This window comes from Fundulus heteroclitus, unplaced genomic scaffold, assembly GCF_011125445.2.
Source record: "Fundulus heteroclitus isolate FHET01 unplaced genomic scaffold, MU-UCD_Fhet_4.1 scaffold_75, whole genome shotgun sequence".
Classification (NCBI taxonomy): Eukaryota; Metazoa; Chordata; class Actinopteri; order Cyprinodontiformes; family Fundulidae; genus Fundulus; species Fundulus heteroclitus.
Window position 1 is genome coordinate 1,527,440 of NW_023397197.1, and position 72,089 is coordinate 1,599,528.

At 42.5% G+C, this 72,089-nt stretch overlaps 3 long non-coding RNA genes across 4 annotated transcripts; 2 read left to right on the forward strand and 1 right to left on the reverse strand.

Moving 5' to 3' along the window:
* The first annotated feature begins 10,445 nt into the window (after positions 1-10,445).
* Positions 10,446-21,266, forward strand: LOC118561893. 2 transcript variants are annotated; one of them, XR_004930344.1, is made up of 3 exons: positions 10,446-10,500; positions 20,175-20,408; positions 21,185-21,266. It is a non-coding gene; the product is annotated as an uncharacterized LOC118561893 (long non-coding RNA). The 2 variants fall into 2 exon arrangements; XR_004930345.1 differs by lacking the exon at positions 10,446-10,500 and adding an exon at positions 19,932-20,047.
* Positions 21,267-63,576: 42,310 nt separating this feature from the next.
* On the forward strand, positions 63,577-64,957 carry LOC118561916. The gene is made up of 2 exons (XR_004930365.1): positions 63,577-63,685; positions 64,465-64,957. It is a non-coding gene; the product is annotated as an uncharacterized LOC118561916 (long non-coding RNA).
* A 256-nt stretch (positions 64,958-65,213) lies between these two features.
* On the reverse strand, positions 65,214-66,622 carry LOC118561915. The gene is made up of 3 exons (XR_004930364.1): positions 66,297-66,622; positions 65,854-66,128; positions 65,214-65,546 (listed from the first exon to the last, which is right to left on the reverse strand). It is a non-coding gene; the product is annotated as an uncharacterized LOC118561915 (long non-coding RNA).
* Between the last annotated feature and the right edge of the window lie 5,467 nt (positions 66,623-72,089).

Consider the following 72,089-nt stretch of genomic DNA (forward strand, 5'->3'; position numbering starts at 1 on the left):
GTTTTAAAGGGCAAAATCTATAGGAATAGCGCTCCTTTAACCCCAGATTGTATCAGTATGGAAGCGCAGCCCTTTATGCTTTGCACCTCACTGCAATGGTTAAAAAATTAATAAACACTATTTGGGAGCTGATAGTCTCGTCGCAGTAAAATTTATTGATAATAATACTGGGTTGAGGCGGTGAGATGGGCGACGTGTCACGGTTTAATGAAAGTCCATATTTCTATGTATTATGATATGGGCAATTTCCTCAGCTTTAAATTGAGCCTTATTTAATAAAAACTGATTAGAAGGATGTTTTTGCTGTTGATGTGCCTATGTGAACATGCCATTGTCTGGGTGAACAGAGGATTTCACATCTAAATTTTGTCATCGCTATGACAAAGTGTGAAAGTAAAGTGATCTGTGCTCAGGTTTTGTGAGGAGCCTGTATGTTCAGCCTTTTGTCTTTGCTTTAGTGCTGTGTGTTATGCCTCTATGTTTTTATCATGAGTTCAGTATCATAGTCTTGGACATTCAGGACTAATTAGTTTCACTTCCTTCAGCCTTCTGCCGTCTGTCACCATCCTATCAACTCAGTCCAGTCGTCTGTCACCGTTATCAGCTCAGACCAGTTCCTCCTGCTGCCACTAAGCAGTCCCAGCTCTGTAAACATGTTCCCCAGCCTTCATATACCTGCCTCATTCACCCACTCACTGCCAGATGGTCTGGTCTGATTTTATGTGCTCTGTCGTAATGCTCCAGATTCTGTTTGCTGAACCTGCTGGATGTAGAAACTCTGCCTGTGTTCAGCCCTCACTGAAGGTTTCCAGTGTCTGCCTGCTGCTAGTCTGCTCTGTTTCCTGTGATGTCCTGCTGCTTGCTCTGGTGAACCTTCAGTCTGCATTATCTGCTCCAGTCAACTCCTGCCTTCACCACCGGCCTTCTGTTGTCTGTCACCACCTCTGTCCTCAGGTTTGAAGTTTTCAAACTTGATGTTGAGGGACAATTGAATTTGGGCCGAAAGATCTCTCTCGTTCTCTCTAGTGCTCTCTCTCTCTCTCTCTCTCTCTCTCTCTCTCGTTCTCTCTAGTTCTCTCTCTCTCTCTCTCAAATTTTGCGGCGTGCATAAGACACAGATTTAGAAGCTGGTACAAGGAATAAACACAATGAGAACACACATAGGTAGATTATCAGAGTTTAGTCCTCGTTTCAGATCGTGGAGATGTGACCGATTTGTGCGTCTTTTTCTTTCCCTGGCTCTACGCAATTAAAATAAAATTATGTTCTAATTTTATTTCCAAAACCTTTGTAATGATCCATCCATCCATCATCTTCCGCTTATCCGGGGTCGGGTCGCGGGGGTAGCAGCTTCAGTAGGGAGGCCCAGACGTCCCTCTCCCCGGCTCCTCCAGGGGAATCCCAAGGTGTTCCCAGGCCTTAGTCCCTCCAGCGTGTCCTGGGTCTTCCCCTTTAAGACGGTTTGTGTTATTGTAAGTGCAATATGCTGGTGAAGATTCTCAGCACTCTGAATTCATCAAACCAACCATCGTTCTTAAAGGGACGGACAGAAACACATTTTAAGACAATCCACAAAGTTTAAGGAGCTGCAGAACCTCTAAAGAGACGGTTCAGGTTTCAAGTGGACCTTTGTAACTTTAGCAGAACAGCAGCAGAACCTTTAGATCACATGTTTTTCTCAGAGTCCAGAGTTTCTGGTTGGAGGTTAAAAGGTGGTTTTAACTCAACATGAAGGACGTTTCTGTCTTTAAGCTCCCAGATATTTAGATTTTAGACGGATCATCTGGAGCCGTGAAGCTCTGATTGGGTCGACAGAGTTCTGCTCATCTAAACATCACATCTGAACATCAGCTGTTCATCATGTTGTTTGGTTCCAGTTCATCAATAATCTAATAATCCTGTAGATTAGTCTTCAGACAGCAGAGATGAAACTTTGTGCTGAAATCAGAAGTGAACATGTTCTCCAGATATCAGAGAGCAGAAACTAAGAGGAAAGTTCCTCAAGACAAAGTTCTGGTAGGAAACAAAGCAAACTTACAGTTTGTTCAGAAGGTCCAAAGTGCTGAAGAACAAGATGTGAACCACTGAGACACAGGTGAGCTGCTACCTGGAAGGAGGCGGAGCTTCAGCTGTGATGGAGGCAGGACAGGTAGGTTAGTGGGAGGAGTTCAGATCTGACTGCCTTCTGGTTCTCAGACTCATCTCTGCTGTTCTGCTGAAGAACCTGGTGCTACCTAGAAAGCAGGTGATGTAAAAACTCAGTTTAACTGTCTGCTAACAGTGAATTCAGAGAAACTCTGGTTCTTTTCTCCAGAAAGAGGGACCAGTCTGACTCTGAGGAACAGACTGAGAAGACAAGCTGCTCCCTGCAGGATCTCCATGAGAAACTCTGACGTTCTTCTGCTCAGCCTAGAACATCAGTCTGAATGTGTTCCTCACTATTAAACCAGATTCTTTGCTTCACTGTTGGACATTTTTCTGACCCACATGTGATGAGCTATTATCCCCACATGTAGTCACTGTACTGGAATAATGTTAACCTGAATTATTTTAATCTGTGTTATGATTCATAAACACATAATCATGAATAAGTTCCATGTTTCTGCCTTGTTCTTGTTCTCAGATGTCCTGAAGGTTCCTCATCAGTGATGCAGAAAACTTCATGTCTACAGAGTGTTGATCAGTCAGAGAAATGATGGAAGTGAAACAGATCTTACCATCATGATGTGAGTTTGTGGAGTTAAAACCAGTGAGGCAGTTCTATTTCTCTGATCTCAGCAATAAAAACACTAATAATAGCAGAACTTTGTTTGCTATTGTTGACAGGCTGACCAACAGCTCACCAATCATCCCTCCTGATGGAGACCAGCACCATCTATCTCCACCTCTGAGAACCTGCTGATGTCTCCTGAGCCTCCACAATCATTACAGCATCTAAATGACTTTAACAAACTGAATTATGTCTTCTTGACAGAAACACATCAGAAGAGAAAATCCACAACTTGCTGCCTGGATTTGTTCCCTTAAACAAAAGTTGGGAAGCTTTCATACTAGCTTCCCAACTTTTTAGCTGTGATGCCCCTGAAATATTACAGATAGTAAATACTTCCCTCCAGTTAGTTTGTTTTCTAAAGGCTGAAAACTGCAGAGATCAAACCTCTGTTAGAGAAACCAACTCTAGATCCATGGATAATAAGTCCCTACAGGATCAGAACTGATCCACTGGTTCTGGAAAAGATCACTGAAAATGGTTCTGATGAACAAATGTATGACTTTGTGATGAAATGAATCTCTTCAGTGATTTCTAGTCAGGCTTCAGACCACAGCACAGAGACTGCACTGCTAAACGTTTACAATGATGCTCATCTGGACTGGAATGGCTCCAGAACTCCTCTGTTGGTTCTACTGGATCTCAGTTCTGCTGAACACAGTTCATCACAACATGTTGATGATCCAACTAGAACACTGGCTGGATTATCTGGTTCTGGGCTAAACTGGTTCACACCATATTTGGCAGACATGGATAACTGTCTTTGTGTCATTTGGTAAATAAATATAAATCTGGACCAACAAAAATTAAACGTGGGGTTCCTCAATGATCCATTTTCAGCCCACTATTATTTCTCCTCCATCTGATGCCAACAGGTCAGATTCTAGAGTTCTCCAGCATCTCCTAACATCCATGCTGACTACATGTGACTTGTAATCTCCATGTTGCTGCTGAGCCTGGCTCACTGCACTCACTGAGTCAGTGTGTCCATAATATCAATGAGCGCATCAGTCACAATATGCTACAGCTTCATGCAGACAGAAAACATCATTTTTAGTCCAGAACTGTGAGGATCTAGATCAGTGGTCAGCTAGACTCTATGAAACATGAAGCTTTGACCACATTTCTGTTATTTTAGTCTCTCTGCACTGGCTGCCTGAACATTTTAGGATTCATTTTAAAATGCTTTGATCTGCTTCTAAAGCTCTAAATGGCCTTGCCACACATTAGCTGTCTGAACTAGTACATCCTGCACATCCTCTGTTCCCTCAGGTCACTGATCAGCTGATCCTGAGTCAGCCAAAGATGAAGCTTAAGCTCAGGGTGACTGAGCTTTAGCTGCAGCAGATCTAGAATTATGAAACAACCTTCCCTTGGACATCAGACAGTTCTCCTCCCCGTGTTTCACATTCATTTATAAAACCATCTATTCTCACTGGCCTCTGACACCATCAGATACTTTAAATTGTTCTGATTATCATAAATACAAGTTGTATTCTCTTTCCTTTAACCTTATTTTTTAAAGATTTTATTATTGTATTATTTTAGCATAGGGCTGTTTATTTATTTTTGGTCTTATTAATTTTAATTAGCTTACTTTTTTTATTAAAACACTTCAAAACAATCACAGCTGCACATGTCAAAAGAAAAACAGTTAAAATAATAGAATCAACATTTATTTCACTGTAAAAACAAGAAGTCTCATGCTGTGTTTTAGGCCAAAGAATAAAAATGTGTTCAAGTTTTAAAGTTTAATGTCTTGTCATGTTATCATATGGCTGCTGTTTATTCATATAGAGTAATTTGGTTCTGTGGTGCTGACAGTGCTCTATAAATAAAGCTGGGATGGTACTGGGTCTAAAAACTGGAGAACAGAACATAAAGCTGGCTGTAGTTTTAGTCTTGGATCTAAATGTTCCACATTACTTCTGACATGATGGAGCGAGTCTGTTGAAGCTAGATGCCTTTCTCAGGGTAGGGCTGCATGTGAACGCTGCTACTTTCTGCTACATCACGTTGGCTCCATGCACGGCTCTGCTCAAAGCAGCAAAACAGGAACTATTTCTCTGCAAGTTCATGTTTCTAGTTCTGTTCAGTGTAGTTCTAGAGCTCAGAAACACTTTCTACCTTCACCTGCAGAGGAAACACAAATCATTCATCTGCACATCAGCTCTGATCCTCTGATGACGTCACAGCTCACCTGGTTTGTAGTTTTTCTTTCAGACTAAAACAGTCAGCAGAGCGTCTGCAGTGATATCAGAGGCAGGTTGATAAAGTCTTGATGAGAAAGGAGAGAAGTTGTGCTGAAAATGTTTCCTGATGGCGTCCTGAGGAGAAATGAGCCCAGAGAACAGAGCTGCTGGTTGCTTCCTGCTGCAGGAACTGCTCAGACTGGTCTGGCTGAGTGGGAGTCAGAGGAAAGTTCACCTGCTGACGTCTGAAGACATGAAGCCTTCTCATGACTCCCAGTGTGAACACAAACACTCTGCTGCTGTTTAAATGGCTTCATTGTTGTTCTGCTGATCCAGGTTCTGTTCAGCTCTGATGGAACCACAACCTGCTTTAACTGGGAACCAACTGGACTCTTCATTGCTGGAGATTTGTCTCCCTCTGCTGGTAAAAAGATAAACTGCATGATGTCTGACTATTAAACCCATTTGCTGCGTTTTTAAATGATCCAAACATGTCAGTGATGGTAAAAAGTGAGCAGAACCACAGTCAGTTCTAAGCTTTCATTTATCAGGACATGAATAAAAGATCATCTGTTCCTCAGCAGCTCTTAAAATGAGGGAAAAACAACAGCAGCACAGATTCCATTGGGTCATTATTTAGTGAACAGAACCAGAAGCAGAACCCTGAAGCAGTGAGTGAAAAACTAAGTCCATCCTTTCTGCTTCCACAGCAGGTCAGAGGCTCAGTAGCTGCAAGGAGCTGCTGATCACATGACAATCTGCACTTTAACCATTTTTAGCCCTTTAACACTAAACAACAATTAGTTGACGCTTTGGAGGAATTATGGCATCAAAACAGAAACAGAAAAACAAGATAAAAACCAAGAATCCACTAAAAACACAAACTAACACCAAATAATGATAAAATGCATCAAAGTAACAAAGTATACTGTAGTCCTTAATATCAGCACACTGCTGCTGCTAAAATGAGCCGTTGTTCTAATGCAGATTATTACTAGAGCTCCTAGAGAATTATTTCTCCTTATTTTAGTGCTGCTGAGCAGAGTGTCGACAGTCTCTGGTTAAAATCAGCATCAGCTGAGGATGTTCTGAAGATCCAGGTTGAAACCCTGATTTCATTTCAAACCATCAAAGTGAATTTAAAGTCAGAGTCAGAGAAAAGAGCAGAGAGGAGGCAGCTTGGTCCAAACTCCTTCTTTCCACCTGCAGCTGTTTTCCAGCTGTTCTCCACAGGTGGAGGCTGGATGTTTGGGAGGAGAGAAGCGGCACATTAAAGCTCCAGATGTTCACAGCTGGATTCTTCCCACAGCAGCTGGAACAATTGCACAGATGAAATGATTGAGTCCTGAAAAATGGGATGTTTGGATGTGATCAGGTCTGCAGATGCCACTGACTGGGATTTGTGAAGAAAATGTCTCTCAGAGCTGTGAAGAGCTGTGCTTCTTTAGAGGGAAAGCTCTGAAATCTTCACTCCTCCCATCCAGTGGTGTTCAGGTGGGCTCAATGGAGCGCACCCAGCAGGACTTGATCTGAATCAACTCCATTTGATTTCTAAGCACAAAGAAAAAGCCTCTAACAGTTCTGTGTGTATTGATGGAAAATGGCTTTTAGTAAAAAGCTCCAAGTGTGGATCAGATTTCTGAGCTTCAGCAGCAACCAGAACTGTTGCTTAAAGCTGAAGTTAGAAGTCAGAGAAAAGCTGCAAAAGAAAATCAAAGCAGCGACTCAGACGTTCTTTCCTTCCATGAAGCTCATTGATTGTTGGCAACACATCACACACAGCACAGTAGAAACATGAAGCTTCTGCTTTTAAAAGCAACTCATGGCTTTCATCTTTTCAGCTTTTAGTGCAACACAAACATCTGGACTAAAACTGATGTGAGAGCAGCTTCTGGTTCTTGAACAACGGCTCTGGAACGTTGATTTCTGCACTTTTCCAGCATCTGGAACATTCCAGCTCCACAGTTCACATGTTAGCTTGCTGTCAATGTTGCTAGTAAACCTTTAGTACGTGTTCAGTGGACAATTTGGATTCAGCGTGACAGGAGAACACCTCCAGATGTTACTCAACACATTTCATTAAGATATGATGTGGAATTTCAGATTTAAAGCTCATCAACATGTGACTTTACAATTCTATTGATCAAAACTGCTGAGGTTTACATCGCCACACTATGTACATACTAATTACACAGAAAATAAAACAAGGTCCAGAAAAAGCTGAACTAGAAACAGGTAAGTATAAAATGTTGAAATGATGAAGAACATTTCCATAGTTTGCTGCCACAGAACTTTGGTTCCAACAACACAATAGACGGTTCCAGCTGGATTCCCTCAGAGCTTTCAGGACATCTTCTTGTCAGCCTAGGCACGGCTCATGGAACCATCTGCCACACGTGTCCCTGGATCTGCACAACAACTTACAGAATATACACATTAGGGGACAAGGAGGTGGCTTTTGCTGGCTTCATACTATCTTTTCATCGTCACATTTGGTTATTGAACAACTACAGAACGGGTCAAGCTATGTTCCAGAAAATGAGTTTTTATCAAATCAATAAATGATTAAAATCTGGGAGTCAGCCCCAGGTAAGATGGCCGCCACATCAGCTCAGCTACTGGGAAGCTTAATGAAATGAACTCAAAGAATTTCACATGTATTGTTTTCTAGATTTCTGTGGAGGTAAATGTTCTTCATCCAAACACTGACTTCTACAGCCAATCACTTTACTACCTTTGGAACACAGAGAAATGACTTTTAAAAGTCACAGCTGCTTCTTTGATGAAGTTATCTCAGTAATATGTTCAGAGGAAACTCTCCTGAAGTAATCCCTGGGGATTTTCCCTCACCACATCATCATTATCATCATTATCTTTTTACAGTGTATTCTAAATACTGATATATCTATAACAATGGCACATAAAACATGTGAACACAAATCGCTTCATTTCAGATATTCCACTAAAACAGTACATCCAATAACATCCAATTAAAGGTAATATTATTATTTTTTCATGTTAAAACCCTTGATGATCTGCTTTCCCTCAGTGACTGTTAGACCTGTATTTTTACTTTATGCTCTAAAACTAAGTCAGTTCACAGATTCACAACGTTCTGAATAAGCATTGTTACTGAGGTACAGGTATACAAATGACTAAATAATTACAAATGCTAATGCGAGTGAGCAATCAGGCCTTCATCTGACTTAGTAGCTGACTAAGCTGGCATTTAGTTACCTGCAGACAATCTGAAAGCCGTCTACTGTTTTCATGCTGCAGATCCTGCTGAGGATTAGCTGAATATAGCATGATCACACGTCCATTATGACACCATGAAATGCTCCACATGCTGAGGATTCAGTTACTAAACGGCAGAAAATCAGCACCAAACAATACATTTACTCAGCCAGTTTGTAACTGGAGGCTCTGGCTGCTTTTACCATAGAACACAAGGAGCAGTTGTTCCATGAATCAAAGTCTACAATGGCAGAAAATAGGTAACATCACCTTTATGGTTCCATGTGTTCCATCCACTAAGATCAGCTCCATGTTCAGAGGTCACACTACCACATCTTCATAGAAAACAAGCTTCCATCCTTTTCTGTTGCTGCTATGTGTTAAACTACAGGATCATTGTTATCTGTCAACATCCAGATCATATTTATAATGAAGCAATGCAGTTTGCAGACAATCCCAATGAAGTGTGACAGAGTTTGTGAAAACCAAATGATCTGCTGAAGCTAGATGTGGCCAGCAAGGCAACAGGGATGCAGCTACGCTGTTTTTCTCTGCCCACATCATCCAACCTATTGCTGGGACATTTACAGTAAAGCTTAACACTTCAGGGCCAACCTAAAAACCTGCCTTTGTTACACATGCAGAGAATCTTTATTACTACATATAGACCAACATTTTAAGCTCTGCTCATTTTGAAGAAGATTCTTGACATTCTTTGGAAGAGTTAAATGTGACAGTGATGTGTGTTTGAAATGTGAAATAAATGCAGTTTATGTAAATAGTAAATGGTTTCATATTTATGAAGGTGTGCTGTGAATCCTTGAATAAATAGCTTTTTACCTCTTGGTGCACCTTTTAAATTCTTTTTTGTCTGGGCCATCTTTTCAACTACCTTAGTGATTTCAACCAGATGTTGACAGTGAACACCTCATGCGTATACGGAGCTCTAGAATGATTCCAGTTGCTTTATGTCGTTGCCGTTGCTCTCTCTAGCTGCCCTTTTGTCTTCTAATGCTCCAGTTTAGTTCAACTCTGGCTAGATTTCACCGTGTTAACTCCAAACTTGTTGCAGTCCGCCCTCATCATTCTTCCTTCAGCCAAGATGCGGCTGACACTCATGTTTGTGTGGAAGCAGAATAATAATCAAATAATAAGAAGAAGCTGCTGCATATGTCTCTATGCTTGCATCCAAAGCCTTGAGTGAAGGCGTATCATGAAGGGGAGAAGTTGCCAGGTTCCATATTTCATAAACTGTTTCTGTTGGGACTCAACTGGATGGCGTAATGCCCAAAGCTTCTGACCACAGATGTGCTTAATGCCACAATTTCTGCCATGCAGTGAGAGGCGTTTTAGTACCAAATGTTTCCCTCCTACATGCACTCTGGACTGGAAACACTGAGAGCTACTTTTTAGGATCTGATTGAATGTGACTTTGTAAAGAGCCTTGAGATGACGTGTTGTGAACTGGCGCTATAGAAATAAAATCTAATTGAAGTGAAAACATTTTAGTGTGGTTATTGTGGAGCATTACCTGATCACTGCTTGTTCCACAGGCTAAAAAACATTCTTTGGGGATTTAACAGGACATGAAGTTTCTTTTTCTTTGTCTCTATGTAACTATAAATGTCATCAAATAGTCGGCTTTTATCACTTCCATGCGTTTCATATTCCACATGACATAAATGTCTTAATGTGGGCGTGGCCAGCAGATTTTGTAGCATCTCCCTAAACAGAGCTTAGACACTGAAACAAGGTTTACCACTTTGCAATATACTCTAGTTGCATATTCTATATATTAGCTCTACATGGCAATATTTAGCCCTAAAATCCCTGCCTCGTCCTACCTGATGCCGTCAGTATTTGTTCACCCAGAGCAACTCTTTCCTTTTCCATGTTCTTTTTGATGTAGAAAAGCTGATGGCTGGAATATTTGGAAAAGCTTTCCTCACTTCCCTTGTGATCTAAAAAAAGGCAGAATATTAATTTTGTATTATTTATTTGTAATATTCAATAGTTTGTTGCTGTTGTAGTTCCATATTTCTGCCAGCAGGGAGCGTATTCACAACTACAAGCTCTACGCGCTTCTTCTTTTGTCCTTTTTCTCTTTGCGCTGATGCCGTTACTGCAGTTTAGAGAGAGTTAGAACAGGAGGCGTCAATATAACTAGTTACTAAGTAAATACTGATTAAAACTGTGTTATATCTTGAGTTATTGATCCTAGGAGATTATCTGCACCTGCCAGGAGGGTTTCTGGTTGCGGGACATCACCGTGTTGTTGTGTTTTGTCGAGTGAAAACTGCGGTGAGTAATGATGATTAGCGCTTAGCATAGCATGCTAACTACTGCTGATTCTGGCTGATTGCTCACTGATTTCATGGAGAAAGTATCTTTGTTATATTGTTATGCTTGGAGACGATGTTTAAAACCAGCTGGAGACAGATGAAGGTATATGTGTGAATTTAGGATGTAAAAAAATTGTGTTTTCTTGTAATTTATCTGTGTTAATTGAGCTATTGCTGCATGTGATTTGTACTATTACTATATGCCAACTAATGCTATATAGTTAAGCGAGCTGGTTTTATGAGCTAAAACAATCAACAGTGTGCTTTTGAGTTATTGAGAGACAGTAATTTGATGAATGATTAACAAACATGATTGAAATGTGATTGAAAATAATTCATAAACACCATTTTGTGTGTGTGGGCTGTTTAAAAATTAATTTTATAGCTTTATGAGCTACTTGTCAATTTCAATGGTTCACGTTCATTGATTTAAGATTAAAAAGAGGATAAATACTGTACAGTTGATTTGGGTAAATGTATAAAAAGAGAAAGAGATTCATGTAAAAGCTGCTACTCTATGTAGGTTTTTTTTTTGTTGTATGAGTCGGTTTTGATCACTGATCTCAATTATACACTGGAGTGCTAATAGCCGCTGTTAGAACGAGTCACTGTGAAGCCACCAGCCGCCATATTGGTACTCCCTATTTTCCTCCAGTAACTAGGGAATATGTGCGCTACAGCATCGAATAACGAGGATTTTCTCATGTTTAGGTGGGATTAAAACTTTTAAAATGTCAAATGCCATATACTTTTATGTTATGTTCTAAAACCTTTAAGTACTGCGAAAGTCATGTGCTGAGATATTTAGCATTTTATTTATTTACATATATATATATATATATATATATATATATATATATAATATGAATAACATGTAAAATATTTCAGCACCTAATTTCCTAGTAGTTGATAGTGTTAGTACATCCACTGACTGTAGAATTACCTGTGAAACGTTTTCACACAGCCAGAAAACTGCTTGTTGTTGCAACCAAATCCTGTGGGATTCTGTGAGAGTAGGGAGTAGCAAGATGGCGGCCAGTGACTTCAGTTTTTCGGGCCAATCATCAATCCAGTGTATAATAGAGCTCAGTGAGCACTGAGCAGTTGTGGGCTGATTACCATCTTTCACGTTTTGTTTCAGACGAGATTTGTTCGTAAGTATTGGTTAATTAGGAAAACAATAATTGTCTTTTTGCCTTATGTAACTGAGGTGTAAATGATTGTACGCTAAAGTTATGAAAATGTTTTTATTTTAGCTTGCAGCTAGAGTGACTGATTTGTAATGTTTGTTGCTAATCCAAAGCCTGGTATGTTACAGTTTACGATGGCTAAAGCGATGGCAGAGGTCTGAGGCCACTCTTCAATAAACTAAAGAGAGAAAGAAGTTTGGTTATTGGAGCGTTGTTATCTGGCTGTCTAGCTGCTGAAAAAAATAAATAAATCAGGAAAACTCAGGGCGAGGACAGCACAGCTGCTTTAACTGTTTTCTTTTTCCACTCTTGGTCTCTTCAGATTGAAGCTGGGGCTGCTGTCCAGGAAGTAGGGCGCTGTGCGCTGGTTCTCTTGCCCATATATGGAAGAGGCGGTGACAGAGCACACCTGGTGGGGGTGAGACAGGTAATGAGCATCTACATTAAAAAGCACGTACAGTCATGGCCAAAAGTATTGAGAATGATTCAAATGTTAATATTTACAAAGTCTACTGCTTCAGTTTTTATAACGGCGATTTGCATATACTCCAGAATGTTATAAAGAGTGATCAGCGTAACAGCAATTAATTGCAAAGTCAATATTTGCCTAGAAAATGAATTTTATCCCCCAATACACATTTACAACGTCATTGCAGCCCTGCCTTAAAAGGACCAGCTAACATGGACCGTTTCTCAATATGCGTTCTTGAGCGGTCTCGTGTGCTCGTGACACGTCATTAGCCTCAGCCCGAGCACTGTTCCAATTTCCGAGAACGCCAAATCGAGACGCGCTGAATTCCCCGGATGTTGTTCTCGCCGCCCTCTTTATCGAGCATGCATCAGAGCAGACTTGTGCGTTCTTCAGACTGACCGCTGGCCCAGAATGCACCGCGGCCGCAGCTTGATTCGAGACAGCGCAAACAGAGCTCACAGCGGTAAGTTAAAAATTCCCTTTTCTGCTGCTGTTGTTCTTCAAAGTACGTTTTCAGATCGTTTGAGGTGAGAACATTAAACTTTTAAGCTTCCCTATGTGGCCTGTTTAAAGAGTTATTGCATAATTTTAAAAAAAGTAGTGTGCGTAGTACTGCTGGTTATGATTTATTTGTTTTGTGTTTATCTGACTGACATGTGTTGCTTTATTAACTCAATACTTGCTGGAATAAATTGTAAATGTCTGCCAAGGACGACAGCAGCATATAAAATAAATAAATTCTATAAATGTTTTTCCTATCTAAGTGAGTTTCTTCTGAGTCAGGACATGAATAATTGAGAGGAGAAAGAAGGAAAGAAAACAATAGTAATAATAGTATATGAAAAAACAGACATTTACTTTATACAAATGTTTAATCTTTGGAAAAGAATGAAGGTGTAATATATTCAACAAATTATTAACAGTTACTAACATGGTTTAAAACGAAGAAATAACTCCTATTAAGATCTTATACAAATAGACAATGCCTATAAACCTACAATTAAAAATAGTTGGAATGGAAATTATTTACTGATTATTTAATGTATTTTCACAGGTGGTGAAAAAAATGAAATGAAGCAGCATGTGAACATGACTCCAACTGATGTTAGGTCACATGTAGTCATGTTCACTTAAACATGCAGTCAGTTGGAGCAGCTCCCTGTCTTCAGCTGCCGGATTGTCATCCGTGAGAACATGAGAGCGAGGATTTTCGGTAAGTTATTTTTTAATTTAGAATTTTTAATTTAGAATTTGGGGGAATAGTTACCGACCAGAGGGGCGGAGGGATACCACATGTGATGTGGTATCCCTCCGCCCCAGCATGTGCGGCAATGCTTTTATATTTTAATATTTATACAATAACGTCCACCTGCCCTATTTACTAGGGGGCAAATATAACTCAAGTCACTTCACCTCAATCTCTCCTCCGCTGCAGCGCCGGTAAAGCCGTGCTGGGGTGGAGCGAGCGTGGCACGCACACACACACACACACACACACGTGCGCGTATATATATATATATATATATATCTTGGGGGGCCCGACTAAGTTTGCCCGGTTTCTGTCAAGAAACTCTTCTAAAAAATCCATATCGCTATCAGATGATGATAGCTCCATGGAACTCCCATCACTGTCACTAAGTACTTCATCACTCTCTGCTTCGTACAGAGCACCAGTCGTCGCCATCTTGGAAAATAGTGCGTCGTTGCTCAACAGCGAGTCCGCTGAGTGACGTCACAAAATGGGAGGTGACAGTACTATTCTTGACCAAGATGGATTCCTCCACATAAACATGATTAAATGAAAATTATTCTTAATTAAAAAAACGTATAATTTATTGCACAGTATGTAGTAGTTTTATATTTAAAGTACTTTCAGCAGTTTGAATTCTGATTTTGACCGGACTTCTCCTTTAAAAGTGTTTCAGCTGTGGGATTGGGCTACCAGCAGTGCAGAGCTTGCTCAGGAATGGCAGCAGGCAGGTGTGAGTGCATCTGCACACACTGTGAGGCGGAGACTCTTGGAGCAAGGCCTGGTCTCAAGGAGGGCAGCAAAGAAGCCACTTCTCTCCAGGAAAAACATCAGGGACAGACTGATATTCTGCAAAAGGTACAGGGAGTGGACTGCTGAGGACTGGGCTAAAGTCCTTTTCTCTGATCAATCCACTTTCCGATTGTTTGGGACATTTGGAAAACAGCTTGTTGGGAGAAGACGAGGTGAGCGCTACCACCAGTCTTGTCTCATGCCAACTGTAAAGCATCGTGAAACCATTTATGTGTGGGGTTGCTTCTCAGCCAAGGGAGTCGGTTCTCTCACAGTCTTACCTAAAAACACAGCCATGAATAAAGAATGGTACCAGAATGTCCTCCGAGAGCAACTTCTCCCAACCGTCCAAGAGCAGTTTGGTGATGAACAATGCCTTTTCCAGCATGATGGAGCACCTTGCCACAAAGCAAAGGTGATATCTAACTGGCTCAGGAAACCAAGCATAGAGATTTTGGGTCCATGGCCTGGAAACTCCCCTGATCTTAATCCCATTTAAAACTTGTGGTCAATCATCAAGAGACGGGTGGAAAAACAAAAACCTAGGAATTCTGACAAAATGCAAGCATTGATTGTGCAAGAATGGACTGCTATCAGTCAGGATTTGGTCCAGAAGTTGATTGAGAGCATGCCAGGGAGAATTGCAAAGGTCCTGAAGAAGAGGGGTCAACACTGCAAATATTGACTGGCTGCATTAACTCATTCTAACGGTCATTAAAAGCTTTTGTTACTCGTAATATGATTGCAGTTGTATTTCTGTACATATGTGATGACAACATGTGACATACACACATGACAACCAGAGAGCAGCAGATCATGTGAAAATATTTGTGTCATTCTCAATACTTTTGGCCAAGACTGTATGTTACAATAAAGATAATTATTGAATATTTATGGATATGCCAACACTAATCAGAATAAGTTGCTAATGTTAAAGCTAACTGATGTTATTTCTGAATATAAGGAAATTTACTCTTCAGATTTAATTGTGGTAGGTGGTGATTATAACCTGACAGCAGATGACTGGCTAGACAGATGTCCTTCTAGATGCTCTAAGAAAAGGTTGAATCCTACTTTATGTGAAATTAGCAACTCCAATAATCTCATAGATTTATGGAGAGACAAAAATCCTGGTGCTCGGGTAACATAAATGATTTATTCAGTAAATATGAAATGACTGAAGACGACAGATGTAAAATCAGTGAGATGTTCTATATGGTAAAAAGGCACAAGGTGCTGACATCAGATCTGGAGCTAAATGGAAAGAGGAAGGTGAAAAAAAATTCATCTTAATTTAGTGACCTAGAAAAAAGTAGTCCAGAAAGAAAGAACATAAATTCATTAAATATAGACAACAAATAATTCACAGATCATGAAGTTATTTCAGAGGAAATTCACATATTTTACTCAACTTTATATTCATCTGAATACAATCCAATGAACTCCAACATTTTCTAGAATAAATCAAAGAACATTTCCCAATAATAGATGTAGCTTTGAAGGAAAACTGTGAATCTGGTTTTAGACTGGAAGAATTAGACAGAATGATGAAAAAACTGCTGCACTGATCACAGATCAGTTAAAAGATGATTTATCTCAGATTCTAAGTGAAACACAGTCTGGTTTTCTTAAAGAGAGATCTATCCACAACAAGCTGAGACTGGTTCTAGATCTGCTGGACTAAGAACATCTGCTGGAGAATGACGGAGTCGTTTTCTGTCTGGATTTTTATAAAGCTTTCCATGGTTGAACAGCCCTTTATCTGAAAAGCTTTGGAGTATTTTGCTTTTGGAGAAAAGTTTAAAACAACTTCAGTTGCTTTACACCCCTGATTCTCTTTGTGCGGCTTGTCATGCCTGATCTGGCGGCTTGCAGCTCATAATCCTGTATAAAACTATAACACAGCCAAGGCAATAAATATTTGGGTGGTAGCGTCTTCTTTACGGCCTGTTCACAACGCTGCCACGGTTGATGACTGACGTGAAGCTAGCGCACATCCTCGGCCTTCAGCATCACTAGGTTACATGAGCAAAATGGATGAATTTCTACTAAAAAGGGACAAAAACCAGATGGACAGAGCCACAGTGTTGTAGGTAACACAGAGGATAAAGATTCAGAGGACGAGGAAGATGAAATTCAACAGGAAGATGACGCAGGAGAGGGGGCAAGCAGGCAGGAGCACATTCACAGTAAAAAAAAATCAGGATACGTGGAATACAAGACGAGCAGCGAAGGTTTCAGGACAAATGGACAGAGGAATTTTTCTTTGTTCTTCACAGCAAGAATCCTCTGTGCTTAATATGCAAACAAACCCGTGTGTGTTTCACACCAAGTAACTTAGAGCGCCATTTCAAAACCAGGCATCTAAAATTCAATGAAAGTTCCCCAACTGGCAGTGAACTGAGAAAGAGAAAAATAACAGAGCTTAGCGCATCGCCTGAGCAACAACTAAACCTTCTCCACAGGACAACTTCTACAGCAGAGCCTTTAACAGAGGCATCTTTTCAGGCTGCCGGGATTTAGGCAAGGGCCAAAAGGCCATTCTAGGACGCTGAGATAGTGAAAGACTGCTTTTTAGCCTCAGCAGGAATAATGTCTGCAGACTTTGACAACAAGGATACAGTTGTTAAACAAATAAAAGCATTACAGCTGTCTGATTCAACAATAATGAGACGGATGGAGGATAGTGGACGGGACATAGGTGAGCAACTGCTGACTGAGCTGCGCGCAGTGCCCTGTTTCAGCATGGCTCTGGATGAAAGCACAGATATCAGCCATAATGAGCAGCTGTGTGTTTGGCTGAGCTTCCCCAAAGAAAACACTTTGAAGGAGCAAATGTTGGCCTTACTTCTGCTTCTTGGCCAAACCACAGGTGAGGATGTTCTGAATGCACTGTTGATTTTTTTTTTTAAAGAAACCATCTAAGCTGGTCCAAACTTCAAGTGTACTGATGGAGCTCCAAGTATGGAAACACTAGCCTGAGTTAAAGAGCCAGACTGGATCATCAGCTGGCCTTTCTAACAGATATTACCATCACCTGAACTCAAGGGAAGAGACAAGTTGCCAAGTGACATGATGAGGGCAATCAGAGCTTTCCAGAACAAAAGAACTGCTCTGTGGATATCTGACAAAGACCTCACACACTTCCCAGGACTGAAAGAAAAAGCCAAAAGTGAGCGTACTCTGCAGCAGAGCTTCTGCTACCGTGGTTTAGTTGAAGTTTTGGAGCTGAGTGGGGAGTTTAAATCCAGGTTCAGTGATGTGATTGAACATAAGGGCATTTTTAATCCTAGTGAAAATCCCTTTTATGTGGATATATCCTCTCTTACACCAACCATCACACAGCTCTGCCCTAACAGCCGCGTCTCTCTTCAAAGTGAAATAATGGAGCTGCAAGCAAATGACTTTCTCCAAGCTGAACACAGAGCAGGTGTTGGTAACTTCTGGAGCTTGGTTTCTGAAGTAGACTTTACCAACTTCAAAGCACTCGTACAGAAGGTGATGTCTTTCTTGGTGAGCACATACACATGTGAGTCAACATTTAAACCATGAACATTATCAAGAGGAAACAGAGACACAGACTGACCAACGCTCACCTTGAATGCCTCACTATAATCACAACAACAAGCTACAAATACAACATGAAGAAGGTTAAGGACATGCATGCCAGCTTCTGCTCTTCCCTCTATTAATGTAAATAAACACTTTAATTAAAGTGGCTTCTGTGGCACTTTGGATGGAACATGTTGGGATTCATTTTCAATAAAATTTTAATGTAAAATATATTGACTGTGCTGTTTTTTAATGTGTGGTAGCCAGTATTTAGGTAAAATGGTTTATTTATGTCAGTGACTTGGTAAATTGTGGTAACAGTGGCTCTCCTCTTGACCTTGGTCTGCCCATATGGCTCCTGTGAAAAAATGAGTGAGTATCACTGCTTTACACGGACATCAATAGATCAGCATTTTACCTAAAGGTTTTGATGTTAAAAGAGGAATCCATCAATGTTGTCCTGTTTCTCCTCTGATGTTTATTATGGTGACGGAGCTGTTAGCAACTTTTATAAAAAGCAGCAAGAAGGTCCTGGGTTCGAGTACACCCCTGGGTCTTTCTGCATGGAGTTTGCATGTCCTCCCTGTGCATGCGTGGGTTCTCTCCGGGTACTCCGGCTTCCTCCCACAGACCAAAAACATGACTGTTAGGTTAATTGGCTTCTCCAAATTGTCCTTAGGTGTGAGTGTGTGCATGAATGGTTGTTTGTCCTGTTTGTCTCTGTGTTGCCCTGCGACAGACTGGCGACCTGTCCAGGGTGTACCCTGCCTCTCGCCCGGTGAACGCTGGAGATAGGCACCAGCACCCCCCGCGACCCCATGAGGGATAAAGCGGTTCGGAAAATGGATGGATGGATGTTTCATTAAACTATTTGGATCGGGCAAGGAACACGTACCAGCGTTGTACAATAACTTAATCTTATATCTCTCTTTCGCATCTGAAGGTAGGGAGTTCGCATACGTGGAGAAAGGCATAAGATATTCGCTCAAGTTCGTCCTGTTTACACTATCCGCCATGTTTTGCCTACCAGTCAGCGCACTGACGTCACGCAAAGGCTTCGCGAATAACCCTATATGCCAACTAATGCTATATAGTTAAGCGAGCTGGTTTTATGAGCTAAAACAAGCAACAGTGTGCTTTGGAGTTATTGAGAGACAGTGATTTAATGAATGATTAACAAACATGATTGAAATGTAATTTAAAATAGCTCTATGTGATACTTTGTCAATTTGAATGGTTCACGTTCTTTGATTTAAGATTAAAAAGAGGATAAATACTGTACAGTTGATTTGGGTAAATGTATAAAAAGAGAAAGATTAATGTAAAAGCTGCTGCTCTATGCAGGTTGTTGTTTTTGTATGAGTCGGTTTTGATCACTGATGTCTATTATACACTGGAGTGCTAATAGCCGCTGTTAGAACGAGTCGCTGTGAAGCCACCAGCCGCCATATTGGTACTCCCTATTTTCCTCCAGTAACTAGGGAATATGTGCACTAAAGCATCGAATAACAAGGATTTTCTCATGTTCAGGGGGCTTAAAACTTGTAAAATGTCAAATGCCATATACTTTTATGTTATGTTCTGAAACTATCAAGTACTGAGAAAGTCATGTGCTGAAATATTTTGCATTTTATTTATTTAAATATATAACATTTATAAATGTATAAATAACAATACACAAACATATATTTACAATTATGTCTACATATATACATATACACATATATATTTAATATGAATAACGTAAAATATTTCAGCACCTAATTTCCTAGTAGTTGATAGTGTTAGTACATCCACTGACTAGAATTACCTGTGAAACGTTTTCACACAGTCAGAAAACTGCTTGTTGTTGCAACCAAATCCTGTGGGATTCTGTGAGAGTAGGGAGTAGCAAGATGGCGGCCACTGACTTCAGTTTTTAGGGCCAATCATCAATCCAGTGTATAATAGAGCTCAGTGAGCACCGAGCAGTTGTGGGCTGATTGCTATCTTTCACGTTGTGTTTCAGACGAGATTTGTTCGTAATTATTGGTTAATTGGGAAAACAATAATTGTCTTTTTGCCTTATGTAACTGAGGTGTAAATGATTGTACACTAAAGTTATGAAAATGTTTTTATTTTAGCTTGAAGCAGGAGTGACTGATTTGTAATGTTTGTTGCTAATCCAAAGCCTGGTATGTTACAGTTTACGATGGCTAAAGCGATGGCAGAGGTCAGAGGTCACTCTTCAATAAACTAAAGAGAGAAAGAAGTTTGGTTATTGGAGCGTCGTTATCTGGCTGTCTAGCCTGCTGAAAAAATAAATAAATCAGGAAAACTCAGGGCGAGGACAGCACAGCTGCTTTAACTGTTTTTTTCTCCACTCTTGGTCTCTTCAGATTGTAGCCGGGGCTGCTGTCCAGGAAGTAGGGCGCTGTGCGCTGGTTCTCTTGCCCATATATGGAAGAGGCGGTGACAGAGCACACCTGGTGGGGGTGAGACAGGTAATGAGCGTCTACATTTAAAAGCAGGTAGATCTCTGAGGAGGATCCATCCTGTTCTGATTCCTGCAGAGGCAGCGCATTTCTAGAGCGACGTCCGGAGCACCGTGGATCGGTTTTACTGCAGAGAAGGTAAAGGCAGTAGATCATCACCTGGCTGCTGGGGGATCTAGTTTAGATCTCTTTAGTCTGCAGGTTGACCTGCTACTGTTTTAGCTACTGTTTCAGTTATTGGTTTGGCTGTTGTTTTAACTACTGTTTTAGGGTTTGATTCCTAGTTTAGTAAGGCAGGGAGAGTTTTTATTTAGTCCCCTGGCTCGGTTTTAACCCACAGGAGGACCTATGCTGTCCCTGGGTCCTGTGCTGGTTTTATTTAGATTAGGTTAAGGAGACTAGTGGGAGGAGAGATTTTCTGTTGTGTTGTATTCACCAGGGTTTGTGGAGTGAGTGTTTTTGTTGGAGGCACTAAGGTGTATTCTGTTTGTTTTCTTTAGTAGTTCTCCCCCAATACAGTCTAATTAATTTAATTGGGTTTTTAATTATTCTCTCAGCTATCAGGATTCCAGACCAGCATAGTTCCTACTTTTAAAGCAATTTCTTTTTGGTGCAATGAAATTGATCTTTGTTCCCTGGAAACAGTAAACTTAATAAATTGTATTTAATCTACATCCGTGCCTCTGTTAGTCCCTACGAAATCTTCTGTGATCTGGTACCAGATGGTTGGAGGCTTAAAAACCGTACCTGAGGTCACAAGAGCATTAATAAATGTCACTACACTGAAAAATCAAATGTTACTGTGTGTAGTTTAGTGCTAAAAATCACATTTCTTTATGGAACACTTTAAGTTTTAATAAAAGCTACATTATTAAATGTGTTTATGTGGATTATCTGTATTTATGGGGCTGCAGGTTCTGGTCCTGCTGGGCTCCAAGTCTGAGCTTCTGCTGCAGCCACAGCATCTTCTCCATCCGCATCCTGAGAGTGGAGGACTGCGAGCCGCCACCAGTCCACGCCGTTAGCGCGTGAGTAGCCGGCGCCACCTCAGCGTCTCTGAGCGTCTGCTGTGCTAACGGTGTTAACGTCCCGCAGGTTGTGTCTGTGCCACCTGGCAGGCTCTGAGCGCAGCTCTAGGACCCAGAACAAAGGAGAGGACCTGAAGGAGGCTGGAAACATCAACGCCTCGCTGCTCATTCTGGGCAAATGCATCAAGGCTCTGCAGCACAACCAGCACACCAGGTAGGACCTTCATGGTTCTGGGAACCAGTTCTGGTCCTGGAGCGTCCTGAGTGACCCGCTGTCTGCTGCCTCCAGGCTCCTGCAGCACGTCCCATTAAGGGAGAGCAAGCTGACCCACTACCTGCAGGGCTTCTTCTGCAGCAGCAGCAAGGCCTGCATGGTGGTCAACGTCAGCCAGTGTGCCTCCATGTACGACGAGACCCTCAACGTCCTCAAGTTGTTGAGCCTTAAGTTTTGATATCCAATTAGAACATCAGTTCACTCCCAAACATTTAGCACTGCTGTCTTTGTAAAATGAACTGAGCAGCAATCTAATCACAACGGGGAAACAGCCATTATGTTTTTGACTCAGACGATTCATCAGCCTACCTTCCCTAAGATCACCGCTGCATGACTGAAGAACTTCCCCTGGAGCCGCAGCACCAGAGCGCTCTGAGGTCTCGGTAGAGCCGCTTGATGTAGTCAGGATCCAGCAGAGTGAACGCTGGACTTGCTTTGGCTTGAACGGACATCAGCCTCCATGAATACCAGGTCATCCATGTTGCTGTTCATTAACACCGTGCTAACTTTTCCACTGTGGAGGCTCGCCTTGGTACATTCACATAGCAGAGCCGTCCGCACCAAGTGACGACCCAAGATGGTTTAAAATGTCCTGGTAAGTTCTAAGAGGCCACTTCTTCATGTCATCCTCTCAGTCATGAATAGTTTAAGGCTGCGGCGCTGACCTGCCACTTCCATCGCTCTGCAATTATTGGAAATATTGCTGCAACAGTTTATCATTTCAGTCAAGCTGATGTTATTTGGCCGAGGGAAGCGCTGAAACGGAAGTGGAGAACAAAAAAAAAACAGAAGTTGGACCCAGAGTTACTTTCTTGTTCAAAAATAAGGTGGATAGAACAGAGAGAAATGTGAAAGGTAGTTTGTTGGCTTTGTTTCAGGTGGAGGTTGTGATCTCCAGGCTCCTCCCCGTCGTTCCTCCTGCTTCCTGCAGCAGGAAGACGCTGCAGAGCAGCAGCAGCTCCCTGACCGGCTGGGAAGCCAGTCTGGAAGACCTTCAGGTGGGAAGGAGTCGCCTTTAGCCGTGTAGCTGCTGACGTCTCAGTCATCCCTGATATCTAAAACATCCGTCCAGCAGGGTGAAGACCAAGACTCCAGTCTGATGGAGGACAGCATGGAGGAGACGGCTGACAAGGTGAAGAAGTCGTCATTAATAAGAGGCTTCACCAGGTCAGTGGTTTTAGCTGCTCCACATTTCTCCTGACATGAATCCACCTGCTGGGTTTCCTGCTGGAGGCGGCGCCACGTTTACCTTCATTCTGACGTCAGAACCGCAGCTTCGTCCCTCCTCCTCTTCATCAGCTGCTGCTGCAGATTTCTGCAGGAAACCAAGCAGCTGGTGGTCGGCTCTGCATGTCCAGGTCCCAGCCTCTGATTTCTAATTTACTTATTATTATTATTAATAATAATAATAATAATAATAATAATAATAATAATGAGAACAAATCGTATTAAAACTCCATCCCATTTTCTCTGGCGATGAATTAAAGCTCCAAATGCAGCTTTGATGTTTGATTCTGTTGCTGCTCGGTTGGAGAAAACATGAAGAACGATCGTTTTAGTTTAAAATCAAGTTTGACTGTCAAAATAATTTATTGTTTAAAGGAAGCGGTCCGATAAAAGTCCGTCTCTAGTTCCTAGGCTTGGCTTTTCCTGCTGGACCCGATGGATGGAAAGAGTTTTTGGACCCGACCTTGAACCTTGACCTTTGGCCTCAGACTTCCCTGACCTGATGAGACCGTCAGAGAGCAGTTCTGATTGGCTGTCAGTGAAGCTCTGTAAACATATTGACTTGATCTACTTTAGTCCTCTTTCTATTAAATACTTACGTAAATCTATCTGCAGCCAGTTGAGTTTCATCTTTTTCTGCCGGATTTGATCCACCAGACAAACTGTTTCTGTCTCCTGATTTATGGACTGATAGAAAGAAGCTATGTAGTGCCTGACATCACAGCATTGTGAAATGACACAATGTGTTTCTTAGGTAGAACTTTTGCTTACTAACCAGAAGCTTCTAGTAACTCTGGTTGACATTGACAAATGTCACAATGCTCCTGTATTTGTCAAAATTCACCTGTAAAAAAAATACCAGTTAGAATGCAACAATTGTAATTTCTGACTTAAAAGGACAAAAATACCCATGGACAACATCTACTAAATTACATAAATAAATAATTACACTAGTAAAATAAATCAATGTTCAAATATATATATTGAAATTAAACATATCTTAAATAATGACATCAACAGATATTTAAAAATTCAAATCCATGCTTGAGTCTTTCTATAATGTCTTGCTAATAGATGCATATTTCTTTCTATGTCGACCATGCAGACGAATCACCATGGATTAGTTTCACCAGTGAACTTTACCCATCATCACCTGTGGGTGGAGCTAATGAGGTTCTTAAATTTATCTTTAGAACGCTGTCCACACCTAGTTTCTTTCACCAACCAGTACCTCAATAACTTCTTTGGATCAATGGTCAGTGAATTACAGAGCCGGTCCAGCTTTGTCCACCGGTCCAGAAAACCACCTTCAGAGTCCCTCAGCAGCTTTTCTCCCACAGTCTGACCTGATGGGTCCCAAACGGTCCTCCAGATCCAGAACCATGTTAGCGATCCTGATGACTAACAGGACGAGGCGCTGCTGGACGTCCACCTGCTGGAGGATCTCTGCAGCAGAGCGCAGGCCGTCGTCCTGAGGCGTCGTGATCAGGAACAGAGGATGAATGCAGGAGAGACGAGCAGAACCACAGGATGAGGAAGATGAGGGAGAGGAAGGGTGGCGGTGAAAGTAGGCCTCATCCATGTGGGAGCTCAGGAAGTCTTTGATAACGGCGGTGAAGCAGGAAGTGCTGATGTGTGGTGTGAATGATGGAGAGGCGGCCATGATGCAGTTTTAGCATCACTTCCCTCACATCTGGGCCCTTTGTGCCGTCTGAGCTGCTCTGCCTTCCTCTTCATCATCTGCATCCATTACTAACCTCCTCCAGACTAAACGCTGAGGTCCATGAACCACCCAGACGGGTCAGCAGGGTCTCACTCGTCCAGCCGGGTCCGCTTTCAGCCGTTTAAAGGTTTTAGTTCAGGTTTCATGTCGTCTCTCTGGGTTTTAAAGTTTGTTACAGGATGCTGAGTTACAGAAGCGCCTAATTCCCACAAATGGAATAAACTAATTGATCTTAACCCCAGTTTAACTTTGCTGCAGCAACACGGTTCACAGATTGTCTGAAATCGTCAGTAAAGAGAAGATGAAGCTCAGCTTTGGTTCCTAAATCTGCGTCTGAAGGAAGAGTTGGGGACCAAAGTGCTTTGGACCATTTACAGCACCGAGACGGTAGAAACCTAAAAACAGAGCCGGTGTCAGCTGCTGAGCACGGTGGAGGACGGGTCATGGTTGGGCCTGTTTAGCTGCCTCAGGACCCGGGTCACTGAGCAGAATCAGATCTGAGTCCGTCTGTCTGAAGCTCGGTCCAGAATCACGTTGGTGGAGCCAGACGTTTATTTCAGGGGTGGGTCGGTTTTATTAGAAGGTCCGTTTACTAATGAAGGAAAATATTCTGTTCCTGTAACCTGGTACCTGAACACTGCAACAAGGAACAAAAAGTAAAATTAGTTTATTTCTCCTTGATTTGAGCAGCTAAATAATCTGATCTGCAGATGGAATCAGAATTTTAACCCCTAAACTAAGATATTCAGATTTACTGCAGTAGAAATAAGACGATGGAGATGAGTTGGATTCTAAGTTCTGCTGAACTTGGACGGGACCAGTGGTTGTCTGGGCTTCTGTTGCCTTTCTGGTACCAGTCTGCCGGTTCTCCTCAGATATCGAGACACTTACATTCACAAACTCTCTTCAGAAGTTTGTCTCTCGGTGCCTGAATATTCTTGGTCGGTGCTGTTCTTTTGGTTCTACTGCGGCGCTGACCCGCTGTTCCTATTACAGCTTTGTTGTTCTGGCTAAAAGCAGCATTAGAGAAACTCTCTGCTTTTCCAGATTTGAACCTGCGGCTGTTTAAGTTGGTTCTGAAGGTTCACCTGGACCCAAACCTGGAACCCTGCAGCTTTAGGGACCGGTTCTGGTTCCATTAGGTCCAGCCACACTAGAAAACAGGAAACGGGTCACACACAAACACCAGCATAGATGGTAAAGCTCCATCTCCCCGTCTGGACCGACCCGTGTCCCGTGAACCCGTTCATCTGGAGCGACCCTGAGATGGAAGCGGGCCTCGCCTTTATCTGGGCCGGCAGTCAGAACCCATCTGTTCCTCAGAACCTTTGGTTCTGAAGTCCATTCTCACTGTTATGGTTTAATTTCCTTCCAGACTGTCAGGGTCAGGCCGGGTTTATCTGGACCTCTGGGTGCGTTTGGAGCGGCTCTGGTACCAGGACGGCCTCGGTGGCCTCTCAGCCTGAGGAGAAAACAAACAGTTCTGGTTCTGGTCGGAGAAAAACATGCAGCCGGTGCTGAGAGGTGCTCCACGGTGGCATTATGATCCGGTTATTCCTGACATGTTTAAACAAGCCGGGTCAGATGGGCCTGCAGAACATCAGCAACATGTCAGAGTTCCTGCCTCTCCACCGGTTCCCTGCATGAAACAGACTCCTCCATCCATCCAGACTGCTCAGCTCTGCAGGGAACCGGACCCAGAGGGTGCGATCTGGACCGGGTCAGAACACGGCGTGTTTGTCTGATGGAGCCATCACAGCTAAATGCTTTAGTGATCAAACACCAGCTCCTAATGAGGCCCGGCTTCAGGAGACGATGTGTGATTGGGTTATTGATGCTGTGTCAGCTGGTACCAAATGTTCTGATCAGCTGGTACCAAATGTTCTGATCCGCTCCAACAGGCCCGTAGGAGCTGCTTTAGTTCATCAGAGGGATGAGAATCCGCTGCTGGCGGCTCGCTGCTACAGGAAACGCTGAGATGCATAAAAAGGGTCTGAATGCAGTGCTTAGCAGCGAGCAGGACCGGCCCGGTTCGGTCCAGATACACACCGGGGATGGAGGCCCAGACGATTCGGACCTGGACCTGCAGCAGATGGTGGCAGTCAGGACGGTGACTGAAGGTTTTAAATGATTTACTGCAGATGTGATGAATGTTTTTCACGTAAAACGATCAGGACTGAGGTTCCTTCAGGAGAACCGTTGGTCCGGACCGTCTAATGTTCCAGAAGTCAGAACCCGGTTTTTCTCCTGATAAACTATTATTGTCATTATTTTCATTCAGACTGCAGGTAATTCCTCAGAAAAAGCCTCGTCAGCCGCTTTAATCTGACTGCAGTTTCCTGTCAGCGGTTATCAGCACTAAATGGACTTCTCCCCAGGACCCGTCAGGTTCTGATGGGTTCGAGCTGCAGGTGGATGAATTCAGCCAAACTGGATCTGCTTCAGCATTTAGAGCAGGGGGGTTCAAAGGGTGACCCGGGGGCCATTTCTGGCCCCTGGACTGATTTTGTGTGGCCCATAACTGAAACTTTTATTTGACGCAGCAGCACATCTGAATGATGAAGACTTTTTATTTTTAATTAGGGCAAAGTTGTCATAGATAAGTTAACATTTGAGAATGTTGGGCAGAACACAATGACCCTAACGACTCCCCATTGAAAAGGGGGGGACCAGTTTTGGTTCAGTTTGCATGTTATCTTAGCCATAACAAAACCTTTTTTGGGGCAATAATATAGGCAAGGCAAGGCAAGGCAAATTTATTTATATAGCACAATTCAGTACAGAGACAATGCAAAGTGCTTTACATGATTAAAATATTGGAAAATAAAACAGAATAAAAGCAAGTAGGGATAGTGTAGAAACAAAAAAGAACATTTGAAAACAGTAAAACATTTTAACTTGAACATTCAAAGGCAATTCTAAACAAATGTGTTTTTAATCTCGATTTAAAGGAACTCAGGCTTTCTGCACTTTTACAGTTTTCTGGAAGTTTGTTCCAGATAAGTGGAGCATAGGAACTAAATGCTGCTTCTCCTTGTTTAGTTCTGGTTCTAGGTATGCAGAGTAGGCTGGAGCCAGAAGACCTTAGTGGTCTGGAGGGTTTATACGCTGATAACAAGTCTGTGATGTATTTAGGTGCTAAGCCATTTAGAGATTTATAGACTAACAGAAGTATTTTAAAGTCTATTCTCTGAGATACAGGGAGCCAGTGTAAGGACTTTAGAACTGGTGTTATGTGCTCTACTTTCTTAGTCTTAGTGAGGACGCGGGCAGCAGCGTTCTGGATCAGCTGCAGCTGTCTGACCCACTTTTTAGGAAGTCCTGTGAAAACACCGTTGCAGTAATCAATTCTACTAAAAATAAACGCATGGATTAGTTTTTCCAGATCCTGCTGAGACATCAGTCCTTTAATCCTAGAAATGTTCTTCAGGTGGTAGAAAGCTGACCTTGTAATTGTCTTTAGATGCTTTTGGAGGTTCAGGTCTGAGTCCATCACTACTCCCAGATTTCGGGCCTGATCAGTGGTTTTTAGCTGAAGCGACTGAAGCTGTGACCTAACTTTTGATCTCTCCTCTATTGGTCCAAATATTATTACTTCTGTTTTGTTTTTGTTCAACTGCAGAAAATTTTGACACATCCATGCATTGATTTCTTCTAGGCATTTACTCAGTGCTTGAATTGGTTCATAGTCACCTGGTGACATGGTGATGTAGAGCTGTGTGTCGTCTGCATAGTTATGGTAGCTGATGTTGTTATTTTTTATTATCTGGGCTAGAGGGAGCATGTAGATATTGAAGAGGAGGGGACCCAGGATGGACCCTTGGGGAACCCCACATGTGATTTTTGTAATCTTCGATGTAAAGTTACCTACTGATACAAAAAAGTCCCTGTCCTTTAAGTAGGATTTAAACCAGTGGAGAGCTGTAGCAGAGAGGCCGACCCAGTTCTCCAGGCGCTCTAACAGAATGGAGTGATCAACAGTATCAAATGCTGCACTAAGGTCCAATAGTACCAGCACGGTGGTTCTTCCACAGTCTGTATTTATATGGATGTCATTAAACACCTTGATAAGGGCGGTCTCTGTACTGTGGTGAGCGCGGAAACCTGACTGGAATACGTCAAAGCGGCTGGTCGTTGTTAAGAAGGTGTTTAATTGTTGAAATACAGCTTTTTCAATAATTTTACTGATAAAGGGGAGGTTTGAGATGGGCCTGTAGTTCTGGAGTAGAAGTTTGTCTAAATTGTTCTTTTTCAGCAGTGGTTTGATAATTGCTGTTTTTAGGGACTGGGGGAAAACACCTGACAGAAGGGACGCGTTTATTATCTGAGTCAAATCAGACGCTATGCCAGGAAAAACTTTTTTAAAGAAAGCTGTGGGTAGAACATCAAGGCAGCTGGAGGAGGAACTTAGCTGCTGAATGATCTGCTCTAAGCTTTTGTGGTTTATTTCGCTGAAATGGGACATTTTGTCAGAAATAGTTCCAGCTGAATAAAGCATTGGTTCTGGTGTTGATATGGTAGTACAAAGTGATCCTCTAATTTTTAGGATTTTTTCAGTAAAGAAGTTAGCAAATTCGTTGCAGGCCCTGGTGGAGTGGAGTTCGGAAGTCACGGACACAGGAGGATTTGTTAGCCTGTCAACTGTGGAAAATAAGACACGAGCATTATTAATGTTTTTCTTGATGATCTCAGAGAAGAAAGATTCTCTTGCATTTTTCAGTTGTAAGTTATATCTGTAAAGTCTCTCTTTATAGATGTCGTAGTGAACTAGGAGTCTATTCTTTCTCCACCTGCGTTCAGCTTTTCGACATTCCCTTTTTTCACTTCTAACTGATGGAGCATTTCTCCAAGGAGATTTTTTCTTCCCGGAAAAAAACTTCACTTTGACTGGAGCAATGCAGTTAATGATGTCTGAGACTTTAGACTGAAAGTTATCTACTAGCTCATCTACTGAGTTGCAGCCCAAGGTTGAAGTATCAGAGTAAGCTTGAATAAAAGTTTCCGCGGCATTGTCCTTAAAGGTGCGTTTTCTTACGATGTCCCTTTGGCTAAATGAGTCGCTGGTAATTATGCTTTCAAAGGTAACAGAAAAGTGATCGGATAAGGCAACATCAGTTACATTGACCTGTGAAATCTTTAGACCTTTAGTGATGATCAAGTCTAAAATATGTCCCTGTTTGTGTGTTGGCTGTTTAACGTGTTGACTTAAACCAAAGTTTCTAAGTGTGTCACACAGTTCTTTTGCACTTCTGTCTTCAGGGTTGTCAACGTGAAAGTTGAAGTCTCCAACAATAATTAAACAGTCATAATCAACACATATCACAGACAGCAGGTCACTAAAATCATTAAAAAAGTTTGATGTGGACTTAGGAGGCCTGTACACATTCAGAAACATAGTTCGTACCGGGCCCTTTACCTGGAGAGCCAAATGTTCAAAAGAGTCAAATTTTCCTAAAAACACCTTTTTACACTTTAGTGAATCATTAAACAATGTTGCTACTCCTCCACCTTTCCTTTGCTGTCTGCTTTCACAAAGAAAATTGTAGTTTGGAGGAGTCGACTCCATCAGTATAGCTGCTTCACTAAATTCATGCAGTCATGTTTCTGTTAAAAACATTACATCAAGATCATTGTCAATAATGAAGTCATTAATTAAAAGGGATTTTCCTGACAGAGATCTAATATTTAATAAACCCAGTTTATATGACTTAGTGGTTGATGATGTCTCTGTGACAGGTTGCATCTGACAGTTTATGATTTTTAAGTATTTGTTCCTGTTTATCCTTTTGTTTTTCTTATTTCTGCCACGTATTATCACAGATATTCCATAATCTCCGGCGAAAGGCCCCGGCTGATGCTGGGAACTCTCATGTCTGATAAACGTGTGGCCAGGGCCCAATCTGTATCACAGCGAAGTAATTTGGAGTTCCTCAGTACCAGAGTGTTCTGTGATACGTGGAGGAGAAGGATCTGAGGCTCTGAGGCCTTTGGAGAATCCTGGTTTATTCACAGCAGAGTGGCTATGTGGAGAGGATGTCATCTGTAGGCCAATCTTAAATACTTTGTTCATGTTATGAGAAAATTCCAGAAAAGGAACTTCTGGGCTTTGTGGAGAAGAAGGGGAGGCGGGTCCAGTCTGGACCGGTGTTTGTGAAGATGGAGGTTCTTGGTCCTTTCGTTGTCCTGCTGAGATCTGGGATGAATCGTCCTGTAGCTCTGACAACGCCTCATTCTGTGTCATCTTTCTGGCCATCTTTATCTTGGCTTGTTCGGGCTGCACTGGGCTTATCATTTGTTTTGGCACTGGATGTTCCTTGTTTTGGGACAAAGCTGATGACGCATGGTTCACAGAATAGAAGATGTTTGAAATCAGCCGTTTTGCACCTGACCTATTTAGAGAGAAACGATCTCTGTTGAACAGATGTCTTCTTTCCCAAAATATGTTAAAGTTGTCTATGAAGGTTACAGTTGTTTCTTTGCATGTTTTTTCCAGCCATTTGTTTAGCATCAGAATTCTGGAAAAAATCTCGTCTCCGCAGTTAGCGGGTGGGTGAGGCCCGCTAAGAAGAACCTTGACATTCAGGCCATCAACAAGTTTCAACAAACGAATGTAATCCTCTTTTAATACTTCTGATTTTCTTATCCGGTTGACGTCCTTCAGGGCTTCAGCTTGTATTATGAGGTTTTCCAAGGTCGGACGTTTTCTCAAGATCCTTGGAAGGTCTGTCTGAAGGATGTCTGTTAAATCAGACACCAGGCCACAGTTCCCATCGTTATAAATCAACACCTCTGTATTTTTCTTGTTACAGAAATGTTTAATCCCCCTTACAGAACCATTGCATAATATCAGGGTCCTTGGCCCTGTGGCATGTCTTTTCTCTGATGTCTTAGAACGAAAATCGTTGACATACCTCTGGTTTTTGTCCTCCTGGGTCACATTTTGGAGCGGAGCGAATCTGTTTCGTAAAGGAATTCCAGCATTTCCAGCAGGTTTACTCCTATCATTTGTTGTGGGAACAGCCCGCTGTTGTTTTACTTGTCCTGGGACATCTCTCTGTAGTCTCGGCCAGTTTTCTTTGTCTAGGCGTGGGGTTCGTTGGTCCTTTGGTCTTGCACCCAGAGTGGTCCAGGGATTCTCATTTTCCTCAGGGAACTGTTTGTTCGCTGAGTCGCTGGGCTGGTGGTCACCGCTCGGAATCACGGGCAGGGTCGTATCATTTCCATTCGCGGCGTTTACATCATAATTCACTTCAAGTCGACAGATTTTCAGTTCCATAACAGCTATCTTCTGTAAAAGCTTGTCAAAGTCCATTGTGTTGAAGGAAGGCATCTTTTCAAAATCCAAATCAAAAAATAAGTAAAAGAAAATAAAAAGAAAATAAATAAATAAAAACTAAATCCAACTTTCTGTGGTTTAGGTTAGGAGATAAAAAGGAGATAAAAAGTAAAAGGCAGGAAAATGCAAGCAAGCAGAGAGCAGAGAAAAAAGCTTGGAACGCCACATTACTCCAGACTTTTTAAATTGAGAAAGCTTCCTGGATGGGAAGCTAAATGTCTTCAAACTTCATAAAAAAGTCCAGTTTTGTTTTTTTTACTTTTTTGAATGTTTTTAATGTTGATTTTCCTTTCTGACTGACATTCCCTCTAAATCAGGGGTTAAAGCAAAAATAATCAATTTGACTGACATTTTTTTCTATTCAGCCCATCTATTCCCGGTCAGTGGACATCATGCCACAAGTACACTTGAACCTAATCTGGTACTTTTAAATTATCCGTTGACCATTCCTGTATCTCTCCACCTTTCAGCTTCAGAGCCTTGGTGTCATCCTGGACAGCCTCTCCATCCTCTTCTTCACTTTCCACATCATCACCTGGTTCACTTTAATCTCTGCAGCATCAACTTCTTCCTTCTCACTTTTAACTAAACGGTTCAGTCCACTCACCGCTCCACTTTATAATTTCAGCTCCCTTCCCTCCCTGTCCCTCAGAAAACCTCCATAAACTATGACTAGTACCAAAGACAGCAGCTTTCATCACTACATCATCTACTTCACACCTGTATTCACATTCAGGATAAATTAATCCTATGATCATACAAGGCCAACCCCAGCCTGGACAATGCAGGACACAAAACCAACACTATGATGATGTCAGACATTTTAATTTAACACAGATCTCACATTACAATAATCAGTCTCTGCTTTGCCCCCCCCCCCCCCACAACCATTTATCAGACAAAAACGTAACTTTCTTTTAAGTATGAACACTTTTTAATTAGAACAATGTTGTCATGTTTGGCTTGATGTGTTTCGCCCACATGCAGAAAACACTCGGGAAAACAGGTAGTTTAGAAAAAGTTTTATTTTTACTAGGATCACGGAAAGAGTACTGTCTGAGTGGAGTTGAGTCGGGACGGGAACCAAGTGAACATAAGACCGGACCAATCTGGGGAAAAGGGAGAAGGAATTAACAAATGGAGGGAACGAGGGGAACGTGCTGCTGGACGTAAGTTTGGAAGCCAGACCGGGGAGGAGGAGGTGTGGACTCAGCGCTTGCTTGGTGGCGGGGCCACAGGTGTCCGAGAGAGCAGTGAGCGAAGGTAGAAGTGGGTCCGAGCAGCACCGAGATGTCCAGGGGTCCAGAGCAGCGGGAGTCACCAGTAGATGCTGTACATTTCTGTCTGGCAGATGTTTTTGGGTTGGAGTAAAATGAGTCCATAGATCCACAGGAGGCTTTTTCAGCTGTTTCTACTACGACTTGCTTCTATAATGTTGCTTCACATCCTGCTCCACTCCGTGTAAAAATAAAAAATAACTTTATAAAAGCTCTCTGGGAATCGTCTTTCTCTGGCCTCACCCAGTTACATCCTGTTCTCCAGTCCATGTTTTAGCTGTAGTTTATTTTTTAAATTTTTTTTTTACGTAGTTTCCTTAATAATCTGTTTGCATCTTCTTATGATTCCGGGTCTGTTTCCTGTGGCTTCACCACGGCCCGTCTCCCCGGTCCATGAATTTGGTCACAAAGGAAGAAACAAACATTTATACATTTATTTCATTTTGGAATTCCAAAAAGGGAGACAACACTTACAAACTTTTACCATCAACTTCATATAGCCTATAACCCCGAAGCGTCTTCTGCGCGGTCCTAAGCTGTTGTCTCATCGTCCAACCCCAAACATGTCCTTTTAACAACTCCTCAAGGAATCCCAAAGGGGTTGGATTAACAACCCTGAAGACATTCGAACTCCAGCAGACATATGCTTTCTGACACTTCAGCCATTAGTTGTAAGTAATGGACCTGGCCAGTTTCTAGGAGTTAACTAAGATACCATTGAGAATCAGGAGATAGTTCTGAAAACAGTTTAGTATTCTGCAAACCCCCCATAAATAACTCCTGTACTGGAGTTAAAAACATTTTTTTTCAAAACAAGCATCAGAGTTTTATTGAAATATTGAAAAATGTTCAGAGGAACCAAAGAGAATGAGCAGCAAATGAATCAAACACAGAAGAAGAAAATCTGTTTATTGCTCATTAAAACACATGAAGTAGAACTGCAGCAAATATACAAAAGGAAGATTTAACATGTGAATGTAAAAAGTGTTTAGAAAAATAGAAGCCGACAGGAACAGATAATGTCCAGAGATTGAGAAAAACTGGCCAACATTTCAATGAAATCTGACTGATGAATGAAAGTAAAAAACCAAGAGAGAAAGTCAACATGCTGATATTCAGAGTGAAGCTTTGACTGGAAACAGGCAGAAAAACAACATGTGGATCCTGGAATAATCCCAGCTTCCATCTTTAAAGGACTGGAAGAGGAAGAAGTTACCAAGGAATCATTTAGAAGAGTTTCACAAAGAAACAGATTGAATCCATGAATGTGAAAACGTGTTCCTGAGTGAAAGAGACAGACATGAACAGACTGAACTATCTGTTCAACAGGGAGAGGCTTTCTCTGACAGGAGGAGACTCTTTAGACTCAATCAGCACAAAAACACTGAGGAACCAGGGAACCAGAACCCAAAGCCAGGAAGCAGAGGTTCAGTGAATGTGGTGTTGAAGGTGTGGAGGTGGATCAGTGAGTCAGAGGAGACTCTGTAGAAGGACAGAATACCAGCAGGACAGTCCACATACACTGCTACTCTGCTAGAGACGGAGAAGGAGATGAAAGTTTCTCTGTTATTGTGACAGACAGAGTAACCACCATCAGAGCAGCTCAGACTCCAGGACTGATCATTCCATCCAAACCAACAGTCTCTAATGTCTCCTTTTCTCCTGATTCTTCTGTAACTCACTGATATATGAACGTCTCCTCTCCACTCGACCTCCCAGTAACAGCGACCAGTCAGACCAGTTCTACACAGCAGCTGATAAACATCAAATCTGTCTGGATGATCAGGATATGACTGAAGCTCCTCCACACATGTCACCTTCCTGTTGTCTTCAGACAGTTTGAGTTTTCTGCTCACTGTGTATGTGTCGATTGTGAGTTGACAGGAATCTGATGGAGAGAACAAAGACAATCCAGCTGCAGTTATTGATCATTTATTGACACTTTGATGATGACTCCTGAATGAGTGATGGACAGTTTGAAGATGGTTGAATGTGAGCTGCTTTGTTGTCATGAATCAAATGAAAAACACACTTACACTTCCTCGGACCTGGTGTCAACCATCGGACTCCAGCAGGCTCCACCCTGAAAAGAGGAGGGGGGTCAGACCATCAGTCTCTTTCAGCAGCAAACATGGACATTACATGTCTCTCAGACACACATTGTCCTCCACTGAGAAAGGACCAGTCCAACATTTGGACACGTCCACTTGTTGTAAAAATCCAGAGAAAGAAAGAAGAGCTGAGAGCAGACAGACACCTGGGCTCTGATGATGATGATGATGATGATGATGATGATGATGAAACATTACAACCTGTAGTGGATGTAGTGAGGACAGTTGGTGCCGCTGTAGCACAACTCATTTGTCCAAACAGAGGAAAAGCTCCAACAGAGAGAAGAAAGGAAATCCCTCAGTAACAACCTACAGAAATAGCCTGAAGCCTAAAAGGACATCAGGAAACTAAGTCAACATTTCTTGAAGCTCCACCTGCTTTGGTACTTATATACATCACAAACTGTGCGACGGAACCGCGGGGTTTAAAAGTTCACCGCTCATGATCTGTGTTCTCACACTGTACGGCGCGATGCTCGGACGCGACCGGAGTGCTCACACTGTACGTCGTGCCCCCTACGGAACAGGGGGAAGAGTTGGGTACCCGCCGGCGCCGGGCGTCGGGGGGTAACGGAGGGGAGAGAAGAAAGACGAGACGCCCCGCCGGCTGTGCGGCACGGCAGACCGCCCGGCCCGCACCCCCGCGCGAGCGGAGGCGTACGGAAACAGACGGCCAGCGCGTTGCGCGGACCGGAACGCTCGCCCTCCCCAACCCCCCCGCGAGCCGACGTCCGGGCCCCGGAGGGGCGCGCCCTCGTAGCTCTGCTTGAACAGCAGGATGCGCTCACGAAAACCTCACGACGGCCGACTGAATTTCAAACATGTTTGATTTTCAACCGATCGTCCTATTTCTGATCGGGAGGTAGTCGTGAGAAGCCAGTCACCCCTCCACCCCCCTGTACAATCAAGCTGAGATTCGGCCTGATTCAAAAAATGCTCGCACGACTGAAGAATCGGCCTGAAAAGGGCAAAAACTCGTACAGTGTAAGCCCGGCTTAATCAGCATTAAAATACAACCAATCTAAACAATGACACCAACTCTGGATCCCTGTTCCATCCACACTCCCACACACAGATGGAGGAAGGAAAGAATAAAGAGCCCTGTGGAAATCTGCTGTGGCCACACTGGAAGATCCAGAAATACAAACATTAAAAAGGAGAAGCTGCATCACATTCAACAAAGAGTTCAACAAGAATCAAAGATCTGATCTCTGAGCTCAGACTCACAAACCAGGGAGAGGCTTCCATCATCACAGACCTCTGACAAACACCTCCAACCTTTCAGCTCTTCCTCTACCAATCAGTACCACCAGGTAGCGCTGCACACATTTACAATGAGACCAAGAAGAAGATGCAGCTTCCTGAATCCAGCAGCTGCAGTAATGGCTTGTGAAAGTGTCTAAGGAGCCTCTGGAACAAGGCCCCCAGCAGATAAAACAGTCCAGAGAGTCTTTGTTTTCATCTTTCCACACAGATTTCCAACCTGCTTTGAGAGGGAAATGAAGTCCCGTTCTACTGATGATGACACGCTCTGATATCACAGATCAGGAGCTGCTGGACTTCTACATTTCCAGCATGGTGGACATAGAAGATCTCAGCTCTGGTGAGGAGCTCGCCTGCCTTCAACTGATTCAGGCTCAGAGAAATATTTCCAAGTACTGAGAAAGTCATGTTCTGAAATATTTTGCATATTTCATATATATATATATATATATATATATATATATATATATATATATATATATATATATATATATATATACACATACATACACATACAGGACTGTCTCAGAAAATAAGAATATTGTGATAAAGTTCTTTATTTTCTGTAATGCAATTAAAAAACATGAAATGTCATACATTCTGGATTCATTACAAATTAACTGAAATATCGCAAGCCTTTTATTGTTTTAATATCGCTGATTATGGCGTACAGCTAAAGAAAACTCAAAAATCCGATCTCAAAATATTAGAATATTTCCTCAGACCAAGTAAAAAAAAAATTATAACAGCAAAACAAAATCAAACATTTGAAAATGTCCGTTAATGCACTCAGTACTTGGTTGGGAATCCTTTTGCACAGATTACTGCATCAATGCGGCGTGGCATGGAGGCAATCAGCCTGCGGCATTGCTGAGGTGTTATGGATGCCCAGGATGCTTCAATAGCGGCCTTTAGCTCATTTGCATTGTTGGGTCTGGCTTTCAGCTTCTTCACAATACCCCACAAATTCTCTATGTGGTTCAGATCAGGGGAATTGGCAGGCCAATCAAGGACAGTAATGCCATGGTCAGTACACCAGTTACTGGTGGTTTTGGCACTGTGGGCAGGTGCCAGATCATGCTGGAAAATGAAATCATCATCTCCATAGAGCTTTTCAGCAGATGGAAGCATGTAGTGCTCTAAAATCTCTTGGTACACAGCTGCATTTACTCTTGATGAAACACAGTGGACCAACACCAGCAGCTGACATGGCTCCCCAAACTATCGTTGACTGTGGGAACTTCACACTGGATTTCAAGCAACTTGGATTTCGCGCCTCTCCAGCCTTTCTCCAGACTCTGGCGCCTTGACTACCAAATGACATACAAAACTTGCTTTCGTCTGAAAAGAGGACTTTGGACCACTCTGCAACTGTCCAGTGCTTCTTTTCCATAGCCCAAGTCAGACGCTTCTTCCGTTGTCTTGAGTTCAGAAGTGGCTTGACCGTGGGAATACGGCTATTGTAGTCCATTTCCCGGACACGTCTGTGAACAGTGGCTTTTGATACCTGGACTCCAGCTTCAGTCCACTGTCTTAGAAGCTCCCCCAAATTCTGGAAGCGGCTCTTCTTCACAATGCTGTTAAGGCTGCGGTCACCTCTCTTGGTTGTGCAGCGTTTCCTGCCACATTTCCCCCTCCCAGCACACTTTTTGTAAATGTGCTTTGAAACTGCACTCTGTGAACAGCCTGCTCTTTGAGAAATTTCTTTTTGTGTCTTACCCTCCTGATGGAGGGTGTCAATGATGGTCTTCTGGACAGCAGTCAGATCAGCAGTCTTCCCCATACTTGTGATTTAGTTTACTGAACCAAGCTGAGTGTTTTTCAAGGCTCAGGAAACCCTGCAGTGTTTCGAGTTAATTAGACGATTCAAGTGATTAGTTGAATAGCCTACTAGTATACTTTTTCACGATATTCTAATATTTTAAGATAGGATATTTGGGTTTCTTAAGCTGTAAGCCATAATCAGCGATATTAAAACAATAAAAGGCTTGCGATATTTCAGTTGATTTGTAATGAATCCAGAATGTATTTCATGTTTTTTAATTGCATTACAGAAAATAAAGAACTTTATCACAATATTCTAATTTTCTGAGACAGTCCTGTGTGTGTATATATATATATATATAATATATATATATATACACACACACAAACATGTACATATATATTAGTGCTGTCAGTTAAACGCGTTATTGACGGCGTTAACGTAAACCCATTTTAACGCCGACAATTTTTTTGTCGCCGTTAATCGTGTGTCAAAACACACACACCGTTCTCTAATGTTTTTTCCCCCGCCGCGCTTTCCGGACTGTGTTTCTTTTACCCTCGGCGCTTTCCGTAGTTTCAAGAGTGCTAGAAAACTGTAGCAAAACAGACCAGCGCTGCGCAACAGTGAGCGCGAAGTTTCTTTTACCCTCGGACACATGCGACTTTGGGCTTCTTTTTTCTAAAAGCGCTTCTAAATTTCATGAGTCACGGGTTGCGTTTTTTTTGGGCAGGTTTCTGAAAGTGAAATCGCTTATTTGGGCTCTAAAATAGGTGCCTGCACTACATTTGAGTGTATCCAGCTGAAATCTCCCTCCACCATAGGAGGTGACGGTAGTAAAGGCAGACAGAGCAACTCTGCCCGTATTTTCTGCAGTTTATGGTGCAATAACCGGTGATAACTGCTGAAAGTAGATTACTTGGTGCAGAATACCATGTCTATCTTTGTTTAAGAGGCAAAAAAATATATCGGCATGAAAACAGGTATTTATTTACACATTTGTTTACACACTGTAAACATCAGGGCATCATGATTAGTCATTTAGCCATTATAGTCCAGAGTTTAACATTTGGCACCAGGATGTTTTCATTCCAATTCTGAAAAGTGCTTGAAAAAAAACAAAATTAAAAATATTTTTTGTACAAGCATGTATTTTATTAGTGTCATTTATTGCAAAATTGCATATTAAAATGCCCAAACAGGCTATTACATTTTCAGAAATAAAAGGATAAAATATGCGATTAATTTGCGATTAATCTCGAGTTAATTATCAACATTATGTGATTAATCGCGATTAAAATTTTTAATCGTTTGACAGCACTAATATATATATATATATATATATATATATATATATATATATATATATATATATATATATATATATATGTATATATATATATATATATATATATATATATATATATATATATATATATATATATATATATGTGTGTATATATATATATGTGTATATATATGTGTATATATATATATGTATATGTGTGTATATGTTCAATTCAATTTTATTTATTTAGCACCAATTCATGAAACATGTGATCTCGAGGCACTTTACAAGGTCAAAATCAATTATATTATACAGATTGGTCAAAAATTTCCTATATAAGGGAACCAGTTGATTGCTTCAAAGTCCCGACAAGCAGCATTCACTCCTGAAAATGCGTAGAGCCACAGGGAGAGTCGTCTGCATTGTCCATGGCTTTGCAGCAATCCCTCATACTGAGCAAGCATTAAGCGACAGTGAGAAGAAAAACTCCCCATTAACGGGAAGGAAAACCACCTTCTCAGTATGAACGATCATCTACCTCGACCAACTGGGGGTTACAGAAGACAGAGCAGAGACACAACAAGACAGACAAAAAAGCACAGAAGCACACATTGACCCAGTAATCTGTTCTACATTAGATGGTAATAGCGGGTGAGCTGTCTTCTTTGGATGATGTCACAGTTAACAGAACGCCAGACCAGGTGTACCTACTATGAAGATAAAAGAGAACAGAAAGTTGTAAGCAGAAATGACGACACGCAATGCATAATTGAAGAACAGTAGAACTCTATAGAGTGAGAAAAATAGATCCTGGTGTCCTCCAGTAGCCTAAGCCTATAGCAGCATAACTATAGAGGTAGCTCAGGGTAACATGAGCCACTCTAGTTATGAGCTTTGTCAAAAAGGAAAGTTTTAAGATTAGTTCTAAAAGTAGACAGGGTGCCTGCCTCACGGACCAAAACTGGGAGTTGGTTCCACTGGATAGGAGCCTGATAGCTAAAGGATCTGCCTCCCATTCCACTTTTAGAGACTCTAGGAACTTTACACCTTCCCCATCAGTTTGCTTGCTTGGTAATTTTGAGGAAAGCCCTCTGGGGAATAACATAGTTTACATGGTTTTCATTGCACTATGTATCGCAAAGAAAACTATCCTCATGAATTGGAAAAGTAAGGAGAATCTCAGTATCAATCAGTATAGAGATCTTTTGTTGGATCATATTAATCTTGAGACAGCATCTGCATCCACATCTGATCAATCTCTTTGGGCTCCTTTGATTAGCACCATCACTTAGTGGAATGGGGGGCGGTAGGTTGCTTCCTGCAGGGCACAGTGGCTGGGTGGAGGGGTTCCTGGGGCTCTGGGGGCACTCGGAGTGGGGCGCTTGGTGGGTCTGACTCCAGGGTCTGTTGACCCCATCTGGGAGGAGCTTGGGAGGCCTACGGTTGGCCTACAGTGCCGCTTGCGGCGCTCTTGGGGAGCTACGCGGTGACGGATGTGGGTTACTGACCTGGTAACTGTGCTGTCGCTGGGTGGGTCCTGGGGGGCCCCGGCGGGACCTCGGGGGTTCCGGTTCCGGGGAGTGGGGGGGTGGGGGTTGCCGCTTGGGGTCTGGGCCGGCGTGCGCCCGTGTGTCTGTCCCTGCACGAGGCCTCTGGTGCGCTGGGGGGCCTCGGGGCCTGTTGAGCTGGTAGGGCGGCATAGTGATTAACATCTGAGAGCAGATGCTCTTCCCCTTCTTTGGGTTGGCACTCTGCTAGTGGGGGGAGGGGAGGGAGGGGGAGTAGTGACTTACCCAGCCTGGATGTCTACTGTCGAATGTATGGTGAGATGTTTGAATGTTAGTGTTGGGGAGGGGTTAAATCTACGGGTGGGGGGAGGGGGGGTGGACGTTCTGGTGGGCTTGTGTCCGGCCCCCTGTCCCGGTCCTGGTCCGTGTGGTTTCCCGGTGCGGGTTTCACCTGGGGGGTGGGGTTTGGGATGGCTCGTGCGGGCTGGCTGGCCAGGGTCCCCCATCTTATTAATTTATTTGTTTATTTATTTATATATATAGTGTTGGGCAAACTACTTGTCCAGTGTAGTGAGCTAAGCTTTCAGTTACTCAACAATAACTTAAGCTTCACTACACAAAAGCTATCACCTATAGAAATATAGTAAGCTAAGTTACACAAATGTGTTAAAAGTAGCTTAACTACATCAGAAGCTACTTAACGTTGTACTAATCGAAAATGAGTCTGATACACTGGTTAAAACATTTATTAAAGATCAGCCATTGACCTAACACAGTGTAGACATTGCTTTATGAGCAGCATAATAAAATACAAACTGAAGTTATTACTGCTAGAAATAAAACAATAAGGTTATTTGCCTAGTACAGTACCCAGTACTCTATGAAACAAACTACTGTTATTAGTACCAAATTAAAGGCACTGTGTAGTGTTCTCACTCTGCTTGTTCACTAAATGTTGAAAAGAAATGAAAAGCTAAATAAAATAAACCAGGTCACTTAATAAAGCTGCATTTTCTGTCAGCTTTGTATTTATATTCACATGGTAATATTTTCAGAATTAATAATAACATATCTGTTAAAGATTTCATTTATTTTCTGCAACAAAGGCATAAGTAGGGAGAACAAGCAGAGTGAGTTTTGTGTAATATCAGACTTTACTATTGAACTAAGCCGGATTTAGAAAGGATCAGAAAGGAAGGTGCATCTTCTTTCTGCCTTTCCCCAACGATCAGGGACCTCCTGGTTGTGTCTGGTGCTGCAGTGTTCTTATTGGGTAAAACACCTTTAAATCTAGTGGCTGAGCACATAAAAGACAACCTCCTGATAATATAATATGCAAAAAAACGCCACCAAACGTTATTAACACCACCGCACGTATTTTACGTTTTTTACGTCATCGCGTGTTCTGGCTGGAAACGCGCGGTGACATAAAAAACGCGCGCTCGCGTAAAATACGGGTTGGAACTGCACGTTATTGTACGGACGATAATTTGCCTAATCGGCTTGCCATATTCCACTGCCGTATGCATGCGCATGTTTCGATAGATACAGACAGGAGAGGCAAAGTAGAAGCTCGCGCATGAACATGTCCAACCAACAACTCAGATTAATTGTTCACTCTGAATGTTGTTTCAAAATAGCAAACCTGGTTTCATTTCTTAGTTATGTCCTGGATTTTGTAGCGTTTGTGGACGCTACGTCGCTACTTGATCGAAAAAAATAACGTCACTACAGGAAAGTTATTTGATTCATAAAGCAGCGACGCTACGGTCAAGCTACTGGAAAATGTAGTTTAACTAATAGCTTCGCTACATGTGGCAACGCTACTGCCCATCACTGTATGTATATATATATATATATATATATATATATATATATATATATATATATATATATATATATATATATATATATAATATTATTAATAGTTTTATTATTATTATACTTTTTTGGGGGGGGGGGGGTAAAGCCAGTAGGCTTGGTGGGTGGGCTGGGGGAGGTGGAGGTGTTGGTCCTGGTGGGTGGTTGGCTGGCGGGCCCTGCGGCCTCTCCCCGGCCCCCGGGCTATGTTGGTGCTGCTGGAGGGGCCCCTTTCTCCGGGTGGGGCTTTTGGGGAGTGGGGGTGCCTATTGGAGTCAGTAGGGGAGCTGGCTCACTGAGTTGGCTCCCCAGTCCTTTGCTCCCCATCCCCGGACTCCTCCTTCTGCCTGCTCCATCACGCCGCCACACTTTTAGGTCTTTGGGGAGGGGGCGTTACTGGAGGTTGCCACTTTCTGGTGACGTCCCTCTCCCCAATTTTATCATGCATTTTAGACACTTTCACTTCAAACATTTTGACAACGCACATTCATGTAGGCCACGATATGGGGGTGGGGGGAAGACGTCTGGGGTGGGGCGCTTATGTTGTGTGAGCCTCGCCTCGGACGGCTCCCTTCACCCCCTCTCGCATTTAGACATTGAGGGTTCTGGGTAGTTGCTTGGAGGGAGGGCGCTGGCACCAGCTTCCTTCAGGAGAGGGGGTGGGCTGTGCCGTGCACCCCCTTCGGTGCTCCCAGTTTTAAACACACTTGAGATCAACATGCAACAACACAACATCTGAGCGGGCGTAGGGAGGATCGGGGGTCTTTTGCACACCCCCGATCTCCGATCGCGGCACGGAGTCTGGGGCCTGGAGGAGGTGCGGGCCACTGGGTCCGGGGTCTTGGCGGGGGCTTGCTGCGGGTAGCCAGTGGCTTGCCGGGTCTGGGGCTGACGCCTCTGCTCTCCCCAGAAAGGGATGGGGGGCAGGAGTGGCTAGGGTAAGGTCGGGGTGGGAGGGGGTTTATTAGGTATATAGTGGGTGAGGGGGGGTTCTGGTCGGGTGGCCCGTATGGGTCGTGTTGGCCCCCCCTCTTTGGGGGGCCTGGTCCGGGGGCGGGGCCGGGGGTCGGGCACAGGCAATCATATAGTTGAATTGTGGTGACCCCCCCCCCCCACTTGGGATTTTTGGATGTGAATGTTATGTGGGAATCTGTATACAGCATCCTTTTTTTATGTCTGTGTGTGGTGAGTGGGGGACTAGGGAGGGATGGTGTGAATGAGTTTTTTTTTTTTCCAGGTTCGGGTCCGGTCCACTCCCTCTCCCAAGAACATCTCAAGTCTCCGATAGGTGCGGAGCCCATCCCCCCCGGGGGGCTGCCGGGGCCCCTGCCGCGGGGGCGGGGTGCCCCTGGGGCCTCTGGCCCCCAGGGCCCATGGCCAGGACCACTTCAGCGCGGCTGGCTGCCGGCGGAGCCCACGGGCTCGTTCCCGCGGCTCTTGGGGGCGTCGGCATTGCGGTGGCTGGGGGATTTCCTCGGGGTCGTCTCTCCTCTTTCCTCGGGGGGTGGGGGGTAGCAGATTTCCTGTGATGGCCCTCTCGGGCGCACTGCTTTGGTGGCCCCTTTGGGAGTCCGGGGTTATGGGTCCCCTGACCCCTGCCTCTGTGCTCGGGGAAGGCGGGTCTTTGGTTCTCCACAACCACTATCAAGCTATTTCCTTCTGTATAATTTTCACCTAAACTAGTGCACTCTCACAAACTCCCACAGGTGCTGGGTCCCAGGTATTAAATGTTCACTTATATACAGAAAGCCTATAATTTATTTATTTATTTTCTTTCACTTTTTTCAGGTATCACATTACACATGTCAGCTTAAATAATAATACATATGATTTAGCAATGGTATCAACGGGTTACTCGATTGTATCTGTTGCTTTATGTCTGTTAGTTGTGCTGTTCTTTTTGCATCTCTTTTTCCAGGTGATGGAGCAGACGAAGGACGTTTTATCATTCTCTCCCTTTTATCTCTTCTTTCTTTCACCTCTTCTCTTTCTTTTTTTCTCTTCTTGTTCTTCCTTTACTCTCCTACTTTCCCATTGTAGTGTCCATATAATTTGAAATTCTCCCTGCAGGAATCACATTAAAGCTATTTACATGCACAAATGAAGCGGAGCATTATGGCGAAAGCTGTTTGCTCCACTTGTGAAAGCAAAATCTGTCGAGCTTTATTTGGCATTAAGACATCAATTCTTATTGCCACATTGCTAGACAGGACACTGGGGGGAAAAAAGAGACTCTAGGAACCACCAGCAGACCTGCAGTCTGAGAGCGAAGTGCTCTATTAGGAACATACGGGGTAATCAGAGCTCTGATATATGATGGAGCTTGATTATTAAGGGCTTTATACGTTTGAAGAAGAATTTTAAATTCTATTCTTGATTTAACAGGAAGCCAATAAAGGGAAGCTAAAATTGGAGAAATATGATCCCGCTTGTTGATTTTCATCAGAACTCTTGCTGCAACATTTTGGATCAGCTAAAGACTTTGAACTGCATTTTGTGGACTTCCTGATAGTAAAGAATTACAGTAGTCCAGCCTTGAAGTAACAAATGCATGGACTAGTTTTTCAGCATTGTTCCTGGTCAGAATGTTTCTAATTTTGGTGATATTCCGGAGGTGAAAAAAGGAAACTCTGGAAACCTGTTTAATATGGGATTTAAATGACATGTCTTGGTCAAAAATAACACCAAGATTTTTTACTTTATTACCAGAGGCCAAGTTAATGCCACCCAGATTAAGTGATTGGTTAAGAAGTTTATTTTTTGAGCACTCTGGCCCAACGATTACAACTTCTGTCTTGTCAGAATTTAAGTGCAGAAAATTTAAAGTCATCCAGCCTTTGATGTCATCAAGACATGCCTGTAGTTGAAGTAATTTATTGGATTCATCAGGATTTATCGACAAATAAAACTGAGTGTCATCAGCATAACAGTGGAAATTAATCCTATGCTGTCTGATAATTTTGCCAATCGGAAGCATATATACGTCTTCCATTGCGGAAGCAGAGCCTGAGGACTCTGGGTCGGGTTCTCCCATCTCTGGTGCTGAGGTTGCCAAGGTTGTTAAAAAGCTCCTCGGTGGCAAGGCCCCGGGGGTGGATGAGATTCGCCCTGAGTACCTTAAGGCTCTGGTTGTTGTGGGGCTGTGTTGGTTAACGCGGCAGTGCAGCATCGCGTGGACATCGGGGGCAGTTCCCCTGGAGTGGCAGACTGGGGTGGTGGTCCCCCTATTTAAAAAGGGGGACTGGAGGGTGTGTTCCAACTATAGAGGAATCACACTCTTAAGCCTCCCTGGTAAGGTCTATTCGGGGGTTCTGGAAAGGAGGGTTTGTCGATAGTCGAAACTCGGATTCAGGAAGAGCAGTGTGGTTTTCGTCCTGGCCGTGGAACACTGGACCAGCTCTACACCCTCAGCAGGATTCTGGAGGGGGCATGGGAGTTTGCCGAACCAGTCTACATGTGCTTTGTGGATCTGGAGAAGGCATTCGACCGTGTCCTCCAAGGGATCCTGTGGGGGGTACTCCGGGAATATGGAGTACCGGGCCCTTTAATAAGGGCTGTCAGGTCTCTGTACGACCGGTGTCAGAGTCTGGTCTGCATTGCCGGCAGTAAGTCTGACTCGTTTCTGGTGAGAGTTGGACTCCGCCAAGGTTGCCCTTTGTCACCGATTCTGTTCATAACTTTTATGGACAGAATTTCTAGGCGCAGCCAAGGTGTTGAGGGGATCCGTTTTGGTGGCCTTAGGATTGCATCTCTGCTATTCACGGATGACGTGGTCCTATTGGCTTCATCAGGGCGTGATCTACAGCTCTCACTGGTGCGGTTTGCAGCCGAGTGCGAAGCGACGGGATGAAGATCAGTGCCTCTAAATCCGAGACCATGGTCTTGAACCGGAAAAGGGTAGAGTGCCTTCTCCAGGTTGGGGAAGATGTGCTGCCCCTAGTGGAGTTCAAGTATCTTGGGGTCTTGTTCACGAATGAGGGGAAGATGGAGTGGGAGATCGACAGGCGGATTGGTGCGGCGTCTGCTGTGAAGCAGGCGCTGTACCGATCCGTTGTGGTGAAGAGAGAGCTGAGCTAAAAGGTGAAGCTCTGGATTTACCGGTCGATCTACGTTCCTACCCTCATCTATGGTCATGAGCTTTGGGTCGTGACCGAAAGAACGAGATCCCGGATACAAGCGGCTGAAATGAGTTTTCTCCGTAGTGTGTCTGGGCTCTCCCTTAAAGATAGGGTGAGGAGCTCAGTCATCCAGGGAGGACTCAGAGTAGAGCCGCTGCTCCTCCACGTCAAGAGGAGCCAGTTGAGGTGGCTCGGGCATCTGGTTAGGATGCCTCCTGGACGCCTCCCTGGTGAGGTGTTCCGGGCACGTCCCACCGGGAGGAGGCCCAAGGAAAGACCCAGGACATGCTGGAGGGACTATGTCTCCCGGCTGGCCTGGGAACACCTTGGGATTCCCGCGAAAGAGCTGGCCCAAGTGGCCGGGGAGAGGGACGTCTGGGCCTCCCTACTGAAGCTGCTACCACCGCGACCCGACCCCGGATAAGCGGAAGAAGACGGACAGACGGATACATATATATAGTAAAGAGAATTGTCCAAGGACTGAACTCTGTGGTACTCCACAAGTGACCCTAGAGTTTGAAGATTTATTATTAACATGAACAAATTGGAATCTGTCTGACAGATAGGATTTAAACCAGCCTAATGGTTTCCCCTTTAATCCCCACAGTATGCTCAAGTCTTTGTAGGAGAATATTGTGATCAACTGTAGCATATGCAGCACTGAGATCTAACAGGACAAGTACAGACACAAGTCCATTATCTGATGCCATGAGAATATCATTAGTGACCTTCACCAGAGCCGTTTCAGTGCTGTGATGAGCTCTGAAGCCTGACTGAAACTCCTCAAGTAGGTCATTACTTTGTAAATGTTCACAAAGTTGATTAGCAACTACTTTCTTAAGAATTTTAGATAAGAAAAGAAGATTAGATATAGGTCTGTGATTAACTAACTCATCTTGATCAAGAGAAGGTTTCTTAAGTAAAGGTTTAATAACAGCTACTTTAAAAGCCTGTGGTACATATCCATTTACTAAGGATAGATTAATCATGTCCAAAATAGGGCCACTGATCAAAGGGAATATCTCCTTAAACAACTTGGTTGGGATTGGGTCTAACATACAGGTAGAAGGTTTAGATGAAGCTAATATTTTAGATAGCTCAGAAAGCTCTACTACTTCTAAACAGTTCAAACACTGTGCAGGTTCTAAAGATTCCTCCAACGCTGCCTCACTTACTGAGGATGAGGTAATTGTGTTTGGGAGGATGCCAATTATTTTATTTTTAATGGCATGAATTTTATTTATGAAGAATCCCATAAAGTCATTACTGCTAAGAGCTAAGGGAATGTATGGATCAACAGAGCTAGAGAAATCTAGGATTATTTTTATTCTCTTCAATTAATGATGAAAAATATGCTGCTCTAACTATGCGAAGGGTCTTTTGAATGCAATGAGGAAGTCACACCGTTAGCAAAGGTGTCGATTTGTGAATGGGAAGAAACAGCATTGCTGACATCTACAGGGTATTTCTGCAATACTGAGGATATTAAAAAGGGAACAGACTCTTTAAGTTTTGATACAGCATTATCTGATAAAGATCTACTATAATGGAACGCTCTTTTGGGGGTGGAGAACTCAGTTAGATTAAACTCAAAGGTTATTAAAAATGGTCAGATAGGGCAGGGTTGTGAGGAAATATTGTTAATTCTTCACAATCAATGCCATATGTAAGCACAAGGTCTAAAGTATGTAAGCAAGAGTGCGTCGGTTTATGCACATTTTGAGTAAAACCAATTGAATCTAGGAGAGTTTTAAAGGCTACACTAAGGTTATAACATTCAGTGTCGACATGGATGTTAAAATCACCCCTATAATAACCTTGTCAGTATTTAACACCAAATCAGATAAGAAGTCTGACAGCTGATCCAAAAACTGAGTGTAAGGGCCTGGTGGACGATTCAAAACAACAAACAAGAGGTTTTATTGCTTTGCAGGTGGATGAGGGAAACTGAGGGTTAAATGTTCAAAAGAACTGTAATTATTAATTGGCCTGGGACTAATTAATAAATCAGACTGAAAGATAGTTGCTAATCCTCCTCCTCTTCCCGTATATCTGGGTATGTGGAAATTTAAATAATTGGATGGAGTTGACTCATTTATACTAACGTAGTCCTCTTGTAGCCAGGTTTCTGTGAGACAAAATAAATCAGTTTATCAGAAATCAATTCATTAACTCTTAAGTCTTTGGAGGGAGAGACTTTATATTTAATAGACCACATTTAATTGTTTTATTTTTTGGTTCAAGGTGAGCTGTATTGATTTTTATTAGATTTTTATGATTTGTTCCTTTTAGATCAGCTTTTGATCTGTTAAGTTTTGGCCGTGGGAAAAACACCCTCTCAATAGGATAATGGGTGGGTAACAGTACAGAAGCTGCAGAGAGGTGTTTTAAACTATGGCTCTGCTTCCTGGTCTGGACCCTGGGTTGTCAGCATTTAGGAGAACTAATATGTTTGGCAAGATTGCTAGAAAGAAGAGCTGCACCATCCAAAGTAGGATGGATGCCATCTCTCCTGATCAGACCAGGCTTTCCCCAGAAAGTTCGCCAGTTATCAATGTAGCCCACGTTTTCTGGACACCACCTAGACAACCAGCGGTTGATCAGGTGTCATTACCGCCAGCGTGAATAACAATTTTGCGGTATTTACGATTATCCTTAGCCAGCAGTTTCAGGTAGGATTCGATTTCGCCCATTCTGGCCCCTGGCAGGCATTTGACTATGGTCCCTGGTGTCTTTAGTGCCATGTTTCTTATTATGGAGCTGCCAATAATTAAGGTCGGCTCCTCAGCGGGTGTGTCGCTGAGTGGTGAAAATCTATTAGAAACACAGATAGGCTGGTGGTGATCTGGGGGCTGGGATCTAGAGCTATGTTTCCTACGAACCGTCACCCAGCCAGCCTGGTTACCCACTTGTTCGGGTGCTGCTGCTTTTGGTTCGCCACGTGAAGTTACTCTATGCGGCTCTGCGCTAACAAAGGAGCGGTTTTTCAACAGCACGGAGCCGGGTCTCCAATTCTGACACCCTCGCCTCCAAAGCTATAAAAACACTACATTTATTACATGTACCATTATCACTAAAGGAGGCAGAGAAATAACTAAACATCAGACACAGAGAGCAGCAGATAGGAGACTTAGTCAGAGACGGAAGGCCATTATGAGGCTAAGGCTTGGCTAAAGCTAGGCTAGCGCCCTGTTACCACGCCAAAGAACAAACCATGTGAAACACGAGGAGTTCCCAAACGTGTTGAGCAGCCACAGAAAATGATTTAAAAGCCCTTATGTTTGGAAACAGATGTTACAGGAAAGAGGTTTAAAGATAAAAAGCGAGAGAGCCTGGAGCAACACACTGGCCATTTCTCAATATGCGTTCTTGAGCGTTCTCGTGTGCTTGTGACACGTCATCAGCCTCAGCCCGAGCACTGTTCCAATACCCGAGAACGCCAAATCAAGAACGCGCCGAATTCCCCGGATGTTGTTCTCGCCCGCCCTCTTTATCGAGCATGCATCAGAGCAGACTTGTGCGTTCTTCAGACTGACCGCTTGCCCAGAATGCACCGCGGCCGCAGCTTGATTTGAGACAGCACAAACAGAGCTCACAGCGGTAAGTTAAAAATTCCCTTTTCTGCTGATGTTGTTCTTCAAAAGTTCGTTTTAAGATCGTTTGAGGCGAGAACATTATACTTTTAAGCTTTCCTATGTGGCCTGTTTACAGAGTTAGTGTGTAATTAAAAAAATTAGTGTGCATAATACTGCTGGTTATGATTTATTTGTTTTGTGTTTATCTGACTGACGTGTGTTGCTTTATTAACTCAATACTTGCTGGAATAAATTGTAAATGTCTGCCAAGGACGACAGCAGCATATAAAATAAATAAATAAATAAATTTTATAAATGTTTTGCCTATCTAAGTGAGTTTCTTCTGAGTCAGGACACGAAATATTGAGAGGAGAAAGAGGGAAAGAAAACAATAGTAATAATAGTATATGAAAATAACACATTTATTTTATACAAATGTTTAATCTTTGGAAAAGAATGAAGGTGTAATATATTCAACAAATTATTAACAGTTACTAACATGGTTTAAAACAAAGAAATAAATCCTATTAAGATCTTATACAAATAGACAATGCCTATAAACTTACAATTAAAAATAGTTGGAATGGAAATTATTGAATGATTATTTAATGTTTTTTCACAGGTGGTGAAAAAAATGGTCATCCTCTTCTGGGTCGACCTCCTCATCCTCCACGTTAAGCTGGTCCCTTGCCTCTATACAAATATTGTGGAGGATGCAGCAGGCAGCGATTACTTTTGGGGCAAATGTCGGGCGGACCTCCAGCACCCTGAAGAAGATGGAACGCCACCGTGTCTTCAGACCACCAAAGGCACGCTCAATGATGTTAATCAGTCTTGGCGTGGTGTCTGTTGTAGCGTGCCTCCACTAGACCTGTACCAAATGTAAAATTAACTTGTAATTTAGGTAATATGCTGATATGTCTTAATCTTCTATCCAATTAATATAATCTATGTATCAATTGTGTGTCATTGCTGGCTCTATTTAAGGACAAGAAGGTAAGAGATCTTACTGGCAAGCTGTTTCCCTATAGGATGCACCGCAGCCCAGCCAGTAGAGGGTCAGCAGCACCTCTATCTCCTGTGGCCATCCATGGACCTTCTGGATGGGCAGCAGCTGAAGGAGGAGGACGATGGTGGCCCTGTTTAGCCTGAAGGCTGGTTTCAGGTCCCCTTCATTAAAAAATATTTGGAGGATCGGCACAGAGGTGTTTATCCTCACATATTTTGTTTCTGTTTCTTCCTGTAAATAAAAAATGCCAAATGTTACCATAATTGTTTTTTTCAATTCTCACCTTTTCACACCATAAAACTATAACTGCTTAACATGCAGATTAATATAGTTCTCAAGAAATAAAAAGGTAAAATGTATAGTGTTGTAAAACTAGTAAAGTATAGGACATGTAACAAATGGCTTCCCTTCTCTGGTATTTTTACCATTTCACTGAAAAATGAGCTGAACTAACTGCACATAATTTATAGATTAATCACTGTAAAGGTGGACAGACATAAAAATATGTTTTTTCCTTTCTTAATCAGTAAGTAGCTTAACCCTACTGTTACTAATTTTAAAATTGGGTCTTCATTTTAATTATTTATAGAAAAATAGTCACAATTTCAACCTGATCACGTTTTTAATACCATCCTCAATGTTTTTAAAGATAAAAGTAGGAAATAGGCTGTCAATCTTAAAATGCCTACCACTTGGCAATAGATGGGTGAGCAAAGCCTGCCTTCTGAGCCTCCTCTGCCGCATCAATCTTCTCCTTGCTCGGATTTGTCTCCTCAGCTGCATCACCACCTCTTCAGCCTGCTGGTAAAGCTGACCAACGACCGAAGCAATAGCAATATTGCTCGTATTGCTCATTTTGCTTCTACAAAGTGCTGATTTTTTTTTAAAGAAGAGTCAATCGCCTCTACAACTACAACAATTACAACTCCCAACAAAGAAATTCCCGCTATTGCTGGTTTTATATCCACAGTTATGTAATTTTTTTTAGAAATTTTATTAAACTTTTTAGAAATTAAAAAAAAAAAAGTTTTAAATAAGATATGATGGTGTAGTGTATAAATAGTTTTGAACATTAAAGAAATGCTCAAGAGCTGCGGGTGTGATGACGTCACGAGTACGCTTCTGTTCCAATACACAATACGTGCTGCGTGCTCGCGTTCTCGTCAAGTCCGATCTTCCTGTGTTCTTACCGAGAACAGACTTGACGAGAATGCGATATATATATATATATATATATATATATATATATATATATATATATATATATATATATACACATTTTATATCAAGCGCTTTTCAAAACACTCTAGGAAAAAACAATAAGTGGTAAAAGCAACATCATCATAGTTAAAAGAAACAACAGAAGCTACACACAGGAAAGTAATAGAAAATCATAATGAAAAGTTAATCTTGAACATGTGGGTTTTGAGTTTTGATTAGACCCTGGTTGCGTGCACTGAATCTATATGACAGTAAAGTAGTGAATCTCAATCCATTTATTTATTGTATTTTGTTTAGGCCTATAGGCTCATAGGTCTTTTGTCCAAAAAAAAGACCCAAAAAAATTTCACAGCCCCCCCCTGTTTAAAATTACTTCCAGCGGCCCTGAACTTCAGTGTCTTCTACCTCGAACTTAATCGCACTTAGTCACTGTGGATCATCGTGGGGACAAACTATGGCACAAATTACTGTTTATAATTCAAAGACAAGCAGTTTAACATGGAGATGTTGACTTATGGCCGCAGAACCGGATCTCTGGGCTTCTCTCTGCTGCGCTCTCTCACGTAAACTCACGATGCATTCACTGACTGCTTCTGCGTAGTGAAATACACTTCTCACATGTCCCATTATTAAAATGAACTACAACTATGCAAATAGATGTTTGGACACATTGTAAACACATTTTAAAAATGAACACTTTTAATAAAGCAAGAATAGATTAATTTACCCTTTTTAAACTATTTCTTGTTTATTAGGGTTTACTTTATAGACTTTTTACTACATCTCTTATTTAACTAGGCTACATAGTCCTGTTTCATTTAAGTAGGCTAGTGATTTTCAAATTCATTGAATTTGAGCCTAGGCTGCACAGTGGCGCAGTGGGTAGCGCTGTTGCCCTGCAGCAAGAAGGTCTTGGGTTCGAGTACACCCCTGGGTCTTTCTGCATGGAGTTTGCATGTTGCATGTGTGGGTTCTCTCCGGGTACTCCGGCTTCCTCCCACAGACCCAAAAACATGACTGTTAGGTTAATTGGCTCCAAATTGTCCTTAGGTGTGAATGGTTTTTGTCCTGTTTGTCTCTCTGTGTTGCCCTGCGACAGACTGGCGACCTGTCCAGGGTGTACCCCGCCTCTTGCCTAGTGAACGGTGGAGATAGGCACCAGCAACCCCCGCGACCTTGACCGGTATTCGTTTTTGATCAGGGTGAGAGTGGAAAACCCACATTCACACAGGTAAGTGGAGGTGAAGGGCATCAGGACTCATGGCTTTGGTGGACACATGGAAAAACTCGCTCTCGACACTCAACCAGAATTGCATAATCGGCATTTCCACCAGTCTCTGTTTTAAGTCCACATTTGAGCTGAGCTCAACAAGAGCCTCCTCCTCTTGGATGCTCAGTTCATCGCGGACTGTAGGTGGGAAAGAGAAGGGGTTTCTGACCCACTGGTTTCCCAGTGGCTTTTCTCCAAAATACTCAGAACTGATCACACAGCCCATTCAGATGCGCGCTGATGACCGGTTTCACAGAGTTGAGCGGCAGCGCTGTCTTATATTTCTTCGTGCCTCGCCTGCGACTTTTTGCCGCCCCCCCAGGGGAGGCGTGCCTCACCTACTGAAAACCACTGATCTAGGCTACATGGTCCTGATCCAAGCTGGATGAGTTCTGAATGGATGGATCTGAGGCTTAAAATCAGCTTTTAAAGCCAACATATCACCAGAACCAAGTTCTGCATTGTTGGGTCTCACCTCAGACAGTCAGAGGGACCAACAAAGTTCTACCTCTTCAATCTGCTGCTCACTGCAGCCTTGAAATGCAGATCAACTGATTGGTTGAAGGCAGAACCTCCAACCTACAACAGGTGGTGCTGAAAGTTTGGGCCAGGTACCAAATGGAGAGAAGAATCAACCTGACCAGACTTTAAATGAATGTGTTCTATAGGCATTGGGAACCTGTAGTAATGTTACTGATGCAATAAAACTAAAGGTAGTAATTAGAAATTGGATCATTGTTAGATGGATGGATATTCCATGTGCATTAAAGTCACCACATATTACTGATTATATCCACCTTTAATCTGCATTAACTGATTCAGATTTAACTTTTTACAAGGATTATAATAGTTAACTCAAATTAATTGACCTCATTTATTATTCTCTCTATTACTACATATTCTAGATCAGTTCCTCTACTTATTTCTCTGCATGTTAGATGATCTTTTCTAAATGTTGAACATCCTCCTCCTGTTTCTTCCTTGCTGTCACTGAAACATCTCCACTTATTCAAAAAAGTAGTTACAGTTTTATTTTGTCTTTTACACATTTTAACTATCTGTGCTTTTTTGGACACATTTAACATGTTTTCACCTCTCATCACAACAACCTCCTGCTATCTTGGAGGAAAAGTCACCATGAATGATGTGACATTTTCTCCATAATCACACATGAACTTTGAGCTGCTGGTTTCAGCTCCGTACCTGGATCTAGTCAGCAGCTCCAGATTTAGCTTCACATAGGTGATAAAATAAAAACTGAATAAAGTTACGAGCAAAATGATTCTTAACTCTGGCTGATCTAGATTTAAAGATACAGTCATATGAAAAAGTTTGGGCACCCCTATTAATCTCAATTATTTTTATTTCTAAATATTTGGGTGTTTGCAACAGCTATTTCAGTTTGATATATCTAATAACCAGTGTGCGATTTGCAAAAAAACAAAACAAAAAAAAAACAGAGGGGGGGGGATCTTTTCAAAAGTTTTATTAATGAATAAAAGTTTTATTAATAATGGTTAGCTAGCAGGTACTCTTTCAGGTAGCTAGCTAGATCCAGTAGGTTAGACTATTGTTTTTAAACTTGCGCCATCTACTTTCGGGACTCGGGAGTGGGTATTAGTTTACTTTAACCACTTTGAACAGAAAACATAATAATACTGTTTAAAAACAAACAAAAAATTCAATTTAAAAATGTGAAGGACACAAGACATGTATTTATATACATTTAGAGAAATCTATAATATTCAGGGATTAAAGCAAAAATAATAAATTTGACTAAAATCATTTTTCTAGTCAGCCCATAAATTCCCGGGCCGTGGACGTCATGCCACCTCAGTAACCCGATTTGCGTATTGTAAGTCCTCTTTAACCAAATCTGGTAGTTCCATTGACAATTCCTGTATCTTTACCACCTTCCAGCTTCAGAGCCTTGATGTCATCCTGGACAGCCTCTCCATAATCTCCTTCACATTCCACATCCATAGCATCATCTGGTTAACTTTTATATTTGAAGCATCAAGCAAGTTCTTCCTTTACACTTTTGCCAAACTGGTCCACAGTCCACTCACCTTTCCACTTTACAATTTCAAAACCCTACATAAACTGCAGCTAATTCAAAGGACAGTAGCTTGCATCATTACATCATCTTCTGCACCTGTACATTAACTACACTATCACATTCAATATGCTGGTGAAGATTCTCAGTCATCCAGGTCATGGTCATTCCAAAAAAAGTTAAAAAACAAAGCAACTGGACTTGTTTTCTGTAGTTGAAGACGTTTTGCTTCCTCTCCAGGAAGCTTTCTCAATTCAAAAAGTCTGGAGTAATGTGGAGTAACAAGCTTTATGTAATTGGCAAACAAAGGCCTTGTAATGGCTTAGATAACATGCAAATTCAACCGAAACAGGACCACCCCTTAGTAATGGGCGGTTGTTAAAGCCATTAAGCCAGCAGATTGGACCGAAACTAGTCCACTCCTCTGTAACGAGGAGTCGTCAGGGTCGTTATTGGCTTGGCTTAAAGGAACAATGTTTTGATCACCCGAATGAGGGTGAGAGTTAAGGTTGGCCGGAATTAATCCTATAGCTGTGTTGTAAGTTTTTGAGAGTTGAAAGCTAAGGCCTCCTCCTCTGTTGAAAGTTGTTTTTTCTCTCTTAACATAGATGGCTTCCATTACGCCCCTTTCAAACCATCTGTTTTCTTTGTCCAAAATGTGAACATTTTGGTCCTCAAAAGAGTGTCCTTTGTCCTTAAGGTGTAGGTGGACAGCAGAGTCTTGTCCTGAGGAGGTAGCTCTCCTGTGTTGAGCCATGCGTCTGTGGAGAGGTTGTTTGGTTTCTCTAATATAATGAATGAATGTTCTGATCTTTATATCTACGGCTCTGTTTCCTGGTCTTGTCCCTGGGTTGTCAGCATTTAGGAGACATTGGGGGACAGAGACATTCAAACGCTTCTCGCCTTTGAATTAAATAAGTTACAAAGACAAAGATTAAAAATGAGTGGTGTCCTCACTTAATTGATAATTATTAATATCCACTGCAAGTGCATCATGCTAAGCCTGCCAGGATTTGCATTATCATCTTGAATCTTCCAATTGTGGGACACTGCATTAAACTCTTATTAACCTTTAGACTTATTTAAATAAATTATAGTTATTCTGAATGCACGTGATAAGAGAGTTAGGAGAGGGATGGGTAGGATTTAATTAACGAGGTTTTGATTTATGATGTGGGTCATATATCACTCGTTCCTCTATATATTTATTCCTCCATACCTGAGAGCTTCCAATCTCCAGCGTGGATCCTTCAGTCCAGCCGACAGCAGCTTCACTCCTGAGTCTCCTGGATGATTGTAGCTCAGGTCCAACTCTTTCAGGTGGGAGGGGTTGGAGCTCAGAGCTGATGCCAGAGAAGCACAGCCTTCCTCTGAGACCAGACAGCCTGACAAGCTGCAGACACACAATTCAACACATGATGTTAATGTGCGAAAGTAATGCTCACTTAGCTGCTGCTAAGCTGGTTTTAATAAAGATAAAATAGAAATTGAACAGTATTTTGTTCTCTAGGTTATAAAAAGTAACATCTGAAACATTTAAACAGATTATTCCTGACTAGAGCTCCACTGGGATGGAAACTCTGCAAACAGACAAACTCTGCAGAAGGTTCTGAGTTTAGGAAACTTCAAACTGGACCTAAAATACCAAAGATAAACTGTTCTCTCATTGATGGAGTCAAGAATTGAAGCTGAGATAAAGAATGAAGCAGTGGTTTGGATCAGTGGCATTAGCAACATATGGTGAGCACATATTTCACACTTTGAGACATCTCCCATCTGAGGTCAGATCCAGTCTTTCAGTGCGCTCTCTTTTTTCTACTCTTTATTAAACTTTTTCCAATATTTTCCCTTCTTACTGCATCTCATTCTCTTGGTATCTCATCACTAGTTTCCCTGTCACTCTGTGCTCTGGCCTGCATGTGTTTTCGAATGTCCTGAGTCAACTCTGGTGGGCGTGATGACCAGGAAACTGGGACAAGTAAAGAACAAACTATCTACCACTCATGTTCTGCTTTATTGTGGGAGCCCAAGCCCAAATAAACAACTTCACCTTCAAAGACACTGGGTCCTGGTTGTGGCAGTAGTTTAGCAGTCGTGGTGTTTCCTGTGCACAAATAATCTTTTCTTTCTTCTTTTTCTTTTGACTCTTTGTCAGGTTATGGTGGAGCAGGTAGTGACTATATGTAATGCATTAAAAACTAATCTGATTGTGTTTAAATTAAATACTTAAATCAAATGTCATTTCGGAGCTTAATTCTTTTTTTTGACAAACAACTAAATGTCTTTCTTAAGGTATAACGTATATACTTTCAGCGGCACCCTGACATCTGTGGCTGCAGCGGCTCCCAACAACCTGCAAGCATTCCTACAAAAATATGCCGCCTAGAATGTTACAGCGGGCGACTGTGGCTTGGTGGGTTGAGTAGTCGTCTGGCAATCTGATGGTTGTGGGTTCGATTCCAGCTTCCCCCTGCCACATGTCGATGTGCCCCTGGGCAAGGCACTTAACCCCAAGTTGCCTACCAAGCTGCGTCTCGGTGTATAAATGTGTGTGCGTTAGTGAGAGCGACTGGGTGAATGTGGCTATAGTGTACAGCGCTTTGGGTGGTCAGCATGACTGGAAAAGCGCTATATAAGTTCAGTCCATTTACCATTTACAAACTATACAACTACTCTCGATTGTTTACGTGGCTGCGGAGTGCTTCAGGCACAAGTCCCCAAGACCCGCAATGAAGCAGACTCACCGAGCAGCACATGCCGGAGGAGGAGCGAGTGAAGGCGGTGTGACCAGCCGTGGAAGCGCGGCAGACGTGGGCTAACAGCTAAGCTAAAAGCTAACACCTACATTCCAAAGGAAGTTAAAAAAGGCAACTGGACTTGTTTTCTGTAGTTGAAGATGTTTCGCTTCCTCTCCAGGAAGCTTTCTCAATTCAAAAAGTCTGGAGTAATGTGGATAATCACTGCCCAAACAAAGCCCTTGTAATGGTAACATGCAAATTCAACAGAAACAGGTCCACCCCTTAATAATGGGTGGTTGTTAAAGCCATTAAGCCAGCAGATTGAACCGAAACTGGTCCACTCTTCTGTAACGAGGAGTCGTTAGGGTCGTTATTGGCCTTGCTTAAAGGAACAATGTTTTGATCACTCATATGAGGGTGAGGATTGATGTGATGATTGGCCGTTATTAACCCTCTAGCTGTATTGTAAGTTTTTGAGAGTTGGAGAATAAGGACCAACTTTCCCACCCCATTCAAAACATCTGTCTTCTTTGTCCAAAATGTAAACATTTTGGTCCTCAAAAGAGTGTCCTTTGTCCTTAAGGTGTAGGTGGACAGCATAGTCTTAATTTGCATGTTATCTAAGCCATTACAAGGCCTTTGTTTGGGCAGTAGTATAAAGCTTGATGCTCCACATTGCTCCAGACTTTTTGAATTGAGAAAGCTTCCTGGAGAGAAAGCGAAACGTCTTCAACTACGGAAAACAAGTCCAGTGTCCTTTTTTACTTCCTTTGGAATGACCATGACCTGGATGACTGAGAATCTTCACCAGCATACTAACACCTACAAACTGCCACTTCCATCCATATTGCTCTCCAATGTCCGCTCACTGGACAACAAAATAGATCATCTACAACTTGAACTCTCTGCAAAGAGAGAGTTGAGTAACTGCTGCGCTCTCATCCTGACGGAGACATGGCTTACATCATCAATACCAGAACGCAGCGTTAGCCTGGAGGGGCTAGCTACATTCCGCTCCGACAGAAACAGCAAATGCCCCCACGGCAGGGCCGGGGCGCCCCTGGGGCCTCTGGCCAGGACCACTTCAGCGCGGCTGGCTGTCGGCAGAGTCCACAGGCTCGTCCCCGCGGCTCTTGGGGGCGTCGGCATTGCGGTGGCTGGGGGATTTCCTCGGGGGGGGGGGGGTTGCAGATTTCCTGTGATGGCCCCTCTCGGGCGCACTGCTTTGGGGGCCCCTTTGGGAGTCCGGGGTTACGGGTCTCCTGACCCCTGCCTCTGTGCTCGGGGAAGGTGGGTCTTCGGTTCTCCACAACCACTATCAAGCTATTTCCTTCTGGATAATTTTCACCTAAACTAGTGCACTCTCACAAACTCCCACAGGTGCTGGGTCCCAGGTATTAAATGTTCACTTATATACAGAAAGGCCATAATTTATTTATTTATTTTCTTTTACTTTCTTTTTTAGGTATCGCATTACACATGTCAGCTTAAATAATAATACATATGATTTAGCAAGGGTATCAAGGTGTTACTCAATTGTATCTGTTGCTTTATGTCTGTTGGTTGTGCTGTTCTTTTTGTGTCTCTTTCCAGGTGATGGAGCACAGAGGATGCTTTATCATTCTCTTCCTTTTATCTCCTCTTTCTTTCACCTCTTCTCTTTCTTTTTTTTCTCTTGTTTTTCTTTTACTCTCCTACTTTCCCATTGTAGTGTTCATATAATTTGAAATTCTCCCTGCAGGAATCACAATAAATGCACAAATGAAGCGGAGCATTATGGCGAAAGCTGTTTGCTCCACTTGTGAAAGCAAAATCTGTCGAGCTCTATTTGGCATTAAGATATCAATTCTTATTGCCACATTGCTAGACAGGACACTGGGGGAAAAAAAAAGAAAAAAAAAAAAGAAACGGCATACTAAGCGGTAAGACCTGAGGGGGCGGGCTGTCTGTTTACATCTACAACAACTGGTGTAAAAATGCCAGATCTGTCACTAGTATTTGCTCTCCGGAAAAAGAGCTTTTGACTGTGAACTGCAGACCTTTCTACCTGCACAGGGAGTTTACTGTTGTTAGCATCACTGCTGTTTATGTGCCTCCCAGCGCCAATACTAAAGAGGCTAAGAGTGTTCTCCTCTTAGCCTCTAAAAACTGTTCTCCCTCATTTCAACCAACACATGTATTTTGTGACTCAGGGATAGAACACTCTAGACTTGGTCTACACCAGTATAAAAGATGCATTCAGAGCAGCCCCCCACCCCCACCTCGGCTCTTTAGACCACCTTTCTGTAATGCTAATTCCTGCATACAGGCCCCTGCTGATCAGAGCAGGTGAGGGTGTGGACTGAGGGAGCAATGGAGGCACTCCAGTACTGTTTTGAGTTCTCTGACGGGGACATGTTCAAAGCTGCAGCAACTTATGACAAAATTGTCATTGATGAGTATGCCATGACTGTGTCAGCCTACATCAACAAATGCATTGAGGACATCAGCACCACTAAGAACATCATCACCCGAGCCAACCAACGACCCTGGATGACTGAGGAGGTTTGTCACACGCTAAGAGCACAGAACTCAGCCTTCAAGTCTGGTGACAAGGAGACACTGAGGCCAGAGAGAGCCAACTTGAACCGTGCCATCAGGTTAGCGAAGCAGAGCCACACTAAGAAAATCCAGGAGCTTTTCCACAACACCAGCAACACCAGGAGCATTACAGATTACAACACACCCTCCCCCCGGTGGGTGAAGTTGATGCTGACTTCCTTAATGGACTAAGAAACTTCTTTGAGAGGTTTGACGCACTAAACAGCGTTCCAGCAGTGAAAGCTGTTCCCCATCAGGAAGAGGAGGTCCTCTGCCTTGACACAGCTGACGTGTGGAAGACAGAGGAGAGTCAACCCGCGATGTCTTGCCTGTTGCACTGACTCCCATCATGATGAAGTGCTTTGAAAGGCTGGTAAAAGAACACATCCTCTCCAGACTCCCCCCAACACTCAACCTGTTCCCGCTCCACTGAGGATGCCATCTCCTCCGCTCTTCACCTGAGCCTGACACACCTGGAAGAGAGGAACAAGCACGTACGGATGCTGTTCCTGGACTTCAGTTCAGCGTTCAACACCATCATTTTTCAACATCTTGTAGGAAAACTGGAACATCTGGGCTTCAGCACACCTCTTCGCAACTGGCTGCTAGACCTTCTCACCAACAGACCTCAGTCAGTCTGGGTCGGACAGAACACCTCTGATGTCATCATCCTCAGCACGGGCTCCCCTCAGGGCTGCGTCCTCAGCCCCCTGCTGTTCACCCTGGTGACACACGACTGCGTCCCCATGTTCACCACCAATCACATCGTGAAGTTTGCAGACGACACAACGGTAGTGGGCCTGATCAGAGACGACAACGACCGGGACTACAGAGAGGAGGTGGAGCAGCTGGTGGGCTGGTGCAGAGACAACAGCCTGATCCTGAATGTAGAGAAGACGAAGGAGATCATCGTCGACTTCAGGAAAAACCGGCCTCGCCACGCTCCACTGCTCATCAACAGCTCAGCTGTGGAGGTGGTCAGCAGCACCAAATTCCTGTGGGTGCACATCACGGACAGCCTTACCTAGTCTGTGAACACCACGTCAGCGGTGAAGATGGCACAGAAGCACTTGTACTTCCCTGCGGTAGATGAGGAGAGCCAATCTGCCCCAGCCCATTCTCATGACCTTCTACAGAAGCACCATAGAGAGCATTGTGACCAGCTGTCTCTCTATGTGGTGTGGAGGCTGCAGCGCCTCCGACTGGAAGAATGTGAGAGTGGTGAGGACAGCAGAAAGGATAATCGGGGCTCCTCTCCCCTCCATTAAGGACATTTCATCCCAGTGCTGCATGTCCCCAAGCCCGTAACATCATCAGTGACCCCACTGTTCTCCCTGCTGCCCTCTGGGAAGAGGTTCCGCAGCATCCGCTGCAGGTTCACAAGGTTTTGCTACAGCTTCTCCCCTGTTGCTATCAGACTGTTGAACTGTTGAACTCTAACTCGACTCTGCACCACACCTGCATCATTATTTTGCACTACCAACTTTTTATAATCCATTTAAATAGTACACAACTGAATGTTTATGCCTTTTAGCACCATATTATTTTGCACCATAAACATGGAAGAACATTATTCTGCACACTCTAAAAAACAGTTTTTCTCCTGCATGGTTACATTCTTGTCACTGCTGCACTTTATATTGTAATATCTTATTCCAACTGCAATCTCATTACACTGTCGTAAGCTGTATGCAATTAAATTTTGTTCTGTGTACACTCTGTACATACAAAATGACATTAAAGTTTGTCTAAGTCTACTGAGATGTGTATGGAGATAATTTCTTGACAAAACGTTGTAAGGAAAAAAATGTGTTGCACACAAATAAAACTTGTTTTGCACACAAAAAGATATGTTTCACACACAAAAAATTGTTTTGCAAAATGTTCGCCAACCTTGCACTCAAAATATCATTTATAAGTTTTCCTCGGGTACAAAACGGTCTGTGCTCGTACAAAACTGCCTCTGCTCGCACAAAGCAGCCTCTGCTCGAGTACGAAACAATCCCACCACCGCTGCGGTAAATTTGTGCCAAAAGTCACGTGATGCATTAAGAGTTGTTGTTGTTGTTGTTCAGACTTCCCGACAGCAGGGGGCGCACCCGAAAGAAACTGAAACGCGCCGGTTTGGCTGAGGAAGAAAGACGTGATATCATAGCTCAGTGCAGCTAACAGCATCAGCACCCCACAGGTAACTTTCAAAGCTTTCCCGGTGAAAAAGTATCAGCTCACTTTGCAGATAGAACATGTAAGATTTCAGTTAAAGGTACTGCTGTGTTACAGTAAGGGACCATGTTACGTTTTAGAGCAAATTACATGAAAGCTAGCCTTAGGTTGAACGCCATGCTAAAACAACTTTTGCTTTGTAATGTAACCCCACTGGTTGGCTTCTCCCTTTACTTTGTTGTCAAATAAATAGTACCTGAGTGGATACCCAGATAAATGCATTGTTAACAGATTATAATGTGTTTTTATGTTGTTTTCAACTGACTGTCTGTTGTTCTTATTGGTGTAAACCTAAATTGGTGTTTGGATATGATAATTTATCCTAAAACTGTTAAACCAATGCATGTATGCTTATGTGCAAAACGGATTCTTAAGCAATTTAAAATAATTGCAACGAGTGGATATTGATTATTTGAAAATTGGTAAGGAAATTAATTAAAAATTGCGTTTTCTAACATAAATATGAATGTTACAAGTAAAGCATATAGCAGCAGATCTAGATTATATCTCACTACCTTTCTAACTCCTTAATTTCTTCAAAGTAAAAATGAGGTCATCTGTGCCCAATTGCAAATATGTGTTGTGCACGTAATAAAATTGGTTTGGCCATGGCAAAAACCACAGCTGGAATTGGCCACATGGGCAGATATTTTCTTAAAACGTTTGTTTTCCTCTTGGTAATTTTTTTTTTCTTTAAGAGGAGTATTATCCTTTACATATCCATAACACATATCTGTTTTCCAGCATCCACTGATGAGGTGAAGGTCATCAAAGTTCTGGGCTGGATGGAAGGCTACCAGATCATCAACCTGCTTTGAGACACGCCGACTTCCATCACAAGACTACCAAGACTTGAACAATTCAAAATTTTATGTAATCTTTAAACATACGGCAGATGATTTGAGCTTGTTTAAAAATAACTTAATATGTAACCGTTTTAGTTCCCAGTATTAACTGCTTTGATCACTAACTGTTGCAGCATGTCCTTCATAGCTCTTAGTGGAGCCGTTTAGGCTGGAAAAAAAAGGCCAGGTTTGAGGTTCTAAATTTCCTGACAGTCTTACATGCAGAAATTGTTTTTCATAGTCCTGTTTTTGGCTTCATCCATTTCATCAGCCAGTTTGTTTTATACAGCCCGCTTTATGGTAATACATGGATTGTTTACTGGGAAAAACCTGGAGAATTAATGGAGTTCTTTCAGTCTTGATTTCAACAATAAAAGCAATCCTTGTGGAAAGGTGTATTCACTTTGATTGATATTGGTAAGAATTGGAAATGAAGACTTTATGAAAGGGTATGTTTATTATGCAATGTGGAAAATAAAGGACTGTTTAATTTTCCCACACTGTTTGCATCCTCAGGTTTATTAACAGCTCCATGTGCCCTTTTTTCCAATAACCTCAGCATTTTCAAAATTTTTATACAGTACCATGCACATTTACCATCATAATCCCAGCAGTTCTACACTTTTATTCAGTGAATGTACTAACTTAGTTACATTTCCCTGGCTAGATTTTACTACTTAAAAACCTTTTGCAACAATGGTAACCACAATAAGATTAAACCCGTAAAGTGTTGGTCATACTGGAGAGTAGCAACACATATATATATATATATATATATATATATATATATATATATATATATATATATATATATATTCTGAGCCGTGCGATTCAGAATGTCCCAGTGCATCCATGGCTGCCCTCAGTGCTACCAAGTTGTTCAGGGCTCAACACATTGCCAGTTTCAGAAATAGTGACCCCACAGTGTGGGTCATTCAGCAGTCCACTGTTGTCCCAGTCAATATGAGGCAGGCAGAGTCCCTGCAAGAAAGATATATAGAGAATAAAAAAGAGGCCGTGTTTCTGTTGCTACAACTTACTGAATATAATTAAATTTATGAAGCTAAGGATGGAAAAGCAAATGACTCCAAAATCCATTAATTATTTTGAAGGACCATAATAAACAGATTTCAAAGAAACCAGTTTCACTGCCACCTCTCTGATGTACTCAATGTTTTGTTGCATTGGAGTGATCAGATAAATGATCAGATAAATTCATTTCTGGTTTGAAATATACGCATTAATGTGAGAAACTGTATAATAGCCAGCACAAAAAAATCCTTCTTACCTCTGTGATTTCTGGTTCTACCACAGCATGCTGGATGCTTCCCATCTTCCATAACTGACTGAGTGTTAGATTCCCCTCAGTTCTGAGTGAATGGTCATCTCAGCCACTGCTGATGGTGTGAAAACTTAGTTGTAGTCTTGGGACAAATAAATGGTGACAACAGAAGTTATCTAACATGTTTGACAGGTCAAGCGAATTGTTGTCCTCTCCTGAGTGCAGCACATTGTTGTGTATGTTAGTTCCTGCGCACCACACGTCTCCAAAGACGTTTAATTCTGAAAGGAGAGTAAAGATCAAATCATAGTCTAAATACATTATTTTTCAAAAGTCCGTTACACAGCATTTTTAGATCAGAGATAAAACTAAACAGGGCCTTTAACTAAAATCTTACATGATCTATCAGTGAGCTGTTACTTTTTCACCGGGAAAGTTTTGAAAGTTACCTGTGGGGTGCTGATGCTGTTAGCTGTGTTATCACGTCTCTCTTCCTCACCCAAACCGGTGCGTTTCAGTTTTTTTGGGTGCGCCCCCTGCTGTCGGGAAGTCTGAACAACAACTCTTAATGCATCACGTGACTTTTGGCACAAATTTACCGCAGCGGTGGTGGGATTGTTTCGTACTCGAGCAGAGGCTGCTTTGTGCAAGCACAGACCGTTTTGTACTCGAGGAAAACTTATAAATGATATTTTGAGTGCAAGGTTGGCGAACAGTTTGCAAAACAATTTTTTGTGTGTGAGACATATCATTTTGTGTGCAAAACAGGTTTTATTTGTGTGCAACACATTTTTTTGCTTACAACGTTTTGGCAGGAAATTATCTCCATAGATGTGGGGTTGTTTAGAAAACATCCAGGGATTCAGACCATTTTGGTAGAACAACACCTTTTTCTTTTCTCTCCCTTTTTCAGCTTCCAGCACTGCTCCATCTTTATCTGTTCTCATCTCTCTTGCTGCTCAATCAGCACACTGCATTCTGGGATCTTTATATGCTGAGACAGAATAGCTAATTTTAGTTAATGGAAAGGGGAGCAGAAGTTGGTAATGTTACTTTTTAATTGTAAATCTTAATTATTTTATTTCAAACACATATAAATAATTAATGGGTACTGTTAAATGTCTGGGAAACCAGCGGGTCCCCTTACTGTTGGGAGCCCAGGTGGTTGCCTTCAGCTTCTCTGCATTAAGGTAACATATAGCTGTCTGTAGATGAATAATATAACAGAATCAGAATGTCTATAATTGTCATTGTACATCGTGTTCCACACATGTACAATGAGATTAAAGCCAGCTCCAACCAGTGCAATAATATCAAAATGTCAGATAAACAAAAATATATACAATATACAGCAGTGTTTATGTACATTAGAGATATAACATATGTTGCTGTATAGATTGTTATATGTGTGTAAATATTTCAGGACAGAAACTGTAAATATTTTACAGTGTCAAAATTGCATCATGAATAATGTCAATAAACTTATATTCCCATCATGTTTTAGCAGGTAATGGACAGAAATGTGGTTTCAACAGGATGGAGAACTTTGTACCTGAGAGTTTCCAGTTTGCAGTCTGGACTCTCCAGTCCAGCAGAGAGAAGCTTCACTCCTGAATCCTGCAGGTTGCTGTTACTCAGATCCAGTTCTCTGAGACTGGAGGACTGGGAGCTGAGAACTGAGGACAGAGCTTCACAGCTTCTCTCTGAGAGCTTACAGCCACTCAGTCTGAGGAGACAGGAAGAAAAATCTGCTATTAAACAATTCAACAGAAATATTGTTGATTTCTTTACAGTCACCAATGTTCTCCTTGGAAAGATTGATGGATTTGTCTGATTTTACACATCTTTATTAAAGGTATACTATGCAACCGGGGTTGATTTTCCAGCGAGGTCCCCCCCAGAGGGCGAAAGTAAAAGTGCTCAGCTGTTCCGGTTTTCCCGGCAAGCCAGGCGCGGTTGTTTTGAGCTTAGCAGACAGGCGAACGCAACGAAAAGTGGAAAAAACGGCAGTACAAACAATGACTAACACAGTGAAGGTATGAACAAAAGGGTTTCCCGCAGCGCTATCTTGGCGAGGTGGCCGCCGCCTCGGCAGTTTTATTATTATTATTATTATTTTTTTTTTATGTTGGCGAGACGCCACCGCCTCGCCAAGCCGCTGCCTCGCCGCCGCGGTAGCGTCTCACCAACATTAAAAAAAAATAATAATAATAAAACTCGATATGCTTGCATTTTTATTTGACGTTAACACGCGGTTCTTTGTTGTTGCTTTCGCGCGTGCATATAGTGAATGGCAGGGCAAAAACACATGGAGTTCTCGCCGTAAAGCGAGACTTCTGTGAGTGCGGGCCGTGAGCTCTTGCAATTGCAAGTGCGGTATTTCCCCCACAGACCCCCAGGGCGGCCGAGAAAACCTTTGTTCGACCTGAAATGACTAATTTAATCATCCAAAACGGTATGGAACACATTAATTAACTGGAAAATGTTGCATAGTATGCCTTTAACCTTTTATTGTGAACTGGTTGATTATAAATAAACTACCTTTAGGTGTAATTTAGGATGCTGAGATGGAGAAAAAGCGTGGAGGCTTAGAGAAACTGTGTGAATAAAAACAACAACTTGCTTTTCAATCACTTGCTGCCAAATGTTCAAAAATAACAGAAATGTTTGTGGCAGAGCCGTCAACAGCTGCCATGGCTGATGATGAGGGTGGTGGTGACATCAGGTCTCTCAGGGGCAGCAACATGTAGCAGAACCTGCGCTAAGCTGGGCTGCTTTTAGAACACATCATAATGTTAATAAACTCCTTAAAAAGTATAAAACCTAATGTAACTCAAGTTTGTCTTTAATATTTGTTTTGCCAGAAGGATGTTTGAATATGATTATTATTAATAATTATAATTTGATATTATAATTTTAATAATAGGTCATTCAAACTCAAATAGTAGCTATAACAAAATGTGACACAAATGGTGATGAGGCCAGGGCCCGAAGTTTGTAATGATTTATACCAGGGCTTTGAACCGATATTGTTTTCCAATCGGTTCGTTCCGAACAGAAACGGAATTATAACGTTTCCGGTTATGAGTTCCACCAATAAATTGACGTTCCCGAACCGGTTAGAACAAAAAAATACTGTTCCCGGAACGGTTAATTTCGTTCCTGTCAGCTGTTTAATGCTATAGAATAGCTAGCTATCTGTGCATTAGGCAAACAGAGGTGTTGGCGACATTTAGCCAAATGTTCGCTAGTCTATCATTAACGTGGATTTGACAAATATAGCTATTGTTGCGGCGAATGCCCCTTTATGTCAGCCGTTTGAGCAGAACGCGCTGCCCTGCTGCTGCTACAGAGAAGTGACAGACACCGGGACCATTCTGAGTGTTGCGGTGAACACCCCTCTTCACGTCAGCTGTTTGAGCGTGAGCGCGCAGCTTACCAGGTGAAATCAATCACAACAAGGTGAGACAAACTTCCTGGCTTGAGCAGAAGGTCGGCAGTGAAAAATATAAAGTTTGCCATCCTACTCGGGCAGGAAAAAAGAGCTGTACGAGGTTTGTGTCAAGGAAGCAAAGAACTGAACAGACAGCCGGTAAGCTCATGGTTGATCCTTTTGTTGTGAATGCAAGGTGTGCGCTGCTGCTGATGAGGCATTGAGATTGATTGATATTGATATTGTGTTTGATTGATATTGATATTGTGTTTGGACTGAGCGCTTTACTTAACGATGGATCGTAATTTACCTCTTATTTAAGGTGTGTAGCTCTAGTCGAGACACCGCTCTCTCTCCATTCAGTCAGCGAATGTGTGATGTGATGTCACACAGGAAGTGAACCTCAGCCGTCGTGGTAACGTGCGCAGGAAAATAATTACTTTTTTTTTTAGATAATCAGGCAACGAAAACTTTGAGGAACGAAATAAAACCGGTATTAACCGGTTACCATTATTTTTAAATAAGTGTTCCAGTTCCATAACATAAAAAATAACGTTTCCGGTTTCGTTTCTGTTCCCTGTAAAATACAAAAAGTTCCCGGTTTTCGTTCCTTGAACCGGTTCAAAGCCCTGATTTATACCACTAATGCATTTATTAATTAGCTGTTATGGACTCACTTATGCTAGACCAGGAGGTCTGATCGGTTTCTGGCCATTGAGATGTATCCAGCAGCGTTCATTACTCAAACTATAACTGTGATTAGAGTTAACTCAAAAAGAGGCAACTCTGTATTCTGAAAACCATGCAACTCTGAATAGCGTACCGCGCACCGTCTCAAGAGCAACACCCCTTTTGCCGCTTAGGTAGGACATACAGGTAGAGAACGCCCGTAGCAACCAGCTATTACACGCACAACAGAACCAGCGATATGACCGACTTTACAGCCGTTAAACTTTCCCAAGACGATGTTCCAGGCGCACGGATTACTGGTCGCACTGTCGAAGAACACACCAACCTTCAGCTCAAACGATGGCTTGAGTGTCGAGGGCTTAAAAAGACCGTAAAATGGGCCGAATTAATCGAACGGTAAGCTTTGGGTTTTTTTTCTGCGCGGCGGTCATGGCGTCGTCGGACGTTTTTTTTGTTTGTAATCACTGTCCAGGAATCGGTATTTGTTAAATATTTGTCTTATTTGAAATGTTTTTGAGTAGGCTATCCTGGTAGCAGGGTATCAAGTTAGCGCCTGCTACCATGATAGCCTATATGCTATCATGGTAGCAGGCGCTTCAATATTAACATGTCGGCCACCAAAATACTCTTACTGTTATAAGAATTATTATTCTGAAGTCACTATGGCCTCACACCACTCGGACAGAGGAGGCCTGGAGACCTGATGTCTGTGTATAAGATCCACTGTTTTCTGATTGCAAGGCCAAATGCTGCAGCTGCTGAGGGATACTGATTGTTTACGATAGACTGTCTTTGTTTTGTCTCATGGGAAGGCCACGGTGCAGTATTAGGGGAAGCCCGAAAAGCGAGGCAGACAGAGACAGGGCAGACAGAGACTGCAGCGGAACTGTGGGGTGCGATTACTTTCCAACTATGCGAATCTCTGCTCTGTTTCTCAATAAAAGTGCTGGAACGTCATACCACCGTCTCGTCATTTAGTAAAGATGGGAACTCAGTTACTATTGTTTAATATTCCACCCAAAACTCCCACAACAATTTGGCGTAAACGAACAAGATCTCCGACCGACGAGCGAGGGAGTCCGGGGACAGGAGCTGCTTTGGCCGGCCCGGAGAGGTTATCCGGCCTCTGGTACCCCGAATGGATTTTCAAGGGATGTGGAGGAGCTCCTGGTCTCGGAGCGTCTCTGGGCGTCGGCACGAAGATCCGAACCTTTCTTTCATGAGACGGTAAGGGGATTATTTTCCAGCTCTTTTAAAAACAAACGCAATTGGTCAAAAATGCTTGCAAGCTTTTAAATTTTAAACCCCATTTTAAAGTATACCTCAAGAAATTTAAAAATTTAAAACTGTAAACCTAAAAGGTAGTAAAAGTAAAAGCCGGTAGAAATAATGAATTATATTTAATCCTTAAGGCAAATAAAACAGGGTTCGCAATACCGAACGGTGACTAAGGTTTAAACATTAAACTAAAATTCAAAATTTAATTAGAATAAGTTTTCAGCTGAAATACGGACTTTCCCACAAGGGGGGAGGAGTGGCAGAGTGATTTTCACCTGGAGAACAGGTGACCGGCTGAGCAGTTTCCAGCTGGTCCATTAAAGTCCTCTTGTCTTGGGTTTGTGCAAGAGGCTGTCCACTTCTGTTGTGGATGAAAGCGGCAGGGATGCTTAAGTCCTTGACTGTTGCGAAGACGTTTGCAGCTTTGATAAGTGGGGACCCCGACCATTATACCAAAAAGGCGACCATCGGATGTGAGGCCTTTCATTTAGTTGGTCGATCGTGCTAAGGACGTAAAAAATAATAATAAAAAACAAAAAAAGGATAAAATAAATAAAAACAACCAAAAAAAAAAAGTCTGGATGCAGAAGAGTCAGTGTAATGGGTCAAAGGCAGAGGTTTTTCAGGGTCAAGCCTAGCCCCAGGATGAGACGTTCGATTTCATGCTGAAAAACGTAGGGGCCCAGACGCATGACATGCATAAATGATTTGAAATGATTTGATTAAACATGCAGATTTCTCACATAGGGATTATTATTATTATTATTATTTTATTTTATTGCAGTACTGCTACTAAATAATAAAAATAAAATTAAGAGAAAAAAAAGAAAAGCGATAAAAA